Consider the following 72,089-nt stretch of genomic DNA (forward strand, 5'->3'; position numbering starts at 1 on the left):
TCTATAAGCCTTATAGTCCTATTTGATTTCTTGAATTATATCCAAGTGTTTTGATTAAAAACTCAAAAATAAGTTCACTGAATGAAGCACAAAAATTGAAATGAAAATATCCTTTAAAATAGCAATAAATTCTTATCCCTGATTCAAAAAAAACCTTGTTCTAATTATAAATTAACGTAATTTAACTGTTAAGACTCCAGAAAATACAAAAATACTGAAAGTATGAAATGAAAATCCTGCATACCACCTTTTCAAGAGATAACCACAATGAGCATTTGTGTGTATACTTACACTCACTCACCTGTGAATTCTTCTTTTAAAAAATGGGATCAAGCTGGGTGCTGGTGGCTCATGCTTGTAATCCTAGCTACTCAGGAGGCTGAGATCTAAAAATGAAGTTCAAAACAAGCCCAGGCAGGAAACTCTGTGACTCTTTTTTTTTTTTTTTTTGGGGTCCGGTCATGGGGCCTGAACTCTGGGCCTGGGCGCTGTCCCTCAGCTCTTCAGCTCAAGGCTAGTGCTCTACCACTTGAGCCACAGCGCTACTTCCAGCTTTTTTCTTTTTGCTTATGTGGTGCTGAGGAATCGAACCCAGGGCCTTGAGCATGCAAGGCAAGCGCTCTACCACCAAGCCACCTTCCCCAGCCCTCTGTGAGACTCTTATCTCCACTTAATTACCAGAAAGCTGGAAGTGACACTGTGGCTAAAAGTGGTAGAGCATTAGCCTTGGGCAAAACGAGCTCAAAGGGAGCACCCAGGCCCTGAGTTCAAGCCCCATGACCCACAAAAAAAATTTTTTTAATGGGATCAATACTGGGCACTGGTGGCTCACTCCTGGAGGCTGAGAACTGAGAATCACAGTTCAAAATCAGCCAAGGTAGGAAAGTCCCTAAGACTCTTATCTCCAATTAACCAGCAAAAAGGTAGAAGCAGAGCTGTGACTCAACCTTGAACCAAAAAGCTAAGCAATAACACCCAGGTCCTGAGTTCATGCCATAGTACTGGCACCAAAAAAAAAGAAAGAAAGGAAAAAGAAAAAAGGATCAAACTGTAACCTGGTTTTATCACTAACATGATAAATTTATTTCTCTTTCTCCCTTCCTCCCTCCCTCCCTTCCCTCCTTTTCTTCTCTTTCACTCTTCTTCCGTCTTTTGTTCTCATTTTCAGAATTGAGGATGAAACATGGGGCCTGGCATTTTGCTGGCTAATTGGAGCATGCTACTGCAAGTGAGCTATATCCTTAACTTTTTCTAAATCAATTCATATAATTCTAGACTGCACTAATGACTATATAGAATTCTTTCATTAGAATGCACTATTAACAGTAATTATAATTTAACAAAAATCAGGAGGAAAGAGATATTCTATTGTAATCACCTTTCATTTCAAGAAATTAGGAATTATTACCTAAAGTTTCAATTGAATATCATCATGAGTAAAGCAATATCTATTAGGTGAGTGACCCCAATCCTAAAACCCAAAATCCAAAATGCCCTCACAACTTGATACATTTTGTTTTGGTGTTGATATTGGGGCTTGAACTCAGGACCTGAGTGTTTTTGCTTAAGGCTGAGCTTTTTTGTTCAAGGCTGGTGATCTACCACTTGAGCCACACCTCTGCTTCTGGTGTTTTGCTGGCTAACTGGATGTAAGAGTTTCACAGACTTTTCTTGAGAAGCCAAAATTACAGGCATGAGCCACAAGTACCCAGGTCAAAATCGGATTCATTTTTAGCACACACATAATGCCATAAGTGGAAAATTCCATGTTTGAACTCATGTGACAAGTCATAGTCAAAATGCAGGAATATGAGCCAAGTGTCTATTAACTTATGCCTATAATCCTACCTACTTGGGAAGCTGAGGTAGGAAAGATCACAGCTTGGAGATAGCCTGGGCAGAATTCAGGAGATACCTTCTCAACAAAAAGCTGGCTACAGTAGCAAGTGCATGTTATGTTAGCTAAAATAGGAAGTGTAACCTAGGCAGACTGTGCACAGGTATGCTCTTAGGCAGGAAGTGAGACCCTGTTTTGAACACAAGCAGATGAGAGGTGTGGCTAAGCAATAATCTTGCCTGCCTAGCAAGTGGGAGGCCCTGGTGACTCGTGCCTGTAATCCTAGCTTCTCAAGAGGCTGAGATCTGAGGATTGTGGTTCAATCAGACCAGGCAGGAAAATCCGTGAGACTCTTAGTTCCAATTTACCACTAGAAAACTAGAAGTGGAGTGACTCAAAGTGGTAGAGCTCGCAGTGAACATAGATGAAAATGAACTAAGCCAACCCAAAGACAGGGATGGGAAGGGAGGAATGAGAGGCAAAGAGGGAACAGCTTACACTAAGCAAAAGGAAAGAAATGTAAATATCACCTGATGTAGAAGAAATAATTGTACTGTCCAAGTTCATAGAATTCACAAACTTTATAGACCGTGATCATGACAATTTGCCTTGTGAAGGTTAAAATGTGTTTGTGACTTTAAGTATCACTATTCCACAATACTACAAAATATGTGAAATTTATGTAATCACCTAATCTCAGTTTAAAAAAAAAAAGAAGAAAAGAAAAGTGAGAGAAGGGATGGATTAGGAGCAATGGGTGACAATGTTATCACACTTTGTATTCATATACTGTTGTATAGAATGGGAACTTCTTTGTACAACTACTTAAAGATAATTTTTTAAGTGGTAGAGCTCTAGTCTTGAGTAAAAGCTCAGTGATAGCACCCAGGCCCTGAGTTCAAGCTCCATAACCAACAAAAAAAATATACATAATCATTTTTTAGGGTCTTCAAGATTTAAAAAAAAAAAAACCCTCCAAGCCCCCATAGTTGTGAAGCACAAAGTTTTACTTCATATATGAGATTATTAAAAACAGTATAGCCAGGCACTGGTGGCTCATACCTGTAATCTTACTCAGGAAGTTGAGATCTAAGGATTGCAGTTCAAAGCTAAGAAAGTCAGTGAGACTCTTATCTCCAATAAATTTCTCAGAAAAAGTCAGAAATGGAGCTCTGGCTCAAGTGCTAGAGCACTAGCCTTGAGGAAAGAGTCTCAACAATAGTGCCCAGGCCCTGAGTTCAAGCCCCAGGACTAGCACAATTTTATACACACACACACACACACACACACACACACACACACACACACACACACACACACATATACACATACACACACACACACACCTTTAGGCTATGTGTATAAGTTATATAAAATATATGCATTTTGTTTAGATGAAAATTCATTGTTCACACCAAAATATCTCATTATGTATAAGAAAATATTCTAAAATCTGATACCTGAAATACTTCTGCCCCCAAGTATTTCAGCTAAGGGAAACTTAACCTGTACCACATATATGCTTTACAAACTAGACAACAATGCACACATATGACCACTTCAAGTGGTGTCCAACTTCAAAGGAAAAAAATAGTAGATGTGAGACAGAACAAAGGGCACTAAAGAGATGGGAGAGGATGTTGAGCACTGTGTGTATTGCATTTGCATACATATATTTTCTATTATCACAAGATAATTAGAAATGCACAGGTAAAAACAATATTCTATATTTTTCTGTTTTCATTCATATAATTGGACTCTGCAATGCTTGGTAAGAAATGTATGCATTATCCTGCCCATGTAATTGTAACCCCTCTGTACAGTATGTTCTCAAATAAAATAAAATAAAATTAAAAAAAAAAAAAAAGTAGTTCATCTCTACTATAATCTGTGCCACTACATCATATACCAGGTTATCTTATATTATCATATATAGGAATAGTTTAATGTCACTTTAGTTGAAAGCTTGAGGGCATTTTAAGTACTTCATTTCATTCCTACTGTATCATAAAACACAGACAGTATAAGCCAGGTGACAACTGGCTTGTGCCTGTAATCCTATTCAGAAGATTGAGATCTGAGATTGTCACAGTTAGAAGCCAGCTCAGACAAGAAATTCCATGAGACTAATCTCCAATAAATTACCCTCCCCCCCCCCAAAAAAAACAAGAGGTGGAACTCTGGCTCAAGTGGTAGAACACCACTCTTGGTGCTCAGAGACAGCAGCAAGACCCTGAGTTTAAGCCCCAGGACTAACACACACACACACACACACACACACACACACACACACACAACCTAGACAGTATAAATATTCTTAGAATGAAAAATGGTGCCTGGATCTCCTTAAAGTGGTTTTCCTCACCATATTGGATCACTCAGGTGTGGCTCACTGAATCTGGGTGAGGTTCCATCTAACATGCCCTGACCACACTTTTTTCCATTTAATTCCATAGCCATATAAAGAAAGGTTGGTTAGGTAGAAACAGAGAAAAGCTCAAAGAATTAAAAGCAAGTCTTTATAAGCAAAAGCACTTCATATTAAGAAACTCTGAGTTTTATTTAGCATCATATTGAGGCACTAATGAGAATAAAGCAAGAAATTAAAGATGGATTCCACATTCAATTTTAGAGTCTCATGATAATGCAAGTACACAGCCTGTACCAGTATTGAAAGTATGAAACATACTATGTTTACAATATAGAGAACACATCATGGGAACATTCTATCAAAAAGAGATGGATGATCTGAATATCTGTAGTCTTTCAAATCTGAAAACTTCAATCTACATGGTTTTGCTGTTAGTCCCATTTCCCACCTAGAGGTATACAGACAAAACTAACAATATAGAAAGCTTTTTTTTTTTGAGGGAGGCAGGAGGGGAGGCAAAGAAGGCTCTGAGGGAGTGTGATGTTGGTCCTGAAAAACCAGTAAACTGGTCTAGTGCTCAACCAACATAATGCTACCAAAGCCTGAAAGCCTTACTCTTACATTTCAGACTTGATCAAGAGACAATTCTGCTTAGGCTACAATTTCATGACTATACAGAAAATAATGATTCTTCAGATAACAAATTTATAATATACTACTAAGTAGTTCAAAGCAATTGTTTCTTCACGATGAAGGGCCAAAGGAGTTTTGGAAATGAAAAATGCGGTGCACTTGAAGTTCATAAAATAAATCAATGAGTCAAGTATATATACTCACAAAATAATTAGCTCTGCCAAGGCTACTAGGACAAATATATATATATATATATAATAGAAGGTAACATACAAAAAGATATTTTAAAATAGACAATAAAAGAAAAAGAGCTTTAGACATGCACTACTTCCTCAGAAAAATCTTCTTTCACATATACAATTATTGTATGAGCAAAGTAAGAAATACAGCAAAAAAAAAAAAATCTAAAGTCTAATTGCTATCTTTAATCATTCTATTCGTAAAGCCTTCCACAAAAGGTTCTTCAGTTTGTTTGTTTGTTTTTTACAAAAAGAAAACTGTAAGGACAAATTTTAATTACTGATCATACACAAGAAAGCACAATGAAGAACAACTTAAAAAGAGGATCATATTCATTGGGCAATAAAAGCAATAGATTTCCTCTCACTATATGTATCATCTACATCCAATAGTAATATTTTATAGCCAGTTCTAAACAAATGCAAATTAAATGAAATACCTGATTAAAAGCCATGTTTTGCTCAAGAATACTATGGTTCACATACCACACAGGTTGTTTTACAGCGGATACTAGTTTGCCAAACTTCAGATGGCAAAATGTTAAATTGTGAATTTGGTATTGTCCAGCTAGTTATTTCTCCTCACTCTGGAGACTGGTGGCAAGTTCTGTTGAGAGATCACCCAGTGGCCACCACTTTTCTTCTCACAGTTGGATCCACTAAGGTAGAACATTCATGTCCTTAAGATGCAAGGCCTAGCAAAAAGCCTCCCACAAATCCACTGGATATCACAATGTTCTGCTTGATAAATTCTGTTGCCTAAAACAAAGCAAAGTAAATTTCAACAAGAATACTCTTAATTATGCTACAATGTGGATGAACCTTAAGATACTACTTTAAGAGAATTTTTTTAAAGAACATATGAATACTACTACTTATATATTATCAAATACAGAGTCAGAAAGCAGAATGGATGTTACTAAAGCCAAAAAAGAAGGGACATTTGTAGGAATTAGTATTTAACGGAAATCAAGTTTGTTTGAAATGACAAAAATTAAGGTGAAGGGTTGTGGCTTAGGTGGTAGGGAACTTGCCTAGTGAATGCAAGGCCCTCACTTCAAACCCTAGTACCACCAAAAATAAATTAATAAATAAATAAAAATTCTACAAATTGATGGCATTAACAATCGTAGAGAAGAGTGAATGTGTTTGATGTTCCTGAACATAAAAACATGGTTAAAATATAGCAAATTTTGTTACATATGCTTTATCACAACAAAAATACACAAATTTCAAAAATACTCTAATGATTGAATCTGAAGCTAAACATTCACAGTTATTTACCTTAATTTAATAGTCATCTAAAAGTTTTTAACCTACTACTGCTAGCACCAAACCACAAAAGATTCCAGATCTGTCTTTCACAAACTGAAGGACCCAGAGACCACAATCAGGTCCCATACCCTTGTTGGCTACTAAGACAATAGATATCTGTGTAGCAAAAATCTTCCAAGTAAAAAGAAATCTGAATATAGGACAGATATAAAATGTCCACTCATCAAGCTACTAATACATATGAGTTAATAAATCGCCATACCAGCAAAATGATATTTAATAGTTCATTTTGCCAGTAAAAAGTCTACAATAATAAATCATTTTGACAAAATCATGAGAAAGCTATTAGAAAAATTCAAGAGGGGGTGAGGTTGATGGGATATACTGTCTGCATGTATAGAAAAAAATCACAATGAAACTCTGCTTATATAAGTAATACATACTAATAAAGTCTTTTTAAAAAAAAAAAAGACAAAAAGAGCAGGGTGCCAGTAGCTCATGCCTGTAATAGCTACTCAGGAGGCTGAGATCTCAGGTCAAAGTTGGAAGACAAACTGGGAAGGAAAGTCTACAAAATTCTTATCTCCAATTAAGCACAAAAAATAGTTGGAAGTAACACTGTGGCTTAAGTGGTAGAGCACTAGCCTTGAGCACAAAATCTCAGGGACAGCAGGCCTTGAGTTCAAGCCCTAGAACTGCACAAAACAAAAACAAAAGAGAGAGAGGAAAATAAGTCAGACTATAAAAGGTTCTGCTTAGCAAACAATCAAAAATAGAAAAAGGGGAGGAAAGAGAGAGACCGGGAAGGGGAAAGGGAAGGGGAAGGGGAAGGGGAAAGGGAAGGGGAAGGGGAAGGGGAAAGGGAAGGGGAAGGGGAAGGGGAAAGGGAAGGGGAAGGGGAAAAGGAAGGGGAAGGGGAAGGGGAAGGGGAAGGGGAAAGAGGACTTCAAATAAGAGAACTGTTTAAAAAGGAAACTCTAGGGAAGGGTGGGAAGCCTTTTTTCTGCCAAGGGCCATTTGGATATTTATAATATCATTTCATAGGCCACATAAAATTATCAGTACGAGTCAGGTAATGTTGGCTCATGGCTGTAATCCTAGCTCCTCAGGAGGTTGAGATCTAAGGATCACAGTTCTAAACCAGCCTTGGCAGACAAATCTGAGGCTACTTCCAATTAACCAGCAAACAGTTGGAAGTGGAGGTGTGGCTCAAGTGGTAGAAGGCCAGTCTTGAAGAGAAAAGCCAAGTGTGAATGTAAGGCCTGGAGTTCAAGCCCTAGTACCAGCACAAATAAACAAACAAAATTACCAACACAGGCAGGCAGTCTTGAGCAGATGAGAAGCATACAAAAGGCATACATGTCTGCTCATTTGCTTATTGTATACCAAATGATTTCAAAGGCCCTCTAGCTAACTATTCCCCATCCCTGCTCTGGAGAGAAATGACAAATACAATACACAAATCTTGGTTGTGAAACAAGGACATAAAAGATATTCTGAGGGAAAATTGTTTTTGGTTGTGGGACCTGAACTCAGACTGGGTGCTGTCCCTCAGCTCTTCAGCTCAAGGCAGGCACTCTATCACTTGAGCCACAGTGCCATTCCTGACTTTTTCTGCTTATGTGGTGCTCAGAATCAAACCTAGGGCTTCATGCATGCAAGGAAAACACTCTACCACTGATCCACCTTCCCAGCCCCAGAAAGAAAATTTTAATAGGAAGCATATATTAGAAAAAATTGTATCATGTTAAATTATTTGGATTAATAATAGTACTTGTAGTTGTGTAAGAGAATATCTATATTCTTGGTAGATATGTGGGGAGATAATTTGGCAAAAAAGGAGTAAATTTTATTCATATACAGATAAAGCAAATGCAACAGAACATGAATAATTTAGTAAATATGTGAAGGGTACTTGGGTATTCACTTTGTCTTTCAACTTTTCAACTGATTGAAAATTTTTTCAATAAAATGTTGAAGGGAGGATTACAAAAAAAAAGGAAAGCCAAGAGTACATTCAATTCTAAAAAGAACACAAGGGATAAAGAGGCAAAATACACATAATATATGTATTAACCATATATAACTAATATATTAATAATGTTAATTGAAACAAAATATATATTTTCAAACTATCTGCCTCAAGAAAAAAGTTTTCCTTACACACACACACACACACACACACACACACACACACTTATAAACATTTAGAAAAGGAGAGGAAAGCTTTTAGGAGAATAATGTTGCCAGCTTTTACATGCAGATCCAAATGGGTAGGAGACAGGCAGGGGGAAACCTATGTCTAACATCAAAATATGACTGATTTAAATGGTGGCTTGATCACAGTGTCTACCTAGCACTCTAGAAAACACCATTTTATTTAAAAGAAGGCAATCCCCAGTTATATTTTCTACTGAGATCCATTAACAACAGCAAGAACAAATCCAAAATGAAATACTGTCTTACTTCTTCAATTATGTTGTTGATTTCAGGTGCTGCTTTATTTGCTCGTTTCTTAATCTGTCTTTTTGCTTTATTTACATCTTTTTCAACTCTCTTCCAGTCAATCTGCACATAGCCACTGTGGCTGGCAATCTGCAAAAATGTAATGAAAATGGCTATTATCCAAGAATTACATGAATATTTGGATTATAAGAAATCCACAAAGCTTATAAACAAGGAGCTGTCGTTTATTCACTAATTAATCCATTCAGCAGGTACTGAGTGCAAATTGTGTCAAGCGCAGATAGCTTCAAGACAGGGAGACTAGACATTAAACATAAATAATTTATATGATGAACACTGAGAAAAGTATAGTACATGGATAGAAAAGACTAAAAACATTTCAACTCTACACAATTTTATCACATCTTTTGGAATGGGTAACTAGCTAAAAAGATATGAAGATTATCCAAATTACATAGCTAATAAAAAGTATCTTTTAATTAAATGGATGTTTAAACACTAGGAATCAGAAAGCCAATCAGTTAAGTCACTAAAGAAAGCTGAAGTAGCCTGATAGAGGCCCTTCAATAACTCTGACTCTACTTAAATTTCCAGTAATTTCTTTTCAAAGTAGAATATAAAAGAAATATGCCCAAGTAAATTTCATGCTACAAATCATTTTAATAAAACTATAGCTCAATGCCTATTAATCATAAGAAAAACCTTTATCACAGTGCCGAGACATTGCAAAATCTGAACAGAAACAATAGCACAAATGTAAGCCAGTATAGAAAGTTACTAACTCCAAATAATAAAATCAAAATATAATCACAACAGTAGTATACACTAAGCCACACATATCATTATAAAATTGTTTCCATCAAGCTTGTGGTTTCTTCATAAGCTTTTAACTTATAACTTTAACTTTTAACTACACAAACAATACTTCAAATAGTAAAAATATCTAATTTTATATAATTAGCTTAATTGGAAATCTTGGTTCTGCTTTTTCTGTGATAGACTCCACAGAAGAATTTGTTTATTTGTATTTCTTTCTATACTTACTTACCTACTACCACTTCAAATTTTACCCTCAGTAAAAGAGAGGTGATTAAAACAAATGGCAAGTGAAAGCTTTTTCTGACTGTACTTAGCACAGAAATTTGGATCACAGGCTTGAGGTGATGATGAACCTTAGGGGTAGGAGCTTTTTCTACATTCAAATTTAAAAGATTTCATACTTGCACTAAGTAACCAAATTAGTGATTTTCTTTGAAGGTTTATACAATTTAACATTTTGTTTGTTTGTTGCAGGTACCAGGGTTTAAACTTGGGATCCTGTGCTTGCTTGGCAGGTACCTATCACTTGAGCCATGCTTTTAGCCCCCATCCCCCTTTTTTTGGGGGGGGGGGTCATGGGACCTGAGCTCTGGGTCTGGGTGCTGTCCCTGAGCTCTTCAGTTCAAGGTGAATGCTCTACCACTTGAGCCACAGTGCCACTTCCGGTTTTCTGATGGTTAATTAGAGATAAGAGTTTCAGGGACTTTCCTGCCTAGGCTGGCTTTAAACCGTGATCCTCAGATCTCATCCTCCTGAGTAGCTATGATGACAGGCATGAGCCACCAATGCCCAGCCTTGCCCTCCTTTTTTTTTAATTTTTATTTTTTATTGTGAACACACTGTACAGAGGGGTTACAATTACATGGACAAGATAATGAGTACATTTCTTATCAAGCATTGCAGCCTCCTCCTTTGTTTACCCTTCACATCCCTTCGCAGCCTCCCCTCACCCCCCCCCATCTTCCCCCCCCACCAAAGTTGTAAAGTTCGATTTCAACATGACAACTTGTACTTCTCATTGTTGTAACTGGTCCACAGTTATCCTTAAACGACTTGTTTTTCCCCTTCTCCTCCAGATTGTACCAACATCAAATATAGTGAAAGCAGGGGTTATACTGTGGGGCAGGGACATACAAAGCAACAAAGAAATAATCTTATAAATGCATTAGAAACAAATGCATGAAAGAAAAAAAAACATTTAAATACATATCTAAGGGTTCATTTTCCTAACATCACATTATCTGACCTTTTCCGCTTGACTCATACATATACTAGATATTGCAAATAAGGGAAACCATGGGACCTATGTTTCTTTGGGCTTGGCTTACTTCACTTAATATAATTTTTTCCAAGCTTTTCCATTTCCTAACAAATGGGGCAATGTCATTCTTTCTGATGGAGGCATAGAATTCCACTGTGTATATATACCACATTTTCTTAATCCATTCATCTACTGAGGGGCATCTGGGTTGGTTCCATATCTTAGCTATGGTAAATAATGCTGCAATAAACATAGTTATGCTGGTAGCTTTAGTGTGGTCTTGTTTGTAAACATTTGGGTAAATGCCCAAAAGTGGGATTGCTGGGTCATAGGGGAGCTCTATGTGGAGTCTTTTGAGGATCCTCCATACTACTTTCCAAAGTGGTTGAACAAGTTCACACTCCCACCAACAATGCAGTAAGGTTCCCTTCTGTCCACATCCCCTCCAGCATCTGTTGTTGTTAGAGTTCTTGATTATAGCCATTCCAATTGGGGTGAGGTGGTATCTCAATGTTGTTTTGATTTGCATTTCTTTTATGGCTAGGGATGTTGAACATTTCTTCATGTGTCTATTGGCCATCCTTCTTTCTTCTTCAGAGAAGCTTCTCTTTAAGTCTTTCGCCCACTTATTTATTGGGCAGTTGTTTCTTTGAGGATTTATTGTTGGGTGGTTTAATTTTTTGAGTTCGAAGTATATTTTAGATATGAGACCCTTGTCCGTTGTATGGCTAGTGAAGATCTTCTCCCAATCCGTGGGCTTTCTATTGATCTTGCTAGCTATGTCCTTTGCCATGCAGAAGCTCTGCAGCTTCATGCAATCCCATTTGTCCAACCTTTCTTTGATTTGTTGTGTTTCTGGGTCTCTAGTAAGAAAATTTCGGCCTAGCCGGGCGTCAGTGGCTCACGCCTATAATCCTAGCTACTCAGGAGGCTGAGATCTGAGGATCGCGGTTCAAAGCCAGCCCGGGCAGGAGAGACCGTGAGACTTCTAGCTCCAATAAACCACCAGAAAACCGGAAGTGGCGCTGTAGCTCAAGTGGTAGAGCACTCGCCTTGAGCTGAAGAGCTGAGGGACAGCGCCCAGGCCCAGAGTTCAAGCCCCAAAACCGACAAAAAAAAAAAAAAAAAAGAAAATTTCGGCCGGAGCCAAGGAGACCTAGGGTTTCTTCTATTCCATGCTGTAATGTTTTCAGAGTGTCTGCTTTGACTCCGAGGTCTTTGATCCTTTTGGAGTTGATTCTGGTGCAGGGTGATATATAAGGATCTAGACTTTAGTTTTCTACAAGTAGTTACCAATTTTGCCAGCACCATTTACTGAAGAGGCTGTCTTTCTTCCATTCTATTTTTTTTTAGCTCCCTTATCGAAGATTAGATGGCTATAGGTCTGTAGGTTCATTTCTGGGTTTTCAATTCTATTCCATTGGTCCTGAGGTCTGTTCTTGTGCCAGTACCAAGCTGTTTTGATTACTATGGCTTTATAGTAGAGTTTGAAATTTGGTATTGATATTCCTCCAGCAGTGTTCTTTCTGTTGAGGAGCGTTTTTGCTATTCGGGGTCTTTTATTGTTCCATATGAATTTTTGGATTGCCTCTTCTATTTCCTTGAAGAATGACGTTGGAATTTTGATAGGTATCGCATTGAATTTGTAGATAGCCTTGTTGCCCTCCTTTTTGTACAGATTATTTTTCAGGTAATGTTTTGTGATCCTCCTACTTATGCCTCCCCATGTCTCTGTGGATGATAGGCAAATACCACTGCACCCAGGCATTGTGCTTCTCCCAAAGCTGGCTCACAGCTGTAATACTAGGTACTCAGGAGGCTGAGATCTGAGGATAGTGGTTCAAAGCCAGCCCGGGCAGGAAAGTCCATGAGACTCTTTAAAAAAAACTGTACAGAGGGGTTACAGTTATATGAGTACATTTCCTATCAAGCATTGTTATACTTCCTCCTTTGTTATTCCCCTACCCTCCCTTCCTTCCCACCTCCACAACTACACTTCCCGCCTTCTCCCTCCCCACCTAAATTGTAAAGTTCCTTTTTCAACACAGTGTCTTGTACATCTCATTGTTACAATGGGTCAACCTGTATCCCTATTTAAGCATTTTGTTTTTTCTCTCCCCTCCCCAAGCTAGAGAAGTGTATATGCAAGATGCAGGGTACTGACATCAAATACAGTGAAAACAGGGGTTGTACTATGGGGGAGGAACATACAAAGAAACAAAAAACTCACATAATACATTATAAATACATTAGGAATAGCAAGAAAGAAAAAAACCACGTGTGTCCCTATCTTTGGGTTCATTTCACTTAACATCATCTTATCAGGTCATACGTACATAGCTTTTGAACTTTTCTGCTTGTCTCAGACATATACTAGTTATTGCAAATAAGGGAAACCATAAGACCTATGTTTCTTTGGGCCTGGCTTACTTCACTTAATATAATTTTTTCCAAGTCTTTCCATTTCCTAACAAATGGGGCGATATCATTCTTTCTGATGGAGGCATAGAATTCCATTACATATATATATATTTATATATATATATATATATATATATATCACATTTTAAAAGAAGCCATTTAATCAGGCAGATTAAATAAATTCTCACAACATCCTATGTACAATAAAAATATTTATAGACAGTCATCTGTTACTGAAAGTTAACAAATCTCAGGTTGTTTGAGGTAAAGATTTTGTAGAGTTTAAAGGATCCATTATTTGGGGGTAAAATGTTGAACACTTAGTTGCAGGCGATTTTAAAAAATCTTGAGGTGCTAAGGACATAAATGCACCTCTGGGTTCCCTTCCTTGGAGAGAGAGAGAGAGAGAGAGAGAGAGAGAGAGAGAGAGAGAGAGAGAGAGAGAGAGATTGACACAACCCACTACCACTTCTCACTCTTCTGGAGAAGTTCACTGTCATCTTCCCTTGAACACAAAAACCAGTCTAAACTGACCAAGTATAAGCAATCTGTTCCCAGTGGGATTTTGGTCCATCTAATCTTCCTGACAAGTACCTCCTAAGAATAGACCATACAAGATTTAATGAAGTCTTCTTCACTCCCAGAACTCATGCAAAGCAATGGAAACTAACAGAGTAGGAAGGTGAGGCATTGATGAGTGCCTTTTGAACAATATGTGACTTTCCTAGACACTTACACATTAAAAATAAGGGGCCCAATAGCGCCTCTGTGGTAGAAAATATGCTTAGAACACTGAACACCAAATTAAGGAAGTAAAGAAGTTCATACAAGATCTAAAACAAAGCTTCAACAAAGAATTTGAAGCCATCAAAGCTGACCAATTAGAAGGAAAAGAGATAAAAAACAAAGTAGAAAGTCTTGACAGCAGGTTAGACCATGCAGAAGATCAAATCTCAGGGATTGAAGACAGCCTAGATATTATAGAGAAAGAACATACAACCATCCAAGACAAGTCCAAGAAATATGATAGATCTATCCAACACTTGGAAGACACCATCAGAAGGCCTAATCTAAGGATAATGGGTGTAGAGGAGTACCTAGAAACAGAAGTTAATGGTCTAGGAAATTTGTTCAACAGGATCCTAGCAGAGAACTTCCCAAACATGCAAAAAGATAAGCCTATTCAGATACAAGAAGCTTTTAGAACCCCAAATAGACCAGACCAGAATAGGACATCCCACCGCCACATTATAATCCACACAGGATCAACTCAGACCAAGGAAAAGATCCTTAAAGCTGTCAAGGAGAAAAGATTAATCACCTATAAAGGGAAACCAATTAGAACCACCTCAGATTTCTCAGCAGAGACAATCAAAGCAAGAAGAGCCTGGAATGATGTATGCCATGCCCTAAAAACAAACAACTATCAACCAAGAATACTGTACCCAGCTAAACTCTCCTTCATAACTGAAGGCCAAATAAAAACCTTCTATAGCAAAAAAAATTGAAACAATACATCTCCACCAAACCAGCCCTACAAAAGATTCTTAAAGATGTCCTACACATAGAAAACCAACAAGACCACAATAAAGGCCAAGAAACAGCACCCAAACTGAGAATCCAAGAACCATAAGAAGAACCCAGTTTTCGCAACCCCCAAGAAGGTAGAAAACATGGCAGGAACTCCCAAATACCTCTCAGTCCTATCTCTTAACGTTAACGGACTGAACTCTCCAATTAAGCAACATAGACTGTCTAGTTGGATTAAAAAACAAGACCCTTCTATCTGCTGCCTTCAGGAGTCACATCTTGCCCGTAAAAACAAACACATTTTTCAATGTTAAAGGCTGGAACAAAATCTACCAAGCAAACGGCCCCCATAAACAGGCAGGAGTTGCGATCCTAATATCAGATAAAATAGACTTCAAATTAAAATTTGTGAGAAGAGATAAAGAAGGTCGCTACATACTAATTAAGGGATCTCTCCTTCAGGAGGATATTACAATTCTAAATATCTATTCGCCAAACAATGGAGCACCCAAATTTATCCAAGAAACACTACTTTCCCTCAAATCCCATATAGATCCAAAGACATTAATTGTTGGGGATTTTAACACACCACTCTCCCCACTAGATAGATCAACCCGGCAAAAACTCAACAGAGAAACCGCAGATCTAAACAGCTGCATAGATCAACTAGATTTTACAGACATCTACCGAACATTTCACCCAGCAGCATCAGAATACACGTTTTTCTCAGCAGCACATGGAACATTTTCTAAAATAGACCACATTTTAGGCCACAAAGCAAACTTGTCTAAATTCAGAAACATTGAAGTTATACCTTGCATTCTCTCTGACCACAAGAGAATAAAATTAGAACTCAACACCAAAAGCCACCAAATAAAGTCCGGTATCACATGGAGGCTAAACAACACACTGCTGAATCACGAGTGGGTCATGGAAGAGATTAGAAAGGAAATTCAAATGTTCATGCTATTCAACAAAAATGAACACACAAATTACCAGCTCCTCTGGGACACAGCAAAGGCAGTACTCAGAGGCAAGTTTATAGCTCTGAGCTCCTACATCAACAAATTGGAGAGATCTGAAACCAACAATTTAATGACAAAGCTAAACCTCCTTGAAAAAGAGCCGCAAGATAAACCCCAATCCAGTAGATGGAAAGAAATAATTAAAATTAAATCAGAATTAAATGAATTAGAATCCAAAAAAACTATAGAAAGAATCAACAGAACAAAGAGTTGGTTCTTCGAAAAACTTAACAAAATTGACAGACCCTTAGCAAATCTTATCAGAAAAAGAAGAGAACACACCCAAATAAATAAACTCAGAGATGAGAATGGAAACATCATGGAAAGAACCAAGATTCAGAACATTATAAGGGAATACTTCTCAAAACTTTACGCTAATAAATTTGACAACTTGACAGAAATGGACCTTTTCCTAGCAAATATTGACATGCCAAAACTAAACCAAGATGAGTTAAACCACCTTAACAGGCCCCTATCAAGCATTGAAATAGAAACAGCAATAAGAGACCTCCCAGCTAAGAAAAGTCCAGGACCACATGGTTTCACAGCGGAATTTTACAAGGCCTTCAAAGCAGAGCTCACACCAATACTCCTCCAACTCTTCAATAAAATCGAAAGAGAAAGTTCACTACCTAGCACATTCTATGAAGCCAGCATAACCCTCATTCCAAAACCAGGCACGGACTCATCAAAGAAAGAGAACTATAGACCCATTTCTTTGATGAACATTGATGCAAAACTTCACAACAAAATTTTGGCCAATCGACTTCAACAATTCATCTAAAAAATCATACACCACGATCAAACAGGATTCATTTCAGGGATGCAAAGCTGGTTCAATATACGCAAATCAATTAATATTATTGATCACATCAACAGGAGCAAGAATAAGAACCACATGGTTATCTCAATAGATGCAGAAAAAGCATTCGACAAGATCCAACACCCCTTTACGATGAAGGTTTTGGAAGAATTAGGAATCCCTTGAACATTCCTCAATACAATAAAGGCTGTATATGACAAACCTACAGCCAGCATTATACTTAATGGTGAAAAACTAAAGCCATTTCCTCTTAACTCAGGAACAAGACAAGGATGCCCACTCTCTCCACTTCTCTTCAATCCAGTATTAGAATGCTTAGCTACAGCAATAAGACAAGATGCAGACATAAAGGGGATCCAAATAGGGAAAGAAGAAATAAAACTCTCCCTCTTTGCAGATGACATGATCTTATATTTAAAGAATCCCATAGACTCCACTCCCAAATTACTCAAGTTGATTCAAAACTTTGGCAATGTAGCAGGGTATAATATTAACCCCCCAAAATCAATGGCTTTTCTGTATGCCAACAATGAGAAAAGTGGGGCTGAAATTAGGAAAGCAACTCCATTTGTAACAGCCCCACAAAAAGTAAAATACCTTGGAATTAACTTAACCAAAGAAGTGAAGGACCTCAATGATGAAAACTTTAAAATCTTGAAAAAGGAAATCAAAAAAGAACTTAGAAAATGGCAAAACCTCCCATGCTCCTGGATTGGAAAGATTAACATCGTGAAAATGGCAATACTTCCCAAGGTTATGTACAAATTCAACGCGATACCTATCAAAATTCCAACCTCATTCTCCAAGGAAATAGAAGAGGCAATACAAAAATTCATATGGAACAATAAAAGACCCCGAATAGCAAAAACGCTCCTCAACGGAAAGAACACTGCTGGAGGAATATCAATACCAAATTTCAAACTCTACTATAAAGCCATAGTAATCAAACAGCTTGGTATTGGCATAAGAACAGACCTCAGGACCAATGGAATAGAATTGAAAACCCAGAAATGAACCTACAGACCTATAGCCATCTAATCTTCGATAAGGGAGCTAAAACAATAGAATGGAAGAAAGACAGCCTCTTCAGTAAATGGTGCTGGCAAAATTGGTTAACTACTTGTAGAAAACTAAAGCTAGATCCTTATGTATCACCCTGCACTAGAATCAACTCCAAATGGATCAAAGACCTCGAAGTCAAAGCAGACACTCTGAAAACATTACAGGATGGAATAGGAGAAACCCTAGGTCTCCTTGGCTCCGGCCAAAATTTTCTGAATAGAGACCCGGAAACACAACAAATCAAAGAAAGGTTGGACAAATGGGATTGCATGAAGTTGCAGAGCTTCTGCATGGCAAAGGACATAGCTAGCAAAATCAATAGAAAGCCCACAGATTGGGAGAAGATCTTCACTAGCCATACAACAGACAAGGGTCTCATATCTAAAATATACTTGGAACTCAAAAAATTAAATCCTCCAACAACAAATCCTCAAAGAAACAACTGCCCATTAAATAAGTGGGCTAAAGACTTGAAGAGAAACTTCTCTGAAGAAGAAAGGATGGCCAATAGACACATGAAGAAATGCTCAGCCTCCCTAGCCATAAAAGAAATGCAAATCAAAACAACATTGAGATACCACCTCACCCCAGTTAGAATGGCTATAATCAAGAACTCTAACAACAACAGATGCTGGAGGGGATGTGGACAGAAGGGAACCTTACTGCATTGTTGGTGGGAGTGTAAACTTGTTCAACCACTTTGGAAAGCAGTATGGAGGTTCCTCAAAAGACTTCACATAGAGCTACCCTATGACCCAGCAATCCCACTTTTGGGCATTTACCCTAATGTTTACAAACAAGACCACACTAAAGCTACCAGCACAACTATGTTTATTGCAGCATTATTCACCATAGCTAAGATATGGAACCAACCCAGATGTCCCTCAGTAGATGAATGGATCAAGAAAATGTGGTATATATACACAATGGAATCCTATGCCTCCATCAGAAAGAATGACATTGCCCCATTTGTTAGGAAATGGAAAAACTTGGAAAAAATTATATTAAGTGAAGTAAGCCAGGCCCAAAGAAACATAGGTCCCATGGTTTTCCTTATTTGCAATATCTAGCATATGTATGAGTCAAGCGGAAAAGGTCAGATAATGTGATGTTAGGAAAATGAACCCTTAGATATGTATTTTAATGCTTTTTTATTTCATACATTTGTTTCTAACGCATTTATAAGATTATCTCTTTGTTGCTTTGTGTGTCCCTCCCCCACAGTATAACCCCTGCTTTCACTATATTTGATGTCAGTATAACTTGTGGAGGAGATGGGGAAAAACAAGTCGTTTAAGGATACAGGTGGACCGGTTGCAACAATGAGAAGTACAAGTTGTCATGTCGAAAACGAGCTTTACAACGTTGGTGGGGGGGGGAGGTGGGAGGATTGGGTGGGGGGTTAGGGGGGAGGCTGGGAAAGGATGTGAAGGGTAAACAAAGGATGAGGCTGCAATGCTTGATAAGAAATGTACACATTATCTTGCCCATGTAATTGTAACCCTCTGTACAGTATGTTCACAAAAAATAAAATACACAAAAACAGACCCGAAGACCAATGGAACAGAATAGAAGATCCAGAAATAAATCCACAGGCCTACAGCCAGCTGATATTCGACAAAGGAGCCAAAGACATACAATGGAAGAAACACAGCCTCTTCAACCGCTGGTGCTGGGAAAACTGGGCAGCCACATGCAGAAAACTAAAAGTGGACCCCAGCCTATCACCATGCACCAACATCAACTCAAAATGGATTAAAGACCTTAACATTAAACCTGAATCTCTGAAACTACTGCAGGACAGAGTAGGAGAGACACTTGAACTAATAGGCACAGGAAGGAACTTCCTGAACAGAGTCCCAGGGTCACAACAAGTTGGAGAGAGACTCGACAAATGGGACTACTTTAAAATAAAAAGCTTCTGCACAGCTAAATCTATCGCAACTAAGCTAGAAAGACAACCAACTAATTGGGAAAAAATATTTACCAGCAATATATCAGACAAGGGGTTAACATCCTGTATATACAGGGAATTCAAGAAACTAATCCCTCCCAAACCTAACAAACCAATTACTAAATGGGCAAGGGAACTAAAGAGGGACTTCTCAAATGAAGAAATAAAAATGGCAAAGAAACACATGAGGAAATGTTCGTCATCCCTGGTGGTGAAGGAAATGCAAATAAAGACAACCCTGAGATACCACCTTACCCCAGTCAGAATGTCCCACATCCACAAATCAGCCAATGACAAATGCTGGAGGGGATGTGGAGAAAGAGGAACCCTATTACACTGCTGGTGGGAATGTACACTTATACAACCACTTTGGAAAGCAGTCTGGAGGGTCCTTAGAAAGCTAAAGATTGACCTCCCTTACGACCCAGTCATACCACTTCTAGGCATCTACCCTGAACAACAGGAACCAATATACAAGGACACGTGCACCTCCATGTTTATTGCAGCACTGTTCACAATAGCTAGGATATGGAAACAACCTAGATGCCCCACCACAGATGAATGGATCCAAAAATTGTAGTATCTATACACAATGGAATATTATGCAGCCATTAGAAATGACAAAATAATGGCATTTGCAGGGAAATGGATGGAGCTAGAAGGAATCATGTTGAGCGAGGTAAGTCAAGAACGAAGAGACAAACGGTACATGGTCTCCCTCATAAGTGGATGCTAAATCCAAAATGTTAGGTGATACGACAAAACTAACAGGACTTAAGAAACAAAGAACTCCCGCTCATCTGGTTGAACCACTACTAAATATCCCCATGCTGCTGATCACAAATATGGTATATAACATGTGAACACTGTTATATATTACAGACTGTGGTAGACAATTTGCTCCAGGGAAGTTAGAATGAACTTGTGACTTTGAAATTATGTAGTCACTTAATCACAATCAAAAAAAAAAAAAGAACCTCGGGGAAGGGAGGGAGGGAGGGGATGGTAGGGGGAAAACAATGGAGGGGGTAACAATGTTCAAGAGGAAGTGTACTCATTACCTCACTCATGTAACTGTAACCCTCTGTATAGTATCTTTACAATAAAAAAAAAATAAAATAAAATAAAATAAAATTTAAAAAAAGAAAATATGCTTAGCATGCTGGAGGTCCCGAGTCCTATTGTCAGCACCATAAAAAGTTTAAAAGACTGTATGTGAAAAATAAGGCTAGGAGCTGGGAGCTGGTGGCTCATGCAAATAATCCTAGCTACTCAGGAAGCTGAGATTTGAGAATCCGGTTTGAAGTCAGCCCATGTCTGTGAGACTCTCATCTCAAATCAGCTACCAAAAAAACTGGAAGTAGAGCTGTGGCTTAAGTGGCAGAGAACTAGTCTTGAGCAAATAAGATTAGGGACAGTGTTCAAGCCCTTAGTTCAAGTTCCAGGATGGACACAGACAAAGGGACGGACGGACACACACACACACACACACACACACACACACACACACACACACACACACACACACACACACACACACACACACACACACACACACACACACACACACAGGCTAAGCTTTCAGACAAAGATTCCTGTCTGCTTGAAAGCTATAAACAGGTAAACTGGGCTTTCTGCTAGTGAGGGTCAGACAAAGATTCCTGTCTGCTTGAAAGCTATAAACAGGCAAACTGGGCTTTCTGCTAGTGACCCTAACCTTAGGTGATCTAACTGGATTATGAGATGGGGAAAACTTCTCCATCCCCAATTCTTTATCTTTAGGTAATTTTCCTTGTACTATTCAAATTTCTTGGAGAATGTAAAGTCCCATCACACATCTATAGCTTTCTACCCATTTTCTTAAATGTCCTTTTCTTAAATAAAAACAATCAAGGATCAAGCTGCATGGAGGAAGGTCTTTACCATAAAAACCTAGAGACCAAAGAGAACAATGAAGGGAAGAGGGAGGAGAGGCTGAAGCTCAGTGATAGAGCACTAGCATATTCCACATCCCAGATAGGATTCCCAGTGCCACAAAAGTGGAGCTAAGGCTCAAGTGGTAGAGTACCAATCTTGAATAGAAAAGCTAAGGAGAGCTCAAAGCACCAGTACCAAAAAAATACACCCCCCCCAAAAAAAATAGAACAAAACAGAAAAACAAAACTTGCATAGGAAGAAGTCTAAACACTAAACAAAAGTTGAAGATATAGTTCAGTGGCAAAGCACTTGCCTAGTAGGTACAAGGGTTTGAGTAAAATTAATATTTTCTCACTGATGAGCGGAGATTACACACACACACACACACACACACACACACACACACACACACACACACACACACACACATACACAGTGTGGCTCAAGTGGCTCCAGCTTTGGGGGAAAGAAAAGCCAAGGAAGAATTTGAGGCTCTGAGTTCAAGCCCCAGTACTCTCTTCCCATCCTCACCCCCCAAATTGTATAATGTGTTAGTCAGGCACACATATGTGTGTGTGAGCGTGCACATATATGTGTATGTGTACACACACACACACACACACAACTGAAAGAGCTCCCAAATTGGAATAATTTAAGAAATAATATATTGGATCATAACCCAGAGTATAAAATGAAAATCCACAGGTTCATACTAATAAGAATAAAAATTAACAAATGGAAAAAAGACAAAGTTTGAGAAAGATTTTTAAAACATTTCTATTTTCTGCTGAAGTCTTGTTCTGTTCCCTGGTACATCTTGAACTCCTGCCTTAGTCTGTCTAGCTGAGACTACAGGTGTTTGCTGTACCTCTACCCATTTGTAAATAATTTATATAGCTACTCTGCCCTCAAGGAGACATACTATATCAATCCTCCTTGAGTATGGGTTGTAATAGTTCCCTTCTAAGAATGTAGTATGGAGAGGAAAAACATTTTTGAAAAAAGAAGGAAAACCCCAGCTGATACCTTCATATTGGGCTAAAGGGGGTGTAATAGAAACATATTTTCTAGAAGTATCTGACAATCAAAGGCCTTCAACATGGACATTTTACTTTGTCTCAGAGAAATGTGCAAAGATGTAAATAGTGGCAAACACTGCAGTAGCAGTGTTGTTTGCAAAACTAAAAATTAAATTGCTAGCTAAACATAGATGCTAAGAATTCATGCAAGATAGACCATTTGGATCAACACTACAGATGTGCAATCTACAAAGGTAATCACTTCAAACCAGCATCTGATAATTTAAGGAAAACTTTTCAGCCTCAGTCATTATTTAAGAATCTATCTTCAATTAAAATTAGAGAAGACACACAACCATACTATTTCTCCTCAATTTCCTAGTCTAAGGACATGCAATTAAGGTGGTTTCCAGAGATGCTAGTGCTCTACTTATTATATGATACATTTATAAAGGTCTGATTGAAGGGACTATCTGCTAGCCACAGCATTGCTTAAAATGATGGGTTGGAAAAGAGTAAGTCGCATATAATAAATGTGTTCTATTGCTGCAATCTCAAAAAAAGAAAGAGAGGAGGAGGAGCAGCAGCAGCAACAGCAGCTGTTCATGGAAATTAAGAATCTAAGTGAAGGGGCTGAGAGAAGATGAGGGATATACGTAGTTCACTGCTAGAGCACTTGCCTAGCATGTATGAGGCCCGAATTTAATCCCGAGCACTACCAAAAAAAAAAAAAAAAAAAAAAAACTAAACTAAAACTGACTAAATAAAGAAAAGAACAGAACTGGAAAATTCATTAAGAAAGTAAACATGCTGGGAACCAGTGATCCCAGCTACTGGGGAGACTGAGATCTGAGAATCAAGGTTCGAAGCCAGCCAGGGCAGAAAAGGCTGTAAGACTCCTATCTCCAATAAACTACTCAGAAAAATCCAGAAGTGGAGCTGTGGCTCAAGTAGTAGAGTGCTAGCCTTGAGCACAAAGAGGCTCAGGGACAGTGCCCTGAGAGAGAGGGGGGAGAGGGAGTGAGAGAGAAAGAGGGAGAAGGAGAGGGAGAGGGAGAGAGAGAGAGAGAAAAACAGAAACAGAGAGAAACAGAGAGAGGGGGGGGAGAGAACTTGAAGAAATCTCCCAAATTGGAAAGAAAATAATTAGATGGTATCCAGAAGATCTATGTTAATAGGAAGGAACAACAGAAAAAGAAAAAAAAAAAGATGAGAAAATACCAATAGGCTCATACTTATAATCCTAACTACTCAAAAGAGTGAGATCTGAAGATAATGGTTTGGAGCTAGGCTAGGTAGGAGAGACTTATCTTTAATAAACCACCAAAAAAGTGAAAACATGAGCTACTCAAGTGGTAGAGCACTAGCCTTAAGCAAAAAGAACCCAGGGGCAGTGCCCAGGCCTTGAATTCAAGCCTCAGGACCAGCACCAAAAAAAAAAAAGTTTAGGAAATCATTAACTGTATCAAAAACTTTCCCAAATGGTACAGAATCATGAAGTTTACTGCACATTGTTCAATAACTAGGCCCATCACAAGGCACATGGGTATGAAAAATCAGAACAATGGAGACAAGGAAATCCTATAAGCTTTACTAGGAGCAGAGCTGGGGGTGGGGGGAGGTGCACACACAGAAAGGTTCACAACCTAAGTACTACTTTACTTTAGACTTTTAACAGCAACACTGGAAGTCAGAAAAAAATGGACCAATATCTAAACCCAGCTAAACCACTATTCAGATGTGAGAGGAAAACAAAGAAACTCAGATATGCCAAGTCTCAAAAAGCACATCAGAAAGTACACTTCCTGTGTTCATTTCCTCCAGAAGTTACTGAAAGATATGTCCCATCAAAACAAGAGGATACACCAAAAAGACATATGATAATGGAAATGGAAAAGATTCAAGACAAAAGCAAAGGACATAGGCAAAATGATATTGAAGAGAGACCCCAGGATAAGAGCTATATACTAGGCTTAGACAACAAGCAGGCAAAAGAGTTTGAGGCACATTTGTCAAGAATATTAAACTGACAGACTATCTGATACATAGGCTCAAAAGAAAAGATTTAGTCAACTACTATTCTACAGAAATAATTCCCCCCCCCCCAGTCAGGCACACAAAAAGAAATAATCACAGATAGGTGCCATGGGTGCACATCTATAATCCTAAAATGTTTGGGAGGTTGAGAAAAGGTGGATCATGGTTCAATGACAGCTAGAGCAGAAAAGTTCCTGAGATCCCTTTTCAACCAGCACACCAACCAGACCAACATTGGGGCACTGAGGCATACTGTTATCCCAGCTTTGTGGAGGCTGAGAATAGGAGGACTGTAGTTCCAACCAGGTTAAACAGAAAAGTCACTGAGGCTATGTCTCAGTGGATGATGATGGATGGGCCTGGTGGTACACACTTGGGTAGGAAGCAAGACCCTATCTCAAAAATAATCAGTGCAAAAAACTCAAGGAAGTTTGGGTCATCCGTAGAATGCCTGCCTAATAAGCAAAAGGCCATGAGTTCAAATCCCAGTACTTCTAAATGGATGGATGAATGAATGAAATAATCTCAAAATTTCTAATAGAAATAATGGCCCAAACCTTCTCAAACATAAAGACATAAGAGACTCAATGTACTCCAGGTAATGATCTTACACAATTAATACCCATGATGGGGCAGGGTGGGGCAGTGGAAGAGGCAGAATACATTCAGGTGTTTAAGATGGGAGTGTGTTCAGAGAATAAAACAGTTCAACAAATGATAGCTAAATCCTCATATTCCATACAAGTAAGCCAATAGTAACTAAAACTGAAAGATCAAGAAATGTAAAACTTTCAAAAACACCCAAAAGTTTTATGCTATTTTTTCTGTGTGTGTGCTGGAACTTGAACTCTGTGCCTGGGTGCTATTCCTGAGCATTTTGCTCAAGGTGAGAGCTTGAGCCACAGTGCCACTTTCAGGTTTTTACTAATTGAAGAAGAGTCACATGGACTTTCCTGTCTGGGCTGGCTTTGAACCTCAATCCTCAGATCTCAGTCTCCTGAGTAGCTTAGGATTATAGCTGTGAGCCACTGACAACTAGTTGTCTATTTTTTTTAAGTAAAGTGAAGCAGTGGGAGTGGAAAAGAAATAAAATTCTGTAGCTGGTTATAATCAATTAGTTGTAAATGCTACTGCATTCAGACCAGCCATAATAAGTATCTATTGGAAAACAGTATCATTATTAGAAAAAAGCTTTATGTCTTAAGTACAGCAACAGTTATAGTTACATCTTAAGTAAAAGTTATAAAAATATAGAAGTGGACCTGAGGAATATTAGGCAATTAGTCTAAAAGCCATTTATTCCTTTACTTCCTCTTTCAGATGCCTCCTACTGAGTTCTCAAGGCAAATGGCATTTGGGGGGAAAATGGTTTGGTGTTGACAAGGCCTATGTTATTTGCCTTGTAGACTTCCACAAACACATGGATGAATGTGGAAAAGTAGGAAGTGGCAACGATAAAACATTGTTTTGAATGGCACACAGTGAGTGGACTGAAACAAACTTTTGAACAACTAACATGCAGAGGAGATTAAAATGCACAATTCTCAAAATAAATAAATAAAATAAAATATCTAATTGTCTCTATTCTATGAACATTTTAGGAAGCTCTTTCTCAATCCAGTACCTTCTTGCCCTGAACAAAAATGACAACTGAGTTTTCACAACAATGATAGAAATAAATATGTTCTTAATTCTATACAAAGTCAAAATCAGCTTAAGAAAAATTCTCTTCTGTATAAACTGGCATATTCATCCAAAGGACTAAATTTAGATGTTAATCATATTCTTTTTCTACCTCTTACCACAGGAAATAAGTAATTATGCCTAATACTGTCACTAATAGAAAAAAATACATCATTTAAACAGCTGCTTAGTAGATAATTCAAAGTAAGTGCTTAACACATATAAATCCTGTCTCTTTGAACTTAAGGCAACTATACTGGTTATTACAGGATCAATGGCTTAGGTACCAAAGCCAGATTTTGGTTGCTATGAACATCAATCATTTTTAAAATCTAGTATAACTGACAGTTCTCTGCATTTTAAAATAGTTGCTAACGTTTATTCCCTGAGACTTTCAATTTGGGGATTTACTATATTTGATCTCCAGAGAATGATATTTTGGGGAAAATATATACCAAACAGACATGAATGCTGGATAATATCCTGATAAACATCCTCTAATAGCAAGGCATTTCTAGACCTTAAAGGAAGATGAACAAAACTAAAATTTTAATCCACCTGCCTCAGAAATAGGATTATAGCTTTTTAAAACCAAAGTTTCTACTTTCTATATTATTATGTTAAGCAAGCATCCTTCCACTTGAGCCACACCCCAGCCTTTCTATATTATTGTGGTTCTTTAGTTCTGTTAGACTGATTTGTTTTTGTTCATTTTGTTTGTTTGAGACACAGTCTAGATTGCTTAGCAGGCTGGCCTTGAACTCTTGATCCTTTTGCCTTATCCTCCCAAGTGCTGGGCTTATAGGTGTGTCTTGCCATTCCTGCTTTGATTTTTGTTTTGTTTTGTTTTCAAATATATGTTACAGTTTGCTAAGAGCGGCTTCCTCTGGGATAAAAACTGCATAACTAGGAATAGGCAAAAAAAAACTTTTGAATTTTGTACACACTAATTATAAATATAGGTTTAAAATAGAATGAACAGTATATATTTTAAAGATTATTTATTTGCATACATTTATTAGTTGTACAAGGGAGATTTCATTACGTCTTCTTATATGCATCCAATATACCATATACCCCACCCCCTCTATCACTCTCCTTTATTCCCTTCCCTCATTCTTAAAACAATATCAACTGGCTTCACTATTCTATTTTCATACATGAATAAAAGTACTTCAACCATATTTGTCCTCATTCACCTCTGTTGACCCTCTTTCCTCTTGCTGGCAACTGTCCTACAACAGAGACTGTTTTACTTTCCTATTATTCACTTTTTTCACTTTTTACTGTGTCTTTGTTATACAAAAGCATTTCACCATAGTATTTCACTATGAAATAATAGAATATATTATTGATATATATGAAATAATAGAATATATTATTATTTACTCAGATTAATCCCCTCTATTGTTATTTTCCTGCACCCTTTACCCTCATATTATTCAACAGCTTTCAGTAAGATCCCTTATCCCATGTACAAATTGATAATATGTACATAATACATGTGTATTACATTATATATAAAATATATACATATTGTAACCATGAATATATCTACATGATATATTTTAATATTATTCATACTCATCATTTTTTCACAGCTGATCGTTTCCACAAGACTCCTATTTTACAGGATGAGTAGGTTTGATTATTGGTGAAATGTTCATTCTGCTAGGGAGATGGTCAAGGGAAATTAGGAAAAGTAACCAGGCCTAAAATGACTAACCTTGACATTCTCAGTCCCCAAGGGCTATCTATATAAGCAGAGGAAATATATAAAGCTCGATCCTACCTGAAGGAGAAGAAAGCCCCCACCTACTGCAGTTGCTGCAAGTTTCCCAACCTTCTGGAACAAAAATCCTGCACACCTTTAATGGAAGAAAAAACAAAAGATGAGAACATTAATTATGTACTAAACCCTCCTCCATCTACTTTTTATTGCTTCCTAATAAAATCTAAATGTCTTCCCATTTCTTTTGATTATGCCTCTTGCCTGCTTAGCAACGTTTAATATTTCTCTATACTCATACAAGCTAGTCAAAAATGAACAACTGAAAGAATAAGGTTCTAGAATTATTCATTTCTAAAGTTAGTAAGATATTCAAGCTTCCATGAATGTATCCACTCAATGAAACACTAATCATAAGATAATGAAGAACGGCTGGGAAGGTGGCTCAGTGGTAGAGCGCTTGCCTTGCATGCCTGAGGCCCTGGGTTCGATTCCTCAGCACCACATAAGCAAAAAGAAAAAAGCTGGAAGTGGCGCTGTGGCTCAAGTGGTAGAGCGCTAGCCTTGAGCTGAAGAGCTGAGGGACAGCGCCCAGGCCCAGAGTTCAGGCCCCATGACTGGACCAAAAAAAAAAGAGAGAAGAATTCATGGTATAAATTAAGCTAAAAAAGGCACAACCTACAATGTCTGAGATTTATTGCAAAATAAGGGATGGAAAGAAAAGGAGGATTTATAGGAAAAGAGTGGTCACTGAATCTGAATAATGAGTACTTAGAGGTTCATTGTGTTCCTTTTTCTCTATTTCTGTAAACTGAAAGTTCCCATAATAAATTATTTGTTTTGTTTCACTTAATACAGTCAAAATGTTCTGTAAACCTGGAAGACAGCCACTATACTCAAGCCTACTTTACCTCAGTGTTCAAGTAAGTCATCATTTTAGCTTGAGCTATTAATCTTCATGATTTTAGGGCTGTCTAGCTCTGCCTGTCAAAAGCTTTCCTACCCTTTAAGGTTTGATGCAGTTCCAGTTTACTGACTACAATTCAGCCCATTTTTCTCATAGCCTCCTTATCTATTTTTATATTTAGCCTATTTTGTCTCATTTATAGATCTTATAGAGTTAGTGTTTCATCTATAGTTTTACAGAGTTAAGTGTTTCCCCAAATTCATGTCCTTTCTGGGATTTCAAAAATGTAACCTGGAAACAGAGCCACTGTAGATGTAATTAGTTACGATGAGGTCATACTGGAAAAGGGTAGGTCCTTAATCCACTATGAGTCACCTCTCAAAGAGACACAAACACACAAAGGGAAAAGGACAATGTGGTAAGAACAAAGGGAAAGAGATTAGAGTGGCCATACTGAAAGAATGCCAAGGATGGCAGGCAACTACCAGAAGCTAGGAAATAAACATGAGATTTTTTTTTCTCACTAAATGTCCAAGAAAGAACCAATCCTTCTGATAGCTTGATTTCAGACTTCTACCCTCCAGAAATGTGAAAGAACAAGTTTCTGTTATTTTAACCTACACAATTTGTAATACTTTATTATTACATCCCTAAGAAACTAACATCTTCCTACATGAAAAATTTCTTTCTCTTCTTCCCTAGTACTGGGGCTTGCACTAAGGGCTTCTGCTTGTGAGACCAGCACTTGAACCACACTTCCAAATCCTTTTTGCTTTATTTTCCAGGCCAGGTCTCTCATGTTTTGCCCACTATGGCCTGGTGCTGTCCTCCTACTACTTAAACTTCCTCGGTCATTAGGATGACAGGTGCATGCCACCATCCCCAGTTTTTTGTTGAGATGGAGTGTGGTTAGCTTGTTGCTCAGGATGGCCTCAAACTGATCTTCATCTCCCAGGTAGGATTGCAGGCATGAGTCACCATACCCTGCCAAAAATAACATTTCAAATTATATGATGGGCTTATCCTGTACTCAAAACTACATATTCCAAGTGGTCAAAAGTAAAATATCATCTTTCCAGCTAAAAACTGCTAAAGTTCCAGTTTATAAGTGATAGTACCATTCCCCAAGCTGGCCACTCACATCCATCACAGCCTCTTCTGGCATCATCCTGAGTACAACTGAATGCAAAGTTCCATGACTTAACTCTAAAATGTTACCTGACTCTTTCCTCTATTCTTATGGGAACATTATCTTGTAAACAGGTTGGCTTCCACTACCTTTCTCTAGACCACTATACAGGCACAAGAACTAGTCCTCATAGTCACCATGGCTTTTAACAACCACCCATCTTGATATTAGTTTTAAATTTTAAAAATTGTTTATTGTTTGCCAGACATTGGCGGCTCATGCCTGTAATCCTAGCTACTCAGAGACTGACATCTGAGGATCACAAAAGCTAGCCAGGGCAGCAAAGTCCATGTGACTCTCATCTCCAATTAACCACCAAAAAGCTGTAAGTGAAAGTGGAAGTGTCTCAAGTGTTAGAGAGCTAGCTTTGAGAAAGCTCAGGGATAGTAACCGGGTCCTGAGTTTAAGCTTCAGGACTAGCACGCATGCACGCGTACGCACGCGCGCGCGCACACACACGCACACACACGCACACACACACACACACACACACACACACACACACACACACACAAATTATAATCTTCAAGTAGTTGTATAGAGGGAATTCAATTCAACATGTCAGTTTATGAGTACAATGCATTTTGATCAATGCTGATCAACGTTAACCCTTTCATAATTCTCTCCTATCTACCCTAATCTCACCATTGCCTCAACTTTCCTAGTTCCATTTTCACATATATGCCTTAAATAGGCTGCATTCACCCATCTTTCCTTTCTCCATTTCTTAAGTTCTTATGATCAAACACCTTTAGTTAATCTACAGCTAAATACAATTTCTGAGCCTCTCAGTCATGTCTTGACTCGCTAACTACATTAATACCTACTAAAATTTCCATTAATAAATATATTACAATATTAGTTTTATACCTTGAGAATCCAAAAATGTACTACACTGAATCTACATTACAGAACAAGTCATTACAACCAATCACTTGTATAACATTAGTGTCCTATTACATAGCTTCTGGGTTGATATCTGTATATAACCCAAATGTATATATTACTATCAAGAACATGTCTGTTTCAAGGACTTAACAAGCTTGTGCATTCATTGCCTGTTGGTTTTAGTCACCAAGATGAACCTATTAACTTCTCTGCTGCTGTCTCTTTGCTTTCTAAGCAAACTCAATTACAGGGCTTCTTACCAGATTTAGTCTATAAGGAGAAAGTATTCAATGATCTGACAATTCTATTTCTCAATTGTCAATACCTTTTAATATTCAGCTTTTGGCTCTATTAACCATGCACCAAATTATGAGCTTATTTAAGCAGAGAGCCATACTCCAAATTACAGGGAAAATGACACAATCAGCTTATAATGAACTGTTTGATTAAACAGGCCCTCACCAGAAATCTCTCTTCAATTTTCAGGCTTTTTTTTTCATAAAGAAGTGTTAATTAGTACACATCACAAAGAAATACCGCATCCCTGTGCCACAATATCTTCACAATGGGTGTTTCTATCATAAAGTGGCCTTTACAAAAAAGGCATAAAGGAGTGTACCATTATTCCAAAATGCAAGGAAAATACAAGTCAAAAATTTTAACCTAAATATACTAAATGGAAATATTCACCCTAGATGAATTGAACTTAAAATGTAAAGAAAAAAAGACTATTCACAAGTTAAACACCTTAACTTCAAAAAATTCTTGGCATTAACATTTTCAAAAGGATCCAATTTGTTTCTGCCCCTCATTACCTTACTAATTTTTTATTCCAAAAATCATAGGAATTGAACCACAGTAATAACCATGAAATAATGTGATTTATCTGTTTGATTAGTATTTATTATTCCTTAATGTATTCCACAATATTATTGCACAATAAGCAATCAGTCTATTGTTACCAACACAAAGCCAATGTTCTCAATTCTTAAAACTTTATCATAATCTGAACCAGCCCACAAAACATAACAGAATCAGTTGTAGTTATCAATATGCTTTTTTTTTTCTTTTGCAGTTACCAGGGTTTGAACTTAGGGCCTCTCACTTGCTAGGCCAATGCTCTACTAAGTGTGCCATGCCTGCAGCCCATCATTAGTAATTTTTCCTGAAGTTTACAGTACTCTCTCTACAGGATAGACAATTCCAGGGACCAGGTTTGCTGTGGGAGTTTCTGACAGGTTTACTCAGTTGCTAGCACAAATGGTAAGTAAAAATTGATGTTCAGTACTCTCATATTTCTTCCCATCTTCTATCAGTGAAACAAATATAGTACATTTGCTGGGCCTGAGAAAAGGAAGACTATCTAAGAATTCAATGAGGAGTAAGGAAGGAAGAGTGACTCTGGTGGACAAAGAGGAAGAAGATCAGAATTCAACAGGGAGTCCCAGATCACACTAATTATATCATAGGGAAAAGCTCAAAGTAGGACTCTCCTATAACTAATAGTATAGATCACTGAACATGCACAGGGACCCTAGCCCATTTACAAAACGTTGTCAGCTTCCTAATGAAACAGATGAAAAATACATGGAAAAAAAAAATGCTGTTCTCACCAGCCAGTCACGCCACCAGTTACAATCTGGGTAGCTACTGAGTATTTTTCTACCATAGGTCCCGAACTGTGGCCAAACACTCGATTCCACCAGTGGTGCCTTCTTGCATACTCAGTTAAATCCAACACTTCGTATGAGTCGTCATCACTCTCATAGTCTTCAAAATACAAAATGGAAAAAATTAATCGAGTCAATCTACAGTCAGAAATATGTATACACATATATGTATCGATACGTATAGATATATATGTATCGATACATATGTCAAATATGTATCGATACATATATATATATATGTATCGATACATATATATCTATACGTATCGATACATATGTGTGTTTATATATGATATATATGTACGTCAAAATTCACTTTCTACTGTTACTTTTGGCCTACATCTGAAAATGCTCATATGGGAATTAATGAATGTGTTTAACTCAACTCCTGAGACCAGGGGCTTGAATAAGGGGCCTAGCAATAATAACCCCATTTCCTAGCCAAAAGCCCAGGGAAGGCCTTGGGGACATGGAGACCTGGTCAGTTGCGTTACCCGGCTATGACAGGTCACCCTTGACCACCAGGATTAAGGCAGGAAGATTCTTTTCATCAGTGGAGGCGGGGAGGGGGGGGGTCCTCCGGAAGAGGTCAAAACCAACCCACTGAGGGGAAATCACTTTAGAGTGGGAGTTTGAAAAAAAAAAACGGAAAAAAAAAATCTAAGAACTCAAAAAAAAAAAAAAAAAAGCCGTTTGAAAATGAAGATTAAGAGCCAGGGACGAGGTAGGGCAAGGCTGTGTTGGGGGAGGGGGATCGCTTTCAGCTTGAGTTCCGCGAAAGGTAGGGTGACTAGTACAAAAGGGGTGCTCAAAACAGAGCCAGCCCCAGGAACCCTGGAGCAAAGGGAGGAAGCAAGGTCGAGAGCTGTGAGCCGCGTCCCAGATACGACTTTGGGCCCCGGCCGCTCACCTTGGGGAGGGGGGTTCCGGGACGCCATGATACCGCCGGCGGCCAGTTCGGGGTGGTTCCCGCCCGCCCTCCTTAACTCGGCACTTTAAGGGCCGCTCTAGGCCGAGAAATCTATGGTCGTTTTTTCTTTGCTCCTCCTCCTTCTCTTCAGCTAGGCTATCACCGCCCACTTCGTTCTGCGCAGGATTTTCCACGCCGCTCAAGATTTTCCGCGCAGGCGCACTTCTCGGGGTTGGGGGTGGGATAGCCAACTCGCCGCCTGCGTTGGCTTATGGGAGTTGTAGTCCGATGCCCTTTTGACTTGTGACCAAAGTGTGTTCCCAGCCCCCTTAGAATTTCCATAACCATAATTTTATTTTGTTAAAGAGCCTCGGGGCTGCAGGAACGGATGGAGGGGCGGCACATGCTGGTTTAACAGAAGAAGCAATTTGGTATTAACAGACAGTTTTTGATGACACGTCAGTCAGGACACTGTTCCGAAGCTCTTTTTAATTGCATCTCCTTCTCAGGCCCTGTCTTGCCTAGACCAATTGAAACAAGAATCCTGCTAAATCAGTTTAGTGAGAATTTTCCACACAAACCTTTGCTATCTAATCACTATCAATATCCATTTCAGTTCTTCTTCCTCTGTCCTTGATATCTGATCACCCAGACCTCCTTCCTTCAGCAAGAATCTTGTTAAATCAACTCGCCAAGAATCCCATACATTTGATGTCTCCTCTTGTTAGCATCCTACCCTTTGACCCACTCACTTAGATGGCTATAAATCCCCAGCTGGATTTGTTGTATGCGAAGTTGAGCTGGGTTCTGCATCTTTACTGCAATAGACTTGACACCTATTTCAAGAGTAGTAAATAATCTGTCTTACCATTTTAACAATGGTCAAACTAACTTTTTAGGTTTTCTTTTTTACATTCCCAACTGGGAATTAGAACATTTTCAACTCTTTACTCTCTACATATTTTCTATGAGGAACATAAGGAAGGTAGAAGAAGGCTCAAGATCTGATCCGATGAGTTCCTTGAGGACATTATTTTGTAATATCTTGGTTAATTTAATTTTTGATACGTGGTCCTCATTATATAGTCCAGGCTACTCTGGAACTCAGAATCTTCATGCCCCAGACTTCTGAGTGATGAACTTATGGGCATGCACCATCATACCTGGCTTTTAGGCATCATTCTTTTTATTTAAATCTGACAGGAATTCAACTAAAATGTTCACTCAGAAGTTCTATGAGACTCTGCAGAATGTAAAACCATGACATGTTGGTCACCAAACAGCTAACCCAAATTCACATAAATTGCCACCAAACTTATTTTAAACTTCCATTTTATTTCTCAGCTAAACAATTAAACAGAATGGCTCACTTAACTTTAATGGAAAAACAGGAAATTCTACTGTATATCACATTACTTAAAATATTGACTTGTATAATTGTACTTCATGTTTCAATTCCTGACACTTTTGAAAATAATATTCTTATTAATTAAATATTTTTTGCCAGTCCGGGGACTTAAACTCAGAGCACTGTCTCTGAGCTGCGTTTGCTCAAGGCTATCACTCTACCACTTGAGCCACAGCACCACTTCCAGCTTTTTCTGTTTATGTGGTACTGAGAAATCAAACCCAGGGCTTCATACATAGTAGGCAAGCACTCTACCACTAAGCCACTTTCCCAGACTTAATATTCTTTTCACTTATATAGCTTTCAAGTTTGTTGCAGTGACTTATTGACTGAGACTTTTCCTTAGCATATGACCTGCTTGCCTTCATTATTGTTTGTATTAGAATACTCCTAAGTAACTTGTATTTCTTTAGTTCTTACCATATACACAAAAATAATGAATCCATTATTCAGTCATATTTTTTCCTTTTGCTTAAAATTTGTTGGAAAAAGCAAATACTCTCCTCTATGACTTAATGTAACTCCACTATTCTACAGAAACTAACAGGACATAAGAACATGTGGAGACAGCCATATCAATCATTTAATTTAAATGTTTACGAAGGTAGTTTACAGAGTTGGGGGTAAAGAGAGAGGAGATGAAGTCCAACACTCCAAACACATGGCAGAAACATAAGACAGTAAAGTGAATCCAAAGGCTCCTGCACATAATTCTAGATATTCAGGGGACTGAGATCTGAAGATCATAGTTTGAAGTCAGCCCTGGCTGGAAAGTCTGTGAGACAGATCTTCAATTAACTACCAAAAAGTTGGAAATGGAGGCGTGGCTCAAGTACTACAGCGCTAGCTTTGAATAGAAAAAGAAAAGCTAAGGGGCATGCTTAAGTCCCTGAGCTCAAGACAGGGGTGAGAGGAGTAAGGGGTGGGGGCTGTAAAGAAAGAGATCAAAAGGATGCAGATATTGGAAATTTTGGACACTGATATAAAACAGGATGTAAAATCCAGAACTGGAGACCTTATTCAAGTGGTAGATCACCAGGCCTCAGTGAAAAAACCAAAGGAGATTGAGTCCCAGTACTTGAGTTCAAGCCCCCATGCCAGTCAAAACAAACGAATGAAACAGGGTGGTCAGATGAATGCAGAAACACTTAAATTATGTGATTAAAAAATTAGAGCTATTGATGTAACTCAGTTGTAGAATGCTTACTTAACATACTTGAGGCTGTGTTCAAACCCCAAACACCATTAAAAGAAAAAAAAACAAACTTCTAATCAAAGCAGAATTTAGAAAGTGGCAAAAACTCCCATGCTCCTGGATTGGAAAGATCAACATCGTGAAAATGGCAATACTTCCCAAGGCTATCTACAAATTCAATGCGATACCTATCAATATTCCAACCTCATTCTTCAAGGAAATGGAAGAGGCAATCCAAAAATTCATACGGAACAATAAAAGGCACCGAATAACAAAAACGATCCTCAACAGAAAGAACAGTGCTGGAGGAATATCAATACCAAATTTCAAACTCTACTACAAAGCCATAGTAATCAAAACAGCTTGGTACTGGCACAAGAACAGAGAACAGACCTCAAGACCAATGGAATAGAATTGAAAACCCAGAAATGAACCCACAGACCTATAGCCATCTAATCTTCGATAAGGGAGCTAAAAAAAATAGAATGGAAGAAAGACAGCCTCTTCAGTAAATGGTGCTGGCAAAATTGGTTAACTACTTGTAGAAAACTAAAGTTAGATCCTTATATATCATCCTGTACCAGAATCAACTCCAAATGGACCAAAGACCTCGGAATCAAAGTAGACACTCTAAAAACATTACAGGATGGAATAGGACACACCGTAGGTCTCTCTGGCACAGGCCAAAATTTTCTTAGTAGAGACCCAGAAACACAACAAATCAAAGAAAAGTTGGACAAATAGGATTGCATGAAGCTGCAGAGCTGCATGGCAAAGGACATAGCTAGCAAGATCAATAGAAAGCCCACTGTTTGGGAGAAGATCTTTACTAGCCATACAACAGACAAGGGTCTCATATCTAAAATATACCTAGAACTCAAAAAATTAAATCCCCCAACAACAAAGAAACAACTGCCCAATAAATAAGTGGGCTAAAGACTTGAAGAGAAACTTCTCTGAAGAGGAAAGAAGGATGGCCAATAGACACATGAAGAAATGCTCAACCTCCCTAGCCATAAAACAAATGCAAATCAAGACAACCTTGAGATACCACCTCATCCCAGTTAGAATGGCTATAATCAAGAACTCTAACAACAACAGATGCTGGAGGGGATGTGGACAGAAGGGAACCTTACTTCATTGTTGGTGGGAGTGTAAACTTGTTCAACCACTTTGGAAAGTAGTATGGAGGTTCCTCAAAAGACTCCACATAGATCTCCCCTATGACCCAGCAATCCCACTTTTGAGCATTTACCCAAATGATCACAAACAAGACCACAGTAAAGCTACCAGCACGACTATGTTTATTGCAGCATTATTTACCATAGCTAAGATATGGAACCAACCCAGATGCCCCTCAGTAGACGAATGGATCAAGAACATGTGGTATATATACACAGTGGAATTCTATGCCTCCATCAGAAAGAATGACATTGCCCCATTTGTTAGGAAATGGAAAGACTTGGAAAAAATTATATTAAGTGAAGTAAACCAGGCCCAAAGAAACATAGGTCCCATGGTTTCCCTTATTTGCAATATCTAGTATATGTCTGAGTCAAGCAGAAAAGGTCAGATAAGTTGATGTTAGGGAAATGAATCCTAAGATATGTATTCAAATGTTTTTTTCTTTCATGCGATTGTTTCTAACACATTTATAAGATGATTTCTTTGTTGCTTTGCATGTCCCTTCCCCACGGTATAACCCCTGCTTTCACTGTATTTGATGGTATAATTTGTGGAGGGGAAAGGAAAAAAACAAAAGGTTTAAATAGGGATACAGGTAGATCCATTGCAACAATGAGATGTACAAGTCGTTTATGTCGAGAAACGAACTTTACAACTTTGGTGGGGGTGGGGAGGAGGAAGACTGGGTGGGAGGTCAGGGGGAGGGTGGGAAGGGATGGGAAGGGGAAACAAAGGAGGAGGCTACAATGCTTGATGAGAAATGTACTCATTATCTTGCCCATGTAATTGTAACCCCTCTGTACAGTATTTTCACAATTAAAAAAAAAAACTTCTAAATATTAATGTAAGTAACCCTATGCCTCTCCAAACTGCTTCTTTTTTTTTTTTTTTTTTTTTTTGAGGTCCGGTCGTGGGGCCTGAACTCTGGGCCTGGGTGCTGTCCCTCAGCTCTTCAGCTCAAGGCTAGCGCTCTACCACTTGAGCCACAGCGCCACTTCCGGCTTTTTTCTTTTTGCTTATGTGGTGCTGAGGAATCGAACCCAGGGCCTCAGGCATGCAAGGCAAGCACTCTACCACTGAGCCATCTTCCCAGCCCCTCCAAACTGCTTCTTAAATTGAGAATGGGACAAAATAAAAGATACCTTGTTCAATATTTAAAATCAGGTCCTGAAAGAATAATGTGATTATCAGAATATAGATTAAGAATTTATGAATCAAAAAAAATAGCCAATGAGATGTATGTTATTTGAGGACCTCCTAGCCCTTTAAATGTCTCAAAGCTTTTTAGCCTGTGAAAGGCAATTGTAGCACTGTAGAGATTGTTACTTGTGGTCAAATGTTAAGAAGGAATGGGGGCTGACAGAAGGTTTTTAGATCCCAGGCCCAAATTCCAGGAGTTCCAAGTTAGTTCTAGCTATATGCCAAATAAAGAAAGGATAGAGAAAGGAAATATATTACATAACAGCCATGGGAAGACAGCACTTCAGTGCACCTGAAGCCAGTACACTTGAAGCCAGTGCTTCAGGGATATGGACATTGACCTCAGGTTAAATAGGAAGAATTGGGGGCAGATAGAGGTGAGAAAAGTATACATAATTAAAACAATCCCAAACCACAGGTGTGGACTAGTGACCATTAGCTCAATCTTTATCTCTGGAGGTGTTTGGGGAGATGTTATCAGTTGTTATTGCATCCTCACTTGTGGGGAGCAATAATAATTCAATCTGGAAGGTGGTTTGTCCTGAGCTTTTGGTTGTTATATTTGTTCTCTTCCTTTGTAGCTGTTTCACTTTTTGCCATAAGATAATAATAAGAAAGCATTGCCTGTCTGAGAGACAGTTTGCCTTTTGTCACAAGATGCTTACTGGTGAAAAATCCTGTACTTTCTGGAGACCAAGGTAATTGTAAAGTGACTGCAGAAGAGAATGGCGCAGATCAAAGGACACAGATGCAGAATAGGACTTGGTTGCTCAGCTTTTAATCCTGCTTTTAGTTAATTCATGGGCAAAAGCATAGCAAAGGTGGTTTTAAAGTTGCCTCTTAGAGGGCTATAGGACCAATAAAAGGTGTTAAAAAAAAGAATGTATAAAAAGAATGGAAAGGTATATAAAACAAGAGTCTGAAAACCTCTTGATATGTATCTTGCTCCTCTGAATATATTGACCTTCTGGTGGCTCCAAATGCCTGAGGTCAAAAGAGGTAACCAAAGTTTCAAGTTCAGCCAGCACCTGGGTATATGAATATATATGCTTCCTGATGGCTTCCTAACTTCACTTTGAGATACTCTTTCAATGTTGCTTTCATCATACTTTTCCTTTTTGTTTCACAAAACGTTAATATTCATTTAAAACTCAAAAGACAAATTGTGGTTGGGTGCTGCTCACTCACTCCTGTAATCTTAGCTATGTAGGAGGCTGCGATCTGAGGGTCATGGTTCAAAGCCAGCCTGGGCAGCAAAGTCCGTGAGGCTCTCATCTCCAATTAACCACCAGAAATCCAGAAGTGGAGCGGTGGCTCAAAGTGGTAGAGTTCTAGCCTTGAGCAAAAGAAGCTCAGGGACAGCACCCAGGCCCTGAGTTCAACCCCTAAGACTGATGAACAAAACAAAACAATAAAATTGTGTAAGACTCCACTTTTCAAAAACACTATGACTTTGGAGGACATAAAGTTTAGCTCTCCTCACTGACTTTTAGGTTTTACAAAAAAAATTACAGATTCAAGTTCATACAGGCCATGTTCATTGTTAGTTGTTATGGTTTAAATGAGTGTTTCCCAACAGTCCATATATTGAAGACTTGGCTCCCAGCCTGGTATTACTGGGAGGCCGTAGAGCCTTTGGGAGTTGGAACTGAGAGCTCCTTAAGTCATTGAGATTGTTGCAGTTTGAATATGAAATGTTTTGGGGAGCTTGGTTGCCAACTTTGAGAGTTTTTTAGGACAAGGGATCTGCTTTCATAAATGGACTAACTCATTGGTAGATTCAAGGTTTGAACTGACTATTGGTAATGGTGCAATTGTGGATGATAGAACATGACTGGAGGAAGTAGATCACTGGGGATGTGTCCTTGGCAACTGTATCTTGTCCTAACCACTCCCTATTACTATTTTCTGTCTTTTGACCCCTGGGAGGTGAGCAGCTTTAATCTACCAAATGCTGTCTTGCATCATGTTCTGCCTTACCATGGGCCCAGAAACAAGTGATGTCACTATACACCGAATATCTAAAACCAACAGCCAAAATAATTCTTTCCATCTTTTAAAATGTTTCCTCAGGTGCTGGTCACAGCAGAGAAAGTCTGACTACAGCAGGAGAATATGCCTCTAAAGTGAATTATGAGATCTTTGGTCATCCTTTCTCTGCTCCTGGCTCTTGATGTGAACAGTTTTCTCAGACAGGTGCTCACTGACATTGCCATCGAGCACCCTCCTCAGAGGTCCAAAGCATGGAGCTACCTGATCTTGGACTGGAATCAACAGAACCACAAACTCCATAAACCATCTTTCTTTATAAGCTATTCCCTGAGGTATTTTGTTATAGTGGTAGGACCCTTATTGGCATATTGGCCTATTCCTAAAGAGGTGCTAGAAAATAGAGAAAAGCTGAATTATGGGACACTAAAAAAAAAGAGAAAAGAAAATCATAAACTGGAAGGATGAGCAGGAGCATTAACTAGACCAAATGACACTGACACTGACATATGCTTAGCAATATCAGCCAACTATAGAAAGAACCCACTGTCCAGCCAAGGAAATATTATTTAAAATCAATGGCTGTGGAGATATAAAGAAGAGAATGTATATCAAACCCTGTTCTTAAGATAACAAAAAACAGACTTGTATCAAAAATATATCTGAGACTTATGCAATGATTTATTGAAAAAGACTAAAAGACTTTGAGGTCTGAGAAGAAAGTTTTGAATTCTGTTCCCTCTGTTATTGTTAATCTTGACCATCTTTACTGGATTAAGAAATGTCTAGGGAGAAAAGTGTGGCTGAAATTAGGAAAGCAACTCCATTTGTAATAGCCCCACAAAAAATAAAATACCTCGGAATTAACTTAACTAAAGAAGTGAAGGACCTCTATGATGAAAACTTTAAAACCTTGAAAAAGGAAATCCACACAGAACTTAAAAAATGGCAAAACCTCCCATGCTCCTGGATTGGAAAGATTAACATCGTGAAAATGGCAATACTTCCCAAGGCTATCTACAAATTCAACGCAATACTTATCAAAATTCCAACCTCATTCTTCAAGGAAATAGAAGAGGCAATCCAAAAATTCATATGGAACAATAAAAGACCCTGAATAGCAAAAACGCTCCTCAACGGAAAGAACACTGCTGGAGGAATATCAATACCAAATTTCAAACTCTACTATAAAGCCATAGTAATCAAAACAGCTTGGTATTGGCATAAGAACAGACCTCAGGACCAATGGAATAGAATTGAAAACCCAGAAATGAACCTACAGACCTATAGCCATCTAATCTTCGATAAGGGAGCTAAAACAATAGAATGGAAGACAGACAGCCTCTTCAGTAAATGGTGCTGGCAAAACTGGTTAACTACATGTAGAAAACTAAAGCTAGATCCTTATATATCACCCTGCACCAGAATCAACTCCAAATGGATCAAAGACCTTGAACTCAAAGCAGACACTCTGAAAACATTACAGGATGGAATAGGAGAAACCCTGGGTCTCCTTGGCTCAGGCCGAAATTTTCTGAATAGAGACCCGGAAACACAACAAATCAAAGAAAGGTTGGACAAATGGGAATGTATAAGGTTGCAGAGCTTCTGCAGGGCAAATGACATAGCTAGCAAGAGCAATAGAAAGCCCACGGACTGGGAGAAGATCTTTACTAGCCACACAACGGACAAGGGTCTCATATCTAAAATATACTTGGAACTCAAAAAATTAAACCACCCAACAACAAATCCTCAAAGAAACAACTGCCCAATAAGTAAGTGGGCGAAAGACTTAAAGAGAAGCTTCTCTGAAGAAGAAAGAAGGATGGCCAATAGACACATGAAGAAATGTTCAACATCCCTAGCCATAAAAGAAATGCAAATCAAAACAACATTGAGATATCACCTCACTCCAGTTAGAACGGCAAAAATCAAGAACTCTAACAACAACAGATGCTGGAGGGGATGTGGACAGAAAGGAACCTTACTTCATTGTTGGTGGGAATGTAAACTTGTTCAACCACTTTGGAAATCAGTATGGAGGTTCCTCAAAAGACTTCACATAGAGCTCCCCTATGACCCAGCAATCCCACTTTTGGGCATTTACCCTAATGTTCACAAACAAGACCACACTAAAGCTACCAGCACAACTATGTTTATTGCAGCATTATTTACCATAGCTAAGATATGGAACCAACCCAGATGCCCCTCAGTAGATGAATGGATCAAGAAAATGTGGTATATATACACAATGGAATTCTATGCCTCCATCAGAAAGAATGACATTGCCCCATTAGTTAGGAAATGGAAAAACTTGGAAAAAATTATATTAAGTGAAGTAAGCCAGGCCCAAAGAAACGTAGGTCCCATGGTTTCCCTTATTTGTAATATCTAGTATATGTATGAGTCAAGCGGAAAAGGTCAGATAATGTGATGTCACGAAAATGAACCCTTAGATGTGTATTTTAATGTTTTTTTTCTTTCATGCATGTGTTTCTAACACATTTATAAGATTATCTCTTTGTTGCTTTGTATGTCCCTCCCCCACAGTATAACCCCTGCTTTCACTATATTTGATGTCAGTATAACTTGTGGAGGAGATGGGGAAAAACCAGTTGTTTCAGGATACAGGTGGACCTGTTGCAACAATGAGAAGTACAAGTTGTCATGTCCAAAACGAGCTTTACAACGTTGGTGCGGGGGGGGGGGGGGGGGGGGGAGAAGGATTGGGATTAGGGGGGGAGGGGGGAGGCTGGGAAGGGATGTGAAGGATAAACAAAGGAGGAGGCTGCAATGCTTGGTAAGAAATGTACGCATTATCCTGCCCATGTAACTGTAACTCCTCTGTACAGTATGTTCACAAATAAAATTAAATTAAATTTAAAAAAAAAAAAAAAAGAAATGTCTAGGAAATTAGTAAAGTACACCTCTGAGTCTGTAAGGGTGTTTCAGGGAGGATTAAATAAGTGGAGAAATCCACCTTGAATTTGGACAGCACCAACCAATAGGCCTGGAGCCCAGATAGAATAAAAAGAGGAATGTACCTGCTAGCATCAGCACACTGTCAATGCTTCCAGGTTGCCATGAGGTAAGCAACTCTGCTTTACCTTTCCAACATGATGTTCTGTCCACTACAGGCTAAGAAACAATGGAACCATCTGACCATGGACTATAACCTCTGAAACAATGAGCCAAATAAATTCTTCCTCCCTTTAATCTGTTTCTCCAGGTATTTGTCACATTGACGAAAGTCTGACTAACATACCTTCTGATGATATCACTATATGGTGATATGCCCTTGCTACTACCTTAAAGTAGTTGTTTATATATTTTCTAGTGTGAATTTTTTTTCTTTCCCAGTAATGAAAACTCACTATTTTGGCAACTGAATATCAAATGGTTTAATGTGTAAATTGTATACACAAATTTTCCAAAGCACTATGACCCTTCTGATGTGTTCAAAGGAGTGACTTTTTAAAATTCATATTCTAAGTGATGTTTTTGCACTTTTCAGTAATCATTTCAATATGAACACTGATGTATATGCTGATATGTTATCTGTGATTATTCAAAAAATATAACTTGGGTATTCACTCACTTTCCTTTCTTTTCCTTTTTAGTTTTCTTTCTTACCTTCTTTTCTTCTTACTTTCTCTTCTTTTATTTTTGTCGGTCGTGGGGCTTGAACTCTGGACCTGAGCACTGTCCCTCAGCTCTTTACCTCAAGGCAAGTGCTCTACCACTTGAGCCACAGTGCCACTTCTGATCTTCTGGTGGTTTATTGGAAATAAGAGTATCACAGACATTGCTGCCCGGGCTGGCTTTGAGACATGATCCTCAGATCTCAGCCTCCTGAGTAGCTAGGATTACAGGCGTGAGCCACCGGCACCCAGCTTTACTTTCCCTTTTTATCCTTCCCTTCTTTTCCATCCTTTCTTTTTTCTTCCCTTATTTCTTTTTTAATTTGATAGGGTCTTATATGACTCTCAGGCTGGCCTAGAATTTTCAGTCTTCATGCCTCAGCCCCCCCAAGTAACTGGGATTACAAATTTGCATCAGTGTGCCCAGCCAGGCTCCAAGTTGTCAATGGGTATTGTTCCAAAAATTTGTGAGTTACAGCATATCTAATACAGAACAGTTTTTTTTAAACCATAATAAAACTGTAATGAAGCCTGATCATCTTTTTATGAACTATACCTTTCCTTAAGGTTCCTATTTGAAAACTTCAATTCTTAAAAAAAAATTTTACCATTGGCAATGCCAGATATAGTGGTACACATCTGTAATACCAGCACTTGAATGACTATGAATCAGGAGGATGGTGAGTTTGAAGACAGCCTGAGCTACATAGAAATATCCCATCTCTAAGAAAGGTGTCCCATTGACAAAAACAAAAAAATAGGCAGGACAACAGACAGAATGCTTCTTATTTACTAGGCAATCTCCCCTTCCTATCTATCTTGGCTAACCTTGTCCACTCTTCTATTTTTAAAACTACCTAAAGGAACACAACAAAATTTAGTATCACCTTCTCCATTTTCCCTCTCTGTTGTTTCACAGGTAAGCATCTTTTCTCTACCTCAATACTTAGCAAAATTGCCCTTACAAGATACAGTCTTTGCATATTCAAATCTCAGTTTCTCCATGCATACTATAGGAAGGTGGCAAACTCTTTTTGGAAAGAGCCAGATAGGAAATATAGTCATTTCCCATATCCATGGTTCCATATCCTCATAGTCAACTAACTTAAGTTGGAAAATATCTGGAGGGAAAAGTCTTTCAAAACTCAGCACTCTTTTTTTCTTGTTACTATTCCCTAAGTAATGCAGTATAGCAAGTATTTACATAGCATTTACATCACATTAGGTATTCTAAGTAAAGAGGATTCAAAGTATACAAGAAGATGTGCATAAGTTTTATGCAAATACTATGACATTTTGTATGAAAGACTCGAGCATGTACAGACTCGAGTTTCTGGAACCCATTCACCAAGGATATAGAGGACAAGTGTATTTTAGGCTTTGTTGACCACCTATAGTCTTAATTTCTTTTCTACCTTTTCCTACTTCTTCTTCTCTTTTATTCCTCCACTTCTTCTTCTCTCCCTTCTTCCTCCTCTTTTCTTACCCTTCTTCCTTTCTCCTTCCTTCTTTTCCTTCTCTCAATTCAAAGACAGCAAAAATAGAGTGTGAGGCAAATTTTTGCTGGCCACTGGCAGACAGAACAATTCACAGGGAGAACCTAAGCAACCTCGCTGGTCTCTTGTTGCAGCTTACTCCAAGATTCCTCCTCTTCTAGACGCACTTAATTTACTTACTCAGTTTTCTGAATGCACATTTCTTTTTCCAATTTCTATGAATTGGTTCATAAGCTTTCCTCTGTGTGAAAGCAGTGGTACTTCTGTACTAGGGAATACCCAGACAAGTTTTAAGACATCTCTCTCTCTCTCTCTCTCTCTTTTTTTTTTTTTTTTGGTTATAGGGCTTGAATTCTGGGCCTGGGCACTGTCCCTCAGCAATTCAGCTCAAGGCTAAGCACTCTACCACTTGAGCCACAGCACTATTTCTGGTTTTCTGGTGGTTTATTGGAGATAAGAGTTAAGTTGATGTTAGGTGAAATGAACCCCAAGATAAGTATTCAAATGTTTTTGCTTTCTTGCAATTCTTTCTAACATATTTGTAAGATGATTTGTTTGTTGCTTTGTATGTCCCTCCCCCATGGTATAACCCCTGCTTTCACTGTATTTGATGTTGGTATAATTTGTGGAGGGGAAGGGCAAAAACAAATCGTTTAAATAGGGATACAGGTGGACCCATTGCAACAATGAGATGTACAAGTCGTTTTGATCAGAGCAGGGGTGAGGGGGTGGCAGGGGGGGGGTAGATGGGAAGGGATAGGAAAGGGAAACAAAGGAGGAGGCAACAATGCTTGATAAGAAATGTACTCATTACCTTGCCCATGTAATTGTAACCCCTCTGTATGGTATTTTCACAATAGAAAAAACTTATTAATAAAAAAATAAAACCAATGCACACTAGAATTTTGTATATGATAAAAATAGAAGCTTAAGTCAGAGAGAGACTTTATTAAAAATTTGTTAGAGCTTGGTGTGGTAGCATACTCCTGTAACACTCAAGCTCAGGAGGATTGTGAGTTGGAAGCTAGCCTGGGCTAGAAAGTAAGACTCTCAAAAAATAAAACAGCAAATACAAAATTTAAAAAAAAACAAAAACTCTCTAATCAGAAAATGAAGGCTGATGTCTTGACATCTGGAAAAATACAAAGTTGGGCCCAAACTTTTCAACATACACCAGGATAAACTCCAAGTGGCTCAAGTAAAAAGACATAGAAAGTGAATAATAAAATCCTTGGAGAAACATTGACAAATTCTTTTGTAACTTTACAGTGAAATTAGCCTTTTGTGAATAATTCAAAAGGCCAACAAATTTGCCTATATAAAAATTAAAGCTTAGGCATTAAAAAAACCAAAGCCAAAAAAACAAATTATGAACTGGGAATAATATTTAAAATTCATACCAAAGGTAAAGGGCTAACTGCCAAGCTCCTAAAATAAGAGTTGAGTGAGAATGACTCACATCTATGATACTAGCTACTGAGGAGGCTAAGATCTGGAAGATCTCAGTTCAAAAACCAATCTAAGCAGAAAAGTCTGAGAGACTCCATCTCTAACTAATCAGCAAAAAGCTGGGCTGGAGGTATCGGTCAAGTGGTAGAGTACCAGCCAAGTGTGCAAGCTAAGCAAGAGCACAAGGCCCTGAGTTCAAGCCCTATTATCAGCAAAAACAAAACAAAACAAAACTCCTAAGACAGATTTAAAAAAAAGATCAAGCATCCCAATAGAAAATAGTAAAATACATATAGGCAATTCACAGGAAAAGAAATAAAAAATGGGTCTTTCATATATGAAAAATCCTGAATCTCAGTCAGAGCACTAAACCTACTAGCTTTCACTGAACAGATTAGCAGAAACCCAAAGGTGTAGTGATACTCCCATATCTTATGTAAAATCCTCACATGAATGTGCAAAGTTATTAGTGTTTTACTACTTAGAATTGTGAAAAAGTGGAGAAAACCCAAATGTCAAGCACTGAAGATTCTGATTCATAAACCATAGTTTATCAATACAAACATAGCCATCATAAATAAATAAGAACAAGGAAGCTAATTTAGAGAGCTTTCTAGAATATATTGTTAAAAGGGTGGGGGGAAACAAGACAGTACTATCTGTATGCTCTCTTATTTTGAAGAGACTTCTTGAAATATAATTCACCTACCATACCATTAATCCATTGGGCATGTACAGTCTTTAATACGTTATTAATTTTTTTGTGATTCATCAGGAAATTTATTATTATTTTTTTTGAATTTTTTATTGTGAAAATACTGTACAGAGGGGTTACAATTACATGGGCAAGATAATGAGTACATTTCTTATCAAGCATTGTAGCCTCCTCCTTTGTTTCCCCTTCCCATCCCTTCCCATCCTCCCCCTGCCCCTCCACCCATTCCTCCCCGCTCCCCTTCCCCCCCCCACCAAAGTTGTAAAGCTTGTTTTCGACATAATTACTTGTACATCTCATTGTTGCAATGGGAACACCTGTATCCCTATTTAAATTATTTGTTTTTCCCCTTCCCCTCCATAAATTATACCCACATCAAATACAGTGAAAGCAGGGGTTATACTGTGGGGGAGGGACATACAAAGCACGTTATTAATTTTTTAATTATGCGAAAACATATGCAGATAACATTTGTCATTTGAACTGTTTTTAGGTGGGCAATTCAGTTGCATTGAGGTTAAATGAATCATAATTCTAAATAGTAACTAACTATCAAGCAATAACCCCTCATTCTCATTCTCTCCATCTGCTGGTAATCTTTAGTCTGTTTCCAATTTGCCTATTCTAGTTACATTTTGAAAGTGAAGTTGGGGGCTGGTAATGGGTGTTGAGGACTGGTGATGGTGCTCAGTGGTAAGGGCTTGCCTAGAACAACAAAGGCTATGGGTTCTGTTCCTAGCACCCCTCCCTCAAAAGAAAAAGTAAAATCCTATAGTATTTATCCTTTTATAGTTACCTTATTTTTACTTAGCATAACACTTCCAAGGTTCATTCCTATTGTAGCATGTGTACACAACTTCATTCCTTTCTCTGACTAAATAGTAATCCATTGTATGGACAGAGCACTTTTTCTTTACCTATTTGTCTATTGATGGACATTTGGTTTCTTTTCAACAGTTGGATATTGTAAATGGTGTTTCAGTGAACACTGATATATAAGTCTGAACATTGGCATAAAAGTCTGTTCAAGTCCCTGCCCAATATGCTAAAATGTAAGAGTCTGAGTCAGAACAAGTACATATTTGCTTTATACAGAAACACAGGAAGAATACACAAGAGCCATTCAGGAAAAGAATGAGGCAGATTGAGATGCAGAATTAAGACTTCTCATTAAGTAAGTCTTTTCCTATTGTTTCAGTTTTTGACTATGTGAGATGTAATGACAAAAAGAGAGAGAAGGATAGAGAGGGGTTGAGATTTGCAACCTGTGAGGGAAAAGAAAACCTTAGGGGAATGGTGGTTAAAGAGAATCAGTCACCCATGGCAATGAAAAAAATAATCCTGAGTTTTTTTGGTTCTAATAGGAATAAATATCATTGCTAGAGAACTTGATTAAAGTCACACTGCCTCATACCTTCTCCAAAAGCAAGGTTCTAATGGCCCACAATAGAAATGAGAGACAGAGAGACAGAGACTCAAGCTGTATTCTCTAACAAGAAAACCCCAGAGCATGAGAGGAACAATTCATTCATTATCCATGGAAAGGCATAGAAGAAGACAAGGTTAGTAACAATGTCATCCAATTATTTAACAAAAAGAAAAGGAAAGCAGCCCTCACTTCAGATCTGTAAACGTACTCCTATTCAAGAGTACACAGAGGAGAAAATTGTTTACATGATTCAGAGGGTAGAGTGATGGAAATAACCCACAATCAGATTCAAATCCTAAAAGTCATAGGCAAAATGTGTTGTAGCACCTGGCTGATCAGAGGCTATTCAAAGCTTGTTGGTGGCTCCTTGGGAAATCCCTGTGTTTTTTTTCTTTTGTGATTAATTTGTCTATAACTCAACATACTTCCTCAGAAGACTAGAACGTGAGCATGTGACCCACTCAGTCAGCCCTGAGTATGTCAGGAGATGGGAAGGCTGCCAATAGCCTTATTCCCTGATGTAAGTCTTCTTACCCACAGGCAGATTTCAAAATAACACTTCACACTCCAAAACATCTAGTGTGTTCTGACAGATTTGTATGGATGGATGTGGGTCTGTTCTTTGAGGGTGCTTTGAGAGTTCATTTCCCGAAAGAGTTTTGGGACCCTACATTCAGTGGAGAAACATCCAGAACATCCAGCCATTAAAAAAATCAAATAAGAAAGAATAGGGTTTGTTGTTGTTGTTGGGGGAGGGATGTGTGTGTGTGTGTGTATATGCCAGCACTAGGGCTTGAACTCAGGGCCTGGGTGCTGTCCCATAGCTTTTTTGCTCAAGGCGAGCACTCTATCACTTGAGCCACAGCTCCACTTCTGGATTTCATGTGGTTAATTGGAGATTACAGTCTCCTGGACTTTCTTGCCTGGGCTGGCTTCAAGACTCAATTTTTCAATTCCCAGATCTTAGCCTCCTAAATAGCTATGACTACAGGTATGAGCCACTGGCACTTAGCAAATAAAAAAGAATAGTTTTAGTAGCAATTTATTATTCCCCAAACTTACCTTGTGATGACCCATCAGAGTCCTCAGATTAATCATTTATCACTCCTCTTACTGTACCTGTAGATTGAACTCTTCTCACCTGGGTAAATGTTTGACTATGGCCTTGGGTTTCTATGAGAGAAAAAATTTAAAACATTCAATGCTGGTTGTTTTCAACTATATACCTAGCCACAGAGTTTCAGGTAAAATTTGGAATTAGTTCTTCTTTAGAATTGCTAAACATCACCTCAGCAGAGCAAGCCAAGAGAATGCTTCAAAGACAGCCCCCGCCACAGGCCCTGCACATGGAGAGAATGAGACTATGCCTATGCCCTATCCATAGCAGACAGCCAACTCACTTCCTCTGGGTTTGAACCTTGCCTCAAATTACCTTGTCACTTATATTTGGAAGACTAAATATTAAGCAGAATGAATTACCTACAGACCCATGCAACATCAGGGTCTTTGTTTCAGTTAAAAAGGATCGGAGAAGGAGAGGAGTGGGAGGAAGTATATGAGCTATACACAATTTATTCTCAGTTGAAGTTATTGCTGGGCACCAATGACACCTGTAATTCTAGCTACTCGGGAGGTTGAGATCTGAGGATTGTGGTTCAAAACTATCCCTGGCAGGAAAATTCGTGAAACTCTGATCTCCAATTAACCACCAAAACAAACAAACAAACAAACAAACAAAAAACAAAGGTGGAGCTGTAGCTCAAGTGATAGAGGGCTAGCCTTGAGCACAAAAGCTCAGGGACAGTGCCCAGGCCCAAAGTTCTTGCCCCAGAACCAGCAAAAAAGAAAAAGAAAAAAGAAAAGAAAAGATGTCTTGGAGAAAATGTTCATCTCTCAATTCTACAAGGAACAGTTAGTGGTGCTATTTTTACCTTCTCATATTCATAAGTATTCTACCATTTGAAGAATTTAAAATAATCATTGCATTTTAAAAATCCAACTTACTATAATTATCTTTGACTGTAACATAGCAAAGCAGCAGCTTGTTTTGTGTGTTTTTGTTTTGTTTTGTTTTGTCAGATATTCTAATATCTGATAGCTGGTTTGTGGGGTAGCTTTATAATTCTTTTTTCCTAAAGAAGGAACAGTTAAAATGCTAATTTGTTGTAGAGAGTGTTTCAAATATTGCTATGCAATTTGTTATTCTTTTCATTATGAATGAAAAATGAAAAACATAAATGTGTTAATTTGCTAGGTTTATGAACCCATTTATACCTAGATGACCAATTTCATGGAATTTAAAAAAATTTTATTTATGATTTTCTCTATCTTCCAAATTTTTACATGACATTTTTTAGTATTTATATTTATATTTATTTTTTAGCAAAATTATACATGCTTACAATTTTATAGTTATAAAAGGATTGTTACAAACAACAGTAGTCCCCTAATCCCACAAGCACATTTCTCTAGAGACAATTTGGAACTCTTTTAACTAATGCTTTTCATAGTTCCCACTAAATCTCCAAATAGTGGAGATGTTGTAGTTTCCACCCTGACAATACAAAGTTTATAGTAGACATTATCAAATCCTCCAAATGATGTCTTTTGGCGGGGAGGGAGATCATGGGACTTGAACTCAGGGCCTGGGTGCTGTTCCTGAGCTTTTTTGCTCAAGGCTAGCACTCTACAACTTTGAGCCACAGCTCCATTTCTAGTTTTTTGAGTGGTTAATTGAAGATAAGAGTCTCATGGGGACATTTCTGCCCCAGCTGGTTTTGAACTGCAATCCTCAGATCTCAGCCTCGTGAGTAGCTAGGATTACAGGCATGTGCCTATTATGTATTCCCGATATACAGAAAATAATTGTGATGATTAATCTTGTCAACTTGATTCTATTGAGAGACTCTGAGGAGGAGAGTAGTAAAGCACACTCATGGATATGTGAGGGTGTTGCCATAGACTATTGGCTTATGGAATAAGGCAATAACAGAGGGAAAGACTCACCCTGAATTCAGGCAATATCTGAGGGACTAAGGTCCCAGATGGAATAAAAGTGGGTAAAGGAGAAAGCCAGTTAGTACAAGCAAATTCTATTTTGTTTATTTTTGAAATTTCAGAAGAATTTAATTTCAGTTTGAAGTCAGTATTAAGTCAAAAGTTAAATCAATTCATAAACACAATTCATAATAATACGATGTTCCTTCTTAACTTCATTACATTTTCTCTGACAGGTTACTTTGTTTTCTTTGGCATTTGGTAGTTGGAGTTATTTTAATATAGTTTGCATCTTTTAAGTTCTAAGTTTGTACCAATTTGAATATCTTACTATGATTAAAAATATAAATCCAAGCAGGGCGCCAGTGGCTCATGCCTGTAATCCTAGCTACTCAGGCTGAGATCTGAGGATTACGGTTCAAAGCCAGCCTGGGCAAGAAAGTCCGTGAGACTTGTATCTCCAATAAACCACTAGAAAACTGGAAGTGGCTCTGTGGCTCAAGCGGTAGAATGCTCGCCTTGAGCTGAAGAGCTAAGGGATAATGCCCAAGCCCAGAGTTCAAGCCCCACGAATGACTATATATATATATATAAAACAACTCTTCCTTAGAGAAGAATTTCAATTATTAAATATAAGGAAAATAGAAAATCACCATCTGAATACCAGTTTTACTTGCCACAAGCAAGATCTGTCAATTAATAAAGGTAGTTGCAGAAGTATAAACACAAACCAGACAGTTGCATAGTCTTCTTAAATAAGAATGTCTATTACTGTTGCCATTGTCCACGGACAATGGCAACAATTTCTAGTCTTTCAGTGTAGATTCACACCAGTGATTCTTCAGGAAGTTCCCAGCCTTCAGCCTCAGATTGAGGCTACATCATTGGTTCCTCTTGTTCTAAGGTTACAAGTTTCTTGAACTGAGCAGCTACTGTATTCTCTGGCTAAAAAGTGTTCACATGATCATTGTCAGACTATCCAGATTCCAAATGTTCAAGTCAATCAAAACAATTCCCTTTATAATTACACACACACACACACACACACACACACACACACACACACACATTCCCATTGGTTCTGGAGAACCTAAGGTAATAATTCAATGTTTGTTTGGGTTTCTTTGTTTTTGTTTTTCTTTTTTGGTCCTGGAGCTTGAATTCAAGTCCTGGGCATTGTTCCAGAGCTTTTGTGCTTTTTGATCCACATTTCTACTTCCAGCTTTCTGCTGGTTAATTGGAGATCAAGAGTCTTATGAACTTTTCTTGCCCAGGTTGGCTTTGAACCACGATCCTCAGATTTCAGCTTCTTTAGTAACTAGGATTATAGACATGAGCAATGCTGATATCCAGCTAGAAAGATTATCTTTGAGAGAATGGAAGAAGTTAATGAGCAATATGACAAGTGATTATGGAGTTGAGCTGCAGGCTCAAGAAGGCTTCAGAGTGTATCCAGGCCTTTCTCTATTTCCCAATCACAAGCGACACAGGACTTGGAAAACCTAGCTCCATTATCATTTTTAACAGATGAAAAACCCAAGTTTCAGACAACTTATCACTTAAGGATTAGTCTGTGTTTAATTATTCTCCAACTGCTTTCTGAGTGCCAATAATTACCAGATGGGTTTAAGAATCTAAAAGCTCTCTTAAATTCCCAGTCTTTGAGTAGATAAAAAAAAAATCTACATTTCTGAAGTGGTCAGAATAAATTCTTTTCCAAATTGCAAAACAAAAAAATAAATACTACTGGGCTGAGTACTTGTGGCTTATGCCTGTAATCCTAGCTACACCAGAGGCTGATATCTGAGGATTGTGGTCCAAAGACAGCATGAGCAAGAAAAGTCCATGAGACTCTTATCTCCAATTAATAAGGAGAAAGTTGGAAGTGGAGATGTGGATCAAGTGGTAGAGTGCTAGCCTTGAGCAAAAAAGCTCAGGAACAGCACCCAGGCCCTGAGTTCAAGCCCCAGGACTGTCACAAAAGAGAGAGAGGGGGTAGAGTAGGCCAATGAATTTTAATATAACTGAATATGCAACTTTATCAATCTGGCTTAAGATACACAGTGCACCAATTCCTAATAGCATCTTTCTTATTTTGGTAGAGAAGGAAAGAATAATATATACAATTATCTGAAAAGTCTATTAATATGCTCTCCCCCTTCCACTTACAGGTAGACACAGGACCACATTTTCTTTTTTTTTTTCTTTTTTTTTTATTATTGTGAAAACACTGTAAGAGGGGTTAAAATTACATGGGCAAGATAATGAGTACATTTCTTATCAAGCATTATAGCCTCCTCCTTTGTTTCCCCTTCCCATCCCATCCTCCTCCCCCCCAAGCCAACCCTCCTCCCCCCCACCACCAAAGTTGTAAAGTTCGTTTTCGACATAACGACTTGTACATCTCATTGTTGCAATGCAGGACCACATTTTCTTTAGGTACTTCAACCAAAACTACACATCACAAAACGTAGAAACTAATATGAGAATGTAGCTGTCATCCACTAATCCAGATATCTAAGGCAATAAGTCATGTTTTCATTTTGCTATAGAAAATGCAATCATTTCTAATAAAAATATGCTTTTATTTAAAAATTATCTTTAAGTAGTTGTACAAAAAAGTTGTCATTTAACAAAGCAATTTGTGAATACAATGTTAACATGTAATGAATTTTTACTTACACTAATAAAGAAATAAATATCTTAAGAATTTCTCACGGGATACGGGTGGCTCACACCTGTCATCAAGAGGCTGAGATCTGAGGATCTGCAGTTTGAATCCAGACAGGTTAGGAAATCTGTGATACTCATCTCCCATTAATCACCAAGAAGCTGAAAGTGGTGCTGTGACTCAAGTGGTAGAACTCTAGCTTTGTGCAAAAAAAGCCCAGGCCTGAGTTCTATCTCCAGCTGGCGAAAAATAAAATAAATAAAATAAAAAAGCAAGCCAGGTGTTGGTGATTCATGCCTGTAAACTTAAAATAAGAAAGGAGTCAGTGATTCATGCCTGTAATCTTAGCTACTCGGGAGGCTGAGATCTGAGGATCTGTTGTTTGAAGCCAGCCTGAGTGGGAAGACTGTGAGACTCTTTTCTCCAATTAATCACTAAAAACCTGAAAGTAGAGATGTGGTTCAAGTGGTAGACACCCAGACTTAAGCAAAAAGCTAAGGGGCAGTGCACAGTCCCTGACTTCAAGCCCTCGTACCAGCACCAAAAGAATAATAAAAAAGAGTTACTTTCTCATTTTTAATTGCTAACTGGAATATCAATAGACATAACACACATTTTTTTAAAAAAGCTCTGTAGTACAAGTGGAAAAACAAGAGTGTGACAACAAATTTTCCTCTGTGCTATGCCTACTTCTGTGCTCAGCCAGGAGCCTTTGTGACATCAGCATTGAGTCGACAGTTACCACAGCTCAACCCTATAAGACTGACCTTTATTTCACTGAGCTCCTTAGGCTGGGTTGCTTTAGAAGGAGCCAAGTACCAAAGGGCACCCATCTCCACTTTTGAGGTTTGTATGCCGTATTTTATGATGTTACTGGGAGAAAATAGTAAGAGAAAGGCCAGTTCTTGCCAACATTACTTCTTTTGTAGGATGGTATTCACAGTTACTAACACTTTGTGTCTTGTTTCAGAATGAAAAATGTATAGACTTTATACCAGAAGGGTCAGAGCTGCTGCTGGGTCCCTGTGGAATAGAAATCTCTCCAAGATCAGACAATCTTTTGAAAACATCCGCCAAAAATGTAACATTCGACACCAGTGCTCAGCTAGATATCCAACAGTGAGTTCCCACGAGAGTGACGAAGATGACTTCAGTTTGGATGAAGAAACACATTTCACAGAAGTACTTCAAGATATTAAAACATCCCAAAATGATCTTCTTAACCAAACGACTGACATGGTCATTATGATAGCAAGAATCCAGGAAAAGATGGACCATTATGACACACAGATAGAGATCCTACAAGCCAGAATGCATGCTAATGAAGACAAACAAGCCGCCATCACCAACGATATCCTCTCCCTGAAAGAAAACATCGATGTTTCAAAGAAGAAGATGACAGAACTGGAAAGCTGGAAATCATGCTCCAATATGCCCTGTTTAGAAATTCCAGAGGAAGAAGCAAGAGAGAAAATCGTAGAACTGTTTCAAAAATTTGGACAACCAGATGTTCAAAAGAATACATCAGTTTCTACAGATTCAGAAACATCTACAGCAAACCCCAAGGAAGTTCCCATTCCAAAATCTACTCATGGTCTGGAAGAAAGCACAATTTCTCCTAAAATTAAAACTCTGAAGAAAAGTAACCGAGAAAATGCATCAAGAAACTTACAAAAGGCAAAATCAAATATTTACATTTACCCGGACTTCGGAACATGGATCAAGCTAACGTTTGTTCAGGGAGGAAAGTGGAGTTTTTTCCTCCACGCCACCAAGTTAGAAGACTTTGTCCAGTGGCTTCTATCTAGACCAACCGAACAGCCCGAGGAGCCACTAATCACACCCCAGAGAGAATCTGTCTCCAGTGGATTTATTGAAAACCTGACCAAAATCTGTCTCTCTGTTGTGAACTACTTTTACTGCCGTTTTGGCTTCTCAGAAGTAGAAGTAACTCGACTGTAGGTTCTCCTTGGCCTGGCAGAAAATAAATGCAATGGGTTTGCTCCAAGCATGTATCTTTGTAGTGTCTGTGAACTCTGTGGTAGCTTGCATCCTGTAGGCCCACTGTCTGAGAGGTTCGTACACATCCACAGTAAGTTCAGACACTGCATCCCATTGAACTATTGTGAGCCACTTTGTGTGTGTTCATGTCCTCTCACAGCCAATTCATGAGGACTCACCTTTGTTCCTATTTTCATATGTAACTGGGAGCAAATAATGTAAGGATCAAAGGAAATATGAAACTCATATGGAATCCTCCAAGACAGGATTTTATGTGTGTGTGTGTGTGTGTGTGTGTGTGAGAGAGAGAGATTGAGAGAGAGAGAGAGGACTCCGTGTGTGTGTGTGTGTGTGTGTGTGTGTGTGTGCGCGCGCGCGCTAGTACCAGAGCCTGAACTCAGGCCTTGAATTTTTTTGTTGATGCCCATTGTAGGTCATGAACTCAGGGCCTGAGTGCTGTCCCTGAGCTTCTGTGCTCAAGGCTGGTGTTCTACCATCTGAGCCACACTGCCACTTCCAGCTTTTTTTGAGTTTAATAGAGATAAGAGTCTTATTGATTTTCCTGCCCATGAGACTCTTAGCTCTAATAATATTCCAAAAATTTGGAAGAGGCAGTGTGGCTCAAGTAGTAGAACTCCAGCCTTGAGCGTAAAACCTCAGGGACAGCACCCAGGCCCTGGGCTCAAGCCCCAGGACCGGCACCCCCGCCCCCTCTCAAAAAAAAAAGTCTAATGGACTTTCCTGCACAAACTGCAATTCTCAGATCTCAGCTTCCTGAGTAGCTAGGTTTACGGGTGTGAGCCACTGGCACCCAGCTTCCCTCATTTTTTTTTTAACATGTCTGTATATGCATAGAGTATTCTTTGGTCAGACTCATCCCCCTGTCACTCTCCCTCCTCTCCTCCCCTCTTTCCAGATCAACTGCTATAAGCTTCATTGTTTCATTTTCATACAATTTTTTATCTCTTTGAATAATCTTGCTAGCTCATCCCTGCTAACATTAAGTTAACAATATTGCTGGGCTCAGCTGATATTGTGTCTCATTGTAGACAAGCTATTGAGTACATTTATTAACTTGTATTTTTCATAGCTATTGTTGTGTTGCATTGTTGAATACATAATTCACAGAAATGGGTCAATGGCTCACAAGTGGTTTCATTGAAAAGCAGTGATGAAAATAATGATATAGTAGTTTCAACTTAAAATAATGTCATAAGTATGATCAACAAGGTTCTAGTCTAATTTTTACTAGAGTCTGTAAAACCAAGTATGAGTGAATCTACCTGTAATGATTTTTGACAAGGAGCTAAAAAAGTTTAAATTAGAAGTATAATAATATTATCTGCAAATCAGATTTTTATTAGATCTGTGATCTATTTTAAACCCCCCAGGGCATAGTCTGTTATATAACTTTATTCATGAAGGCACTGAAATTTCTTTCATTTTTAAATAGAAAAGCATGACCTCTTCGTTGGATTCGTTCTTAAAATAAACATGAAATAATGCCTCATATTGAGGCAAGAGAGATTAGGGAAAATGAGGTATGATAAACAGCAGCCAGGAATTCAGAACAAACATTGTACTTAATGAACCATTCTGTTAGAAACACAGAAACACTATCTTCTTTGCTTCAACCCTTACACTCCTTCCTAAGCTGCAGTATTACCACAAGGAAATAGAAAAGAATAAGAGTAGCCTGCTGGCCCAAAATAGTGTGCTCTCAAAAGTGAGCAAGGACATCATTAAAAAATGATATGTATCCTGGAAAAGCAAATACTTAGGAAAATGACTCCTCCTGGCACAAAGTACTTATCTCAAAGATGGACATCTGTCTTGGAAAAAAAGAATGTATGGTAGAATGCATCCTTTCTTTGAAGGAATGCCTTAATATCTGTGATCAAAATTTAATGAGGAGGTCAGTCTTAAAGACCCTGAGCCCAAGTGATAAAAGTGTAACACCAAGAGTGATTAAGTATGCTAGGTATGAGAAGAAAGAAAAACATTTATTATAGAATAACTTGAAGTCAAACTTCCCTTTTATCATATACTTCTCTGATGTCAAAAGAGCTAGGGGTGTCTCCCTTTGAGCCCCCACAGAGTGTGGCTCTTTCTGCTTGCCTGCTTACTTAATAAAGCTCTGCCAAGTTTCTTAGAATTGTGTCCTGAAATTCTTATTCTTCCATCAAAGTCAAGGACATGGAACTAAAATCCTAAGTGGAGGGTCCCTACTACTAAACTTTACAACCCCTCACCTGGAAATGGTGTCACTTTTATCTTTTTTTTTTTTTTTTTTGGTCAGTTGTGGGGCTTGAACTCTGGGCCTGGGTGCTATCCCTCAGCTCTTCAGCTCAAGGCTAGCGCTCTACCACTTGAGCCACAGCACCACTTCCAGCTTTTTCTGCTTATGCTGTGCTGAGGAATCAAACCCAGGGTCTCATGCATGCAAAGCAAGCACTCTACCACGGAGCCACCTTCCCAGACCAAATGGTGGCACTTTTATATAAGTCATTAATTGTATAGGTAAAGATAGAGATAATAATCAGCTAAAGAGATATGGCTCAATGTTGTCTTTCATATGGCAAACAAATATAAGTCATATTTACTTCTAGAAGCTTGTGAAAGCAAATTCAAAATTGATGATATATATCACCCTCAGAGGAAAAACAAAACAGAATTAGCTACAGGCAAAAAAGAATCCTATGCTAGAATGATATTTTGCGAGGTGAAAGTATTAAAGTGCCAAGAGTGACTCAGCACTTAGCAAACATGTCACATACCTATGAAGAATGAGGGCTGGATGACAGTTTGTGATTCTTAGTGAGATATCATGAGATAGGGGAAGAGACATTTTGTTCACTAGTGGTTATTTTAGGAGCCATGATGTAGCTTGTCAAAGTGAGCAGTGGACTCCAAGCACTATGTGGATTAGTCTTTGGGTACAACTACTTTTATGTGCTTACTAGATTCAGTTTGATGCCAACCCACACGCTACTAGAGTCCCAGCAAATGATACAAAGGAAACTAAGCAACCTCTCAACTCTGATGGATTGTTGTAGGAAAAATGAACACTTGGCGTATAATGAAGTCATGTGCCTTTTCAACATCATGTGTGAAGAAATGCATATTTTAGTATTCTCCTCTGATGCATGAGGGACACATTTTACTCCAGTGGATATCTGGACATATTTTCTTTTTCTTTTTTTTTTAGTCATAGGGTTTGACCGGGGCCTAAGCAGCATTGTCAGTGACAATTTTCTGGTTAATTGAAGATAAGAATCTCATGGCTTTCTTGCCTAGGCTGGCTTTGAACCATGATCTTCAGATCTCAGCCTCTTGGGTAGCTAGGATTATAGGTGTGAGCCACTAGCTCACCTCCAGTGGATATCAGAAATCACCATTGAACTTTCTATGTTGTGTCCTTTATCTGTACAAGCATATCTTATCCTATGAGAGTTTATAAATTGGTGTAATAAATTGGTGAAAAAAATAATGAAATAATTAAAAATAATAATTATTTTTTGGGGGGGGTCCGGTCGTGGGGCCTGAACTCTGGGCCTGGGCACTGTCCCTCAGCTCTTCAGCTCAAGGCTAGCGCTCTACCACTTGAGCCACAGCACCACTTCCGGCTTTTTTCTTTTTGCTCATGTGGTGCTGAGGAATTGAACCCAGGGCCTCAGGCATGCAAGGCAAGTGCTCTACCACTGAGCCACCTTCCCAGCCCTTAAAAATAATCATTAACCAAACAATAATTATATAACAATATCCTTTAATATATTGAAATGTTCTCTCTGTCTCTCTCTTCAAATATATGTAATTACTTTGTGATGATGTGGGATTAAAACTGGGTCTGAAGACCCCAGGCCTGAAGTCTAGGAGTGCAATGTTGGATCTGGCTACTGGCCCCCATATGCTAAAGAGACAGGTTGAAACACAGAGAAAGGAGGTTTATTATATGTCAGCCATGGGAAGATAGCAATTCAGTATGTCTTCACCCATCTACAGGGGTACAGACATTGGCTTCAGATTCAATAGAGAGAATTGGGAGTGTCTGAGAAAGGTCTGCATTGTTAAAACAGCCATGATCTCTAATATTTGATAAGGGAGCCAAAAACATAGCATAGAAGAAAAACAGCCTCTTCAACAAATGGTGTTGGGAAAACTGGATATCCATATGAGAAAACTGAAACCGGATTGTGTTTAAATAGGTAGGTTTAATTGAGTAGCCAGTAAAGAGAACACCACTCACTATTCAGGCAGGAAGAGTTTACTTTAACCAAACTGCTTGCCCCTGTCATGCAAGGTGGAGACTACATGGCTGAATAGGCGGGCTGAGGTCTGACCAGAGTTTAAGTAGGGAAGGGGAGAGGAGAAGATGTGGCCAGGTGAGGGAAGGTGTGGCCACACTGGAGTCAGATGTGACCTCAGGGCCTGGGGACCCTTCCCTGGTCCTATAGGAAGTGTGGGGGGGGGGCAATATGTGACCTCCAGGTGTGCCACTTACCTAGGTCACACAGGTACTGGGCGGAGACTTGGCCAAGAGGAGGGAGGAGTCTGCCCGCCTTCCTGGAGTTGGTCCCGTTGACCAGGGCTGTCGATATTAGGGGTAAAGGTGGACATGTGGTCCCCTCCGGGACAAGGCAGCATGCAGCAGCTGTCCCCTGGTGGTAGTCTTTGAATGAAGTCTGGAAGAAGTCTCATGAGGCAGGGGCTGGGCAAAAAAAAAAAAAAAAAATTAGAGAGCACACAAATGGAAAACAAAAGTAGAGCACACAAACAGCAAAAGGGTTCAGGGCATAAAATAAAAAATTGGATGACTTGGCTAGAATGGCTAGTTTTTATCTCCTGCATTCCAGGCTGTCTTGGAGTTGGTGGAAAATGTCCCTAACTACTTCTGACATCTGGCGACTAGGTAAAGGAGAGTGTCAGGTAACAAAGGCAAGAATGTAAGTTTCTGTCCAGTTAGAAGGTACACAGGTATAGACATTACGTAGGCAAACAACTATTTCTTTTGATCTTCCAGCTCTGATTAATTTTGAAAGGGCAAGTGTAAAGTGACTCCATTTAGAATGTTATTACCTCTTACTCCTCTCCAAGGTTTTCTGTTGTCAGGACTGAGCTCGTCCTGGGGGGGGGGAGGGAGATCTCAGTGTTTGTTGCTGGGATAGCTTGTCCCAGTTGGCATTCACAGGCTTTGAACTCAAGGCCTGGACACTGTCCCTGAGCACTTCTGCTTGAGGTTAGCACTCTACCACTTTGAGTCACGGTGCCACTTCCAATGTCTGGCTGGTTAATTGGAGATGAGAGTCTCTTGAGCCATGCTTGCACCTTGGTTTTTGCTGATTAGTTGGGAGATGGAGTCCCAGGGATTTTTCTGCCCAGGCTGGCTTTAAACTGTGATCTTTGCCACAAAAAAAAAAAAACCTTTATTATTTCCAATAAAAGCGACAAGGAGATCAAATAGAAATAAGTAGAGCTTACCTGAACCTTGTCAAGAATTGGCCAACAAATAGTATTGATTTCTGGTGACCTTAATGATGCCTAAGTTAACCAAGTTATTTGACCCAAAATTCACAAGAGACTCTCCTGGCCTTTTCCAGGTCAGGCTGGGTAAGATTTACAAATCTAATTTTACAGAAAGAATGTCAACAAGAGACTTAGTTTTTGCAAATCCAAAGCAGTCCTTCACTAGGAAACAGCTGCATGTGATGGAGTCAGGCAGGAGTCCAGTCTACTTTTACCATGTTGGAGGTAGTCAAAATAGACTAGGTGGGAGTGACGCCATCTTCCGGGTTGGAAGAGATGGATTGGATCTGGGGTAGGCTGCATCTCTTGGATGGACTCTCACTTCTGCTGTGTTACCTGCAAGTTTTCTACACAGACTGGTTAATGGGCCTGAGTGCTGTCCCTCAGCTTTTTCAACTTACATAGAGACCAAATTAAATTATACACATTGAGACCAAATTTAGTTACATATAGAGAAAAAGAAACCTTCAATAGTTGGGAGATCTGGAATTTTTTTTAAAAAACCTAAATCCTCAAGAAACTTATGTTGCTAAGCCAAATAACTTGATTGCAATGCCAGATAACAAGTTTACACAGATACAGACATACACACACACAAGTGCGTGTGGCACGCGTGCGCGCACGTGCATACACACACAAAGTGCACATAAGTTTTGCAGTGCGCAAAAACGAGTAACAGCCATAGACTCTTGGAATTCCAGTAGTAAGATGACATTATTTTGCCCAATATTTTATAACCACGTGGTCAGTGCTAGAAGAGGCATTGCCAAACAAAATACAAGGCAAAACTCAAAACCCAAATTTTTTGACAACAGAACAAGTTTAGACATATTTACTAATAAAGCCCATTAGGTGGTTGGGCCTCAGTTTCCAGGACCTGTTCAAAGAGGCAACTTTGTTAGCAAGGCACATTATCAAGATGGTATGACTTGGAGTTTTATGAAGTAAGCACAAGCAAGCAAGCAGGGAGGCAGAAAACAGAGGAGGAGAGAGAGGAAGAGAGGAAAAGAGAAAGTACTATATTTAGGTCAGTGATTGTGATTATCCAATTAACATGAAGGCCAAATTTCTAAGCAGTTACTTTTCTTGTGATATTAGATCTGGTCTCAAACCTAGAATGGCTAGCCTTAGAGAGAGAACCTAGATGGGGGTCCCTGGGACCCAGCCTGTGTCGTACCCCTGACAGGCACAAACCAAAAGATTGGAGAAAATTAAGAGGGAGAGAGCAAAGAAGAGCCTGAAAGTAAACAGACTTCTGACCATTCCCATTACAGTGGCAAAAAAACTGTATCTCTGAGATTTTTTTTTATTTTATTCTATTTTTTTATTGTGAAAATACTGTAAAAAGGGGTTACAATTACATGGGCAAGATCATGAGTACATTTCTTATCAAGCATTGTAGCCTCCTCCTTTGTTTCCCCTTCCCATCCCTTCCCATCCTCCCTCCCCACCAAATCCTCTGCCACCCCCCCACCAAAGTTGTAAAGTTCGTTTTTCCACATAACGACTTGTACATCTCATTGTTGCAATGGATCCACCAGTATCCCTATTTAAATGATTTGTTTTTTCCCTTCCTCTCCACAAATTATACCAACCTCAAATAGAGTGAAAGCAGGGGTTATACCGTGGGGGAGGGACATACAAAGCAACAAAGAAATAATCTTATAAATGTGTTAGAAACAATCACTTGAAAGAAAAAAAAAACATTTGAATACATATCTTAGGGTTCATTTCCCTAACATCACCTTATCTGACCTTTTCTACTGGACTCAGACATATACTAGTTATTGCAAATAATGGAAACCATGGGACCTATGTTTCTTTGGGCCTGGCTTACTTCACAATAAGTACACCATGGTTACCCTTTACTTCTCTCTGAACTTCTACAATACTCTTGTTTCTACAATTCCTGCAGCTAGTATTATAATTGTTGTTGTAACTATTATGTTGCCTTTATTTAAGAACATCATCTCTGTTATAGTATGGATCTGAAATGTTTCTCTTTTTTTTTTTTTTTTTTTAATTTTATTTTATTTTATTTGAGAACATACTGTACAGAGGGGTTACAATTACATGGGCAGGATAATGCATACATTTCTTACCAAGCATTGCAGCCTCCTCCTTTGTTTACCCTTCACCTCCCTTCCCAGCCTCCCCCCTCCCTCCCACCCAATCATACCCCCCCACCCCCCCCCCTCACCGACATTGTAAAGCTGGTTTTGACATGACATTTTGTACTTCTCATTGTTGCAACAGGTCCACCTGAATCCTTAAACGACTTGTTTGTCCCCATCTCCTCCACATGTTATACTGACATCAAATATAGTGAAAGCGGGGGTTACACTGTGGGGGAGGGACATACAAAGCAACAAAGAAATAATCTTATAAATGCGTTAGAGATACATGCATGAAAGAAGCAAAAACATTAAAATACATATTTGAGGTTTCGTTTTCCTAACATCACATTATCTGACTTTTTCCGCTTGACTCATACCTATACTAGATATTGCAAATAAGGGAAACCATGGGACCTATGTTTCTTTGGGCCTGGCTTACTTCACTTAATATAATTTTTTCCAAGCCTTTCCATTTCCTAACAAATGGGGAAATGTCATTCTTTCTGATGGAGGCATAGAATTCCATTGTGTATATATACCACATCTTCTTGATCCATTCATCTACTGAGGGGCATCTGGGTTGGTTCCATGTCTTAGCTATGGTAAATAATGCTGCAATAAACATAGTTGTGCTGGTAGCTTTAGTGTGGCCTTGTTTGTGATCATTTGGGTAAATGCCCAAAAGTGGGATTGCTGGGTCATTGGGGAGCTCTATGTGGAGTCTTTTGAGGAACCTCCATACTGCTTTCCAAAGTGGTTGAACAAGTTTACATTCCCACCAACAATGAAGTAAGGTTCCTTTCTGTCCACATCCCCTCCAGCATCTGTTGTTGTTAGAGTTCTTGATTTTTGCTGTTCTAACTGGAGTGAGGTGATATCTCAATGTTGTTTTGATTTGCATTTCTTTTATGGCTAGGGATGTTGAACATTTCTTCATGTGTCTATTGGCCATCCTTCTTTCTTCTTCAGAGAAGCTTCTCTTTAAGTCTTTCGCCCACTTACTTATTGGGCAGTTGTTTCTTTGAGGATTTGTTGTTGGGTGGTTTAATTTTTTGAGTTCCAAGTATATTTTAGATATGAGACCCTTGTCCGTTGTATGGCTAGTAAAGATCTTCTCCCAGTCCGTGGGCTTTCTATTGATCTTGCTAGCTATGTCATTTGCCCTGCAGAAGCTCTGCAACCTTATACAATCCCATTTGTCCAGCCTTTCTTTGATTTGTTGTGTTTCCGGGTCTCTATTCAGAAAATTTCGGCCTGAGCCAAGGAGACCCAGGGTTTCTCCTATTCCATCCTGTAATGTTTTCAGAGTGTCTGCTTTGAGTTCAAGGTCTTTGATCCATTTGGAGTTGATTCTGGTGCAGGGTGATATATAAGGATCTAGCTTTAGTTTTCTACATGTAGTTAACCAGTTTTGCCAGCACCATTTACTGAAGAGGCTGTCTGTCTTCCATTCTATTGTTTTAGCTCCCTTATCGAAGATTAGATGGCTATAGGTCTGTAGGTTCATTTCTGGGTTTTCAATTCTATTCCATTGGTCCTGAGGTCTGTTCTTATGCCAATACCAAGCTGTTTTGATTACTATGGCTTTATAGTAGAGTTTGAAATTTGGTATTGATATTCCTCCAGCCGTGTTCTTTCCGTTGAGGAGCGTTTTTGCTATTCGGGGTCTTTTATTGTTCCATATGAATTTTTGGATTGCCTCTTCTATTTCCTTGAAGAATGAGGGTGGAATTTTGATAGGTATTGCGTTGAATTTGTAGATAGCCTTGGGAAGTATTGCCATTTTCACGATGTTAATCTTTCCAATCCAGGAGCATGGGAGGTTTTGCCATTTTTTAAGTTCTGTGTTGATTTCCTTTTTCAAGATTTTAAAGTTTTCATCATAGAGGTCCTTCACTTCTTTAGTTAAGTTAATTCCTAGGTATTTTATTTTTTGTGGGGCTATTACAAATGGAGTTGCTTTCCTAACTTCAGCCACACTTTTCTCATTGTTGGCATACAGAAAAGCCATTGATTTTTGGGGGTTAATTTTATAACCTGCTACTTTGCCAAAGTTTTGAATCAGCTTGAGTAATTTGGGAGTGGAGTCTATGGGATTCTTTAAATACAAGATCATGTCATCTGCAAAGAGGGAGAGTTTTATTTCTTCTTTCCCTATTTGGATCCCCTTTATGTCTGCATCTTGTCTTATTGCTGTAGCTAGGCATTCTAATACTAGATTGAAGAGAAGTGGAGAGAGTGGGCATCCTTGTCTTGTCCCTGAGTTAAGAGGAAATGGCTTTAGTTTTTCACCATTGAGTATAATGCTGGCTGTAGGTTTGTCATATACAGCCTTTATTGTATTGAGGAATGTTCCATGGATTCCTAATTTTTCCAAAACCTTCATCATAAAGGGGTGTTGGATCTTGTCGAATGCTTTTTCTGCGTCTATTGAGATAACCATGTGGTTCTTATTCTTGCTCCTGTTGATGTGATGAATAATATTAATTGATTTGCGTATATTGAACCAGCTTTGCATCCCTGAAATGAATCCTGTTTGATCGTGGTGTATGATTTTTTGGATGAATTGTTGAAGTCGGTTGGCCAAAATTTTGTTGAGAAGTTTTGCATCAATGTTCATCAAAGAAATGGGTCTATAGTTCTCTTTCTTTGATGAGTCCCTGCCTGGTTTTGGGATGAGGGTTATGATGGCTTCATAGAATGTGTTCGGTAGTGAGCTTTCTCTTTCAATTTCATTGAAGAGTTGGAGGAGAATTGGTGTGAGCACTGCTTTGAAGGCCTTGTAAAATTCCGCTGTGAAACCATCTGGTCCTGGACTTTTCTTAGCTGGGAGGTCTCTTATTGCTGTTTCTATTTCAATGCTTGATATGGGCCTGTTAAGATAGTTTGCCTCATCTTGGTTTAGTTTTGGCATGTCAATATTTGCTAGGAAGAGGTCCATTTCTGTCAAGTTCTCAAACTTATTAGCATAAAGTTTTGAGAAGTATTCCCTTATAATGTTCTGAATCTTGCTTGTTTCCGTGGTGATGTTTCCATTCTCATCTCTGAGTTTATTAATTTGGGTGTGTTCTCTTCTTTTTCTGATAAGATTTGCTAAGGGTCTGTCAATTTTGTTAAGTTTTTCGAAGAACCAACTCTTTGTTTTGTTGATTCTTTCTATAGTTTTTTTGGATTCTAATTCATTTAATTCTGATTTAATTTTGATTATTTCTTTCCGTCTACTGGATTGGGGTTTATCTTGCTGCTCTTTTTCAAGGAGGTTTAGATGTGTCATTAAATTGTTAGTTTCAGATCTCTCCAATTTGTTGATGTAGGAGCTCAGAGCTATAAACTTGCCTCTGAGTACTGCCTTTGCTGTGTCCCAGAGGAGCTGGTATTTTGTGTGTTCATTTTTGTTGAATAGCATGAACATTTGAATTTCCTTTCTAATCTCTTCGATGACCCACTCATGATTCAGCAGTGTGTTGTTCAGCCTCCATGTGATACCGGACTTTCTTTGGTGGCTTTTGGTGTTGAGTTCTAACTTTATTCCCTTGTGGTCAGAGAGAATGCAAGGTATAACTTCAATGTTTCTGAATTTAGACAAGTTTGCTTTGTGGCCTAAAATGTGGTCTATTTTAGAAAACGTTCCATGTGCTGCTGAGAAAAACGTGTATTCTGATGCTGCTGGGTGAAATGTTCGGTAAATGTCTGTAAAGTCTAGTTGATCTATGCAGCTGTTTAGATCTGCGGTTTCTCTGTTGAGTTTTTGCCGAGTTGATCTATCTAGTGGGGAGAGTGGTGTGTTAAAATCCCCAACAATTAATGTCTTTGGATCTATATGGGATTTGAGGGAAAGTAGTGTTTCTTTGATAAATTTGGGTGCTCCATTGTTTGGCGAATAGATATTTAGAATTGTAATATCCTCCTGAAGGAGAGATCCTTTAATTAGTATGTAGCGACCTTCTTTATCTCTTTTCACGAATTTTAATTTGAAGTCTATTTTATCTGATATTAGGATTGCAACTCCCGCCTGTTTATGGGGGCCGTTTGCTTGGTAGATTTTGTTCCAGCCTTTAACATTGAAAATGTGTTTGTTTTTATGGGCAAGATGTGACTCCTGTAGGCAGCAGATAGAAGGGTCTTGTTTTTTAATCCAACTAGACAGTCTATGTCGCTTAATTGGAGAGTTCAGTCCGTTAACATTAAGAGATAGGACTGAGAGGTATTTGGGAGTTCCTGCCATGTTATCTACCTTCTTGGGGGCTGCGAAAACTGGGTTCTTCCTATGGTTCTTGGATTCTCAGTTTGGGTGCAGTTTCTTGGCCTTTATTGCGGTCTTGTTGGTTTTCTATGTGTAGGACATCTTTAAGGATCTTTTGTAGGGCTGGTTTGGTGGAGATGTATTGTTTCAATTTTTCTTTGCTATGGAAGGTTTTTATTTGGCCTTCAGTTATGAAGGAGAGTTTAGCTGGGTACAGTATTCTTGGTTGATAGTTGTTTGTTTTTAGGGCATGGCATACATCATTCCAGGCTCTTCTTGCTTTGATTGTCTCTGCTGAGAAATCTGAGGTGATTCTAATTGGTTTCCCTTTATAAGTGATTACCCTTTTCTCTCTGACAGCTTTAAGGATCTTTTCCTTGTTCTGAGTTGATCCTGTGTGGATTATAATGTGACGGTGGGATGTCCTATTCTGGTCTGGTCTATTTGGGGTTCTAAAGGCTTCCTGTATCTGGACAGGCCTATCTTTTTGCATGTTTGGGAAGTTCTCTGCTAGGATCCTGTTAAACAGATTTCCTAGACCATTAACTTCTGTTTCTAGGTGCTCCTCTACACCCATTATCCTTAGATTAGGCCTTCTGATGGTGTCTTCCAGGTGTTGGATAGATCTATCATATTTCTTGGACTTGTCTTGGATGGTTGTATGTTCTTTCTCTATAATATCTAGGCTGTCTTCAATCCCTGAGATTCGATCTTCTGCATGGTCTAACCTGCTGTCAAGACTCTCTACTTTGTTTTTTATCTCTTTTCCTTCTAGTTGGTCAGCTTTGATGGCTTCAAGTTCTTTGTTGAAGCTCTGTTTTAGGTCTTGTATGAATTTCTTTACTTCCTTAATTTGGTGTTCAGTGTTTGTCCTCAAATCACTTAGTTGATTGGTTATGGTTTCTTTGGGCTCCCATTCCTTCTGTTGGGTTCCATTCAGCATTCCCTTTGTGGTCTCCCTGACTTCCTTCAGCTCTTTGTTAATGGATTCCATGAATGCCTTTAGTGATCTTTGTGTGTTCTCTACCTGGTCTCTCAATTCCTGTATTACTCTTTGATTAGCTTCCTCCCGTTCGTGGGATTCCTGCAGATCTCTTTGAGTGTTCTCAGCCTGCTCACGCCATTCCTCTCTTTCTCTTTGAGTATTCTCAAGTTGTTCACGCAAATCCTGTATCAGTTTTTGAGTAGCTTCCTCACGCTTATGATATTCCTGTATAAACTTCTGGGATGCCTCCTCTCTCTCTCTATCACGCTCATACAGAGTCCTTTGTACGTTGTCAAACTTTTCATTTATCATGTTTGCCAGCAGTGTTTGTAGAGCTGTTTGGGAACTCTCCTCTGGATTATTCATAATCTGTTCTAACCCCTGATTATCAGGATTGGGAATTGAGATACCCGAATTTGCCATTTTTCTTGTGTTTTTCCGGCTTACTCTGCCCATTTGAGATGAGGATAGCACCAGTTTTGTGCTAGAACACTATCTTAAGGCAACCATCAACCAAAGTTTGCATTTGTACAGTCAATAGTCTACAGATACAATCTAGTTCAACAGATACATCTATTCGACATCAAACAACTATATGTTAAAGGACTTCGAACCGCAGAGAAGAATTTGGAAAACCTGAAATTATTTGGGTTAGGGAGAGATGTGGGTAAAAAATAGGAATAGATTGGTGTGGGGAGGCACAGGGAGAGTTAACTATGTCCTAATCACAATGCAGGAAATAGGTTGGGTAGGATGTAAGTAGAGAGAGAGAGAAAAAGAAGAAAGGGAAAGGGGAATGAAAAGAGACCAGAAAATAAAATATAAACGTAAAAATTAATGTTATTTTAGAGATTAAAAGACCATCTATTTATAGAGGAATATTAATATGTTGAGAGAAAGGGAGGGACATAGAGGAGATGAGAAAAACTTTAAAAAAATGCTTAAAATATTATATAGGTATAAAGAGGTAGTACTGCTATTAATGAATTTAAGTCTCAGAGGTTTTGAATTGAGTAATAAGTTTGTGGATTAAGTGTGTACACAATGGGGGATAGGGTCTACTGGTTAACTACGGGTTTATCTGAGGATGTGCAGGACAAGAGTTAAGTCACATACAGATGAACAAAGAGGAAAAGATGGAAAGGATAGGAAAGTGAGAAGAAAAAATCAGAAGTTCAGTAGAGCTAGAAAAAAAAACAAAAAGATAATTAAGAATGAAAGAAAAAGAGAAAGAAGATAAGAAAAGAAAAGAAAACACACATTCACGTATTCCTAAAATAAAAATTATAAGAGGAGAAAAAAAAAAAAAGTTAATGGAAAACAATTATTTTTTCAGAAGAGGCAAAAATTAAAGATTAATAAAAGTTTTAGAAAAGCAAAAAAAAATTATATATATATATAAGGTAACAAAAAATGAAAAAAAAACAAAACAAGGAAAAGAAAAAAAAGAAAAGAAGAAGAAGAAAAAAAAAAGTTCTTTGATTTTTTTTTTTTTTTTTTTGGGAGGGGTGGGAAGAGTCCTGTATCTCCCTTTTGTCTGTAACCAGAGTCTGGTTGGAGTCTCTGGTCAGCTTGAGGTCCTGTGGCTTGATTGGTTTCTTAAGTCAGTTTGTTGGAACAAGCAGAAAAATGCTCTGCTTTACCCAAGTTTTTGAGATCCCCCTCCCAGGTTAGTTTACTGGGAGGGTGATCTGCTTTGAGAATCACAAAAGAGGGGGATGCAGTGATGAGGCTAGGTTCTGGGTAGAGTTGAGGCCTTTCAACGAACAGTAGCTTTTCCCTGGGGCTATTTTGTGAAAAAAAACTCACAGCACCCAGCCTGGAGCCATTCTCAGGGTTTCTGTTTTTCAATTGATTGTGGAGGCTGCTAGAGGGCGGGGCAGCCTCTGGCTCTGGTTACCCGGTGAGGAGAGCCACTCCAATGGCTGGTGCCTGAGCTGGGTGACTTTTCCCTGGATGGAACTGAGTCTGTGAGGTCACTTCGCCGTTAAGTTCTTGTGACCTGCTAAATGACTAGTTTTATTCCAAGGCCTGAGCTGGAGCTAGCCGCTCCTCCGAGCTTTGTCGGTATCCAAGATGGAGATCACCGGTGCTGGGGGGGGAGGGGTGGCCTTCCCTCCTCTGCTCCCAGAGGAGTGAGGAAGTGGGGCTTCTACTCACGCGAAGTCTTGGATCCCGGG

The 72,089-nt window shown here is 38.7% G+C and overlaps 2 protein-coding genes across 2 annotated transcripts; one reads left to right on the top strand and one right to left on the bottom strand.

The window, feature by feature from the left end:
- Positions 1–4,372: 4,372 nt before the first annotated feature.
- Fundc1 (FUN14 domain containing 1) lies at positions 4,373–33,803 on the bottom strand. Its single transcript, XM_042683649.1, has 5 exons — positions 33,666–33,803; positions 32,699–32,855; positions 28,165–28,240; positions 8,822–8,950; positions 4,373–5,839 (listed from the first exon to the last, which is right to left on the bottom strand). Exons 1-5 carry the CDS (start codon positions 33,691–33,693, stop codon positions 5,762–5,764), a joined length of 468 nt encoding a protein of 155 aa, XP_042539583.1. The 5' UTR covers positions 33,694–33,803; the 3' UTR covers positions 4,373–5,761.
- Positions 33,804–56,018: 22,215 nt separating this feature from the next.
- Positions 56,019–57,002, top strand: LOC122110927 (coiled-coil domain-containing protein 54-like). The gene has a single exon (XM_042683644.1). The coding sequence runs from the start codon at positions 56,019–56,021 to the stop codon at positions 57,000–57,002; it is 984 nt and encodes a 327-aa protein (XP_042539578.1).
- Positions 57,003–72,089: the final 15,087 nt, after the last annotated feature.

This window comes from Dipodomys spectabilis, unplaced genomic scaffold, assembly GCF_019054845.1.
Source record: "Dipodomys spectabilis isolate Male_0828 unplaced genomic scaffold, ASM1905484v1 ptg000082l, whole genome shotgun sequence".
NCBI lineage: Eukaryota > Metazoa > Chordata > Mammalia > Rodentia > Heteromyidae > Dipodomys > Dipodomys spectabilis.

Bases quoted from the DNA above. Each gene is read 5' to 3' on its own strand.
- LOC122110927 (XM_042683644.1), top strand. From the start codon at position 56,019: ATGTATAGACTTTATACCAGAAGGGTCAGAGCTGCTGCTGGGTCCCTG.
- Fundc1 (XM_042683649.1), bottom strand. From the start codon at position 33,693: ATGGCGTCCCGGAACCCCCCTCCCCAAG. The intron at 8,951-28,164 runs GTAGGATCGAGC...ACATTTTTGCAG, and splicing joins GGGGCTTTCTTCTCCTTCAG to ATTGCCAGCCACAGTGGCTA. The intron at 5,840-8,821 runs GTAAGACAGTAT...GCTTTGTTTTAG, and splicing joins TCAACAACATAATTGAAGAA to GCAACAGAATTTATCAAGCA.